The sequence below is a fragment of the Schistocerca piceifrons genome, chromosome 3 (genome assembly GCF_021461385.2).
Source record: "Schistocerca piceifrons isolate TAMUIC-IGC-003096 chromosome 3, iqSchPice1.1, whole genome shotgun sequence".
Classification (NCBI taxonomy): Eukaryota; Metazoa; Arthropoda; class Insecta; order Orthoptera; family Acrididae; genus Schistocerca; species Schistocerca piceifrons.
In genome coordinates this window covers 434,418,773-434,490,861 of record NC_060140.1, presented here as the reverse complement: position 1 = coordinate 434,490,861, position 72,089 = coordinate 434,418,773, and the positions used below count along the sequence as shown (strand labels likewise).

The window sequence follows — 72,089 nt, the reverse complement described above, 5'->3', positions numbered from 1 at the left end:
ATGCCAGGCGGAAGACAGGCCATGATAGGGTTAAAGGTGATAGCAAAGAGGAAGAAGCTCAGGAGGTAACCCTGAGGCACACCATTTTCCTGAATAAAGGTGTCCAACAAAGCAGAACCCACTCGCACCTTGAAAACACGGTCTTGTAAGGCTGGAAATGGGGGAATGGATCTTGGTTCTGGAGAGCTGTTGGAGATTGGCCCACACAACAGAGGAAGGTGTGGAACTGGTAAAAGAACTAGTGAACGAAATCCAACTAGCTCTTTTGCTATCCCGAAGAACTCGACGACACTTTTCATGCATCTGTTTATAATAAATGCAGTTTTCCAGCGTAGGGTGGTGGTTAAAAACGCAGAGAGCACATCTCCGTGCGCAAATTGCATCATGGTATGCCTCAGTCCACTGAGGGACTGGGACATGACATGGTAAAGAGGAAGTGTGAGGAATAGAATGTTATGCAGCAGTGAGGATAACGTTTGTGAGATAGTCGTCCACTTGGTCATCACAACTGGGGAAATCTTGTTCTGCGAAGGTCGCCAGGCAGTAGTAAAGCTGCCAGTCGGCCTTAGTAAGCTGCCATTTGGGCATGCATGTGGATGGGGTAGGAGTCGGCAGATGGAGAGCACACGGGAAGTGGTCGTTCGAGTAGGTGTCAGAAAGAACTCAAGACTAGGGGCAGGCTGGGCAGTGCACAAGGATAGGTCCAAATGGGTATAGGTGTGTGAGGAGTCAGAGAGGAAAGTGGGTGCACCAGTGTTGAGGCAGAAGAGGTTGAGTTGGTTAAAATGTCGGCCAAGAGGGCACCTCTCTGGCAGGCCCTGGGAGAACCCCAAAGGGGATGATGTGCATTAAAGTCACCAAGTAGCAAAAACGGTGGAGGTAGCTGCCCAATAAGCTGAAAAAAGTCAGCCTGGTGACATAGAAGGACAGAGGTTCATAAATGGTACAGAGGGAGAAAGTCAGGTGGGGAAGGAAGAGGTGAATGGCAACAGCTTGAAGACGGGTAGTCAAGGAGATGGGTTGACTATGAAGGTCATTCCGTACAAGCAGCATGATGCTCCCATGAGATGGGATGCCGACCTCAGGAGGTCAAAACGAATTGGTAAGTAATGTGGAAGCTCAAAGCGGTCTTGAGGGCACAATTTCGTTTCCTGAAGGCAAAGTACAAGGGGATGCTGCGATGCTAGAAGCAGCCGTAAATCCTCTTTGTGGGACCGAAGGCCGCAGACATTCCACTGGAGGATAGTCACGAGGAGGAAGAGATGTAGGGGTGTCAACTTGGTGTCCATGGAGGGACAGCCGGTGGAGAGTCGCTACTACGGGGCACAGGAAACAGGAGTATCCTGCTCCATGGGGTCCACACAAGCATCGGCATGCTTGTGCGGTTGGTCGGTGGAGTCCAATGCCAAAAAACGGTTGGTGGTGCGTGGGCGAAGCGATCACGTGACGACACCGTTGAGCAGTATCTTTTGAGTTGGTGAATGGGAAGACTGTTTATCTTTAGTGGACTTCTTCGTACCCTTCTGCTTAGAGGAAGACTTGGGTGTTGGTTGGCTGGAGGGACGGAGGAAGTCTTCCTGGGAGTACGCCTTCTGGCCTTTTCTGCCTGCTGGTTGTGTAGTGGGTAGCTTTGCCTCATAAACGAGAGTTTGACAGTTTGTTGTACAGCAGGATGGGGGGACGGTGACGCTATCTTTTACTGGGTAAGGCACTTTTTCCTTTACCTGAATCTCTTGAACAGTCCACTCGTCAAGATACAATGTGACAATCCCGGGAGGAGGCGGCATGGTTGCCACTGCAGTTGATACAGTGGGGAGGAGGAGGCAGACATTCGTGTGTATCCCTCCCACAGGTTACGCCTTTGGTTGGGTGTCGACAAGATGTTCTAGTGTGATTGAACTGATGATACTGGTAACAGCGCATCGGATTCAAAATGCACAGCCGGACTGTGATGATTTCGTAGCCTGCTTTAATCTTGGACGGCAGCACCACCCTATCAAAGGTGAGGAACAGAGTACAGACAAGGAAGAATCAACCTATTTCATGACACGATGAACGGCAATGACACCCTGATCGTAGAGGTAAGATTGTATTTCAGCCTCTGTCAGACCGTCAAGCAACCCGGTGTAAACTACACCATGGGAAGAATTCAAAGTTCTATGTGCCTCAACACGAACAGGGTAGCCATGGAAAAGCAAGGCAGCAAGAAGTTGTTGTGCTTGAGTATCAAAAGCTGTCTCCAAAAGCAAAGTGCCATTCTGTAAATGAGAGCAGGATTTCACAGGGCCAGCAATGGCATCAACACCTTTCTGAATAATAAATAGATTGACCATGGCAAAGGACTGACCATCTTCAGTACGTGATATAACAAGGAACCGTGGTGCAGCAGGAAGGGTCTTCAAATCAGTAGCCTCATTACATTTTCGTTTCGTCAACGTCGATGGAGAGGATGAGTGACTCATCACAAGGAAATCCTCCATGACTGCCAGCGTCTCCGATGGCATGCTCCTTCCAACTGGGGGCCCCCTACACAAGGGGGCGCACCCACCTTACGTGATTGTTCACACCTCAGGTCACACCTCCCGAACACCTGACGGAGGGACCAATGGGCAATCTGGGAAAGTTACAGCTCAGGCAATCACCCCTCCTTGGGCCTGGCCTGAACTAGGGGGGTACAAGTGAACCCTACCTGTCGACCTAGGGCTGGGAATTATGCGTTACCCAGTCACCTATTACGTGTCAGACGTGTAGGCCGGCCTTCAGGAGTGCACAGGGAGGAAGAAGAAAAAAAAGAGGATCCTCAAATGCCGAAGCGAAGGAACGACAGGAGAAGGGAAACAAAGAAAGGAAAAAAGGAGCCAAAAAGAAAGTTGAGACTGTTTGCAGGTCAGCAACAGAAAGCAGAACATTCCCAATAATACCCCACACATGTTCCACAATGGAGGGGAAAAAGAATAGCAAGAGGATAGACATGCAGCATGGAAGGGAAAAGGTGCTGCAAAGGCTGGGGCCCCATGGTAGCCAAGTAACAACCCGCCAAAGAGTGGCTGCCCCCTGGGGGGGCTATATAGGAATGATGTTCAACAATGTGCACAGGATTTGCATTGTTAGTAGTGTTAGCGCCATGACTTGCTGTAAGGCACCGGTACTGGTACAGTTATATAGGGTTTAAAAAGTAGTATTATTTGCAGACAGTCAACATGGGTCTGGACAAGGGCTTTACTCGTAAAGCTGTTTTACCAAAACAACAATTGTGATGATGCTCTTAGCGAGGATTGTTGCATTAAAGGAATGCGGAGAGGTCTTCTCATGGTTGAAAAACATTGTTTCAAAGTTCTAATTACTTTGAGACGTGGGAGTTGCTCCTGGGAGAAGCTGATGGACAATTGGGCCGCTGTTTGTTGAAGTTACTGTAGCAATGGCTGGGACTGCTGCACCTGTTGTGTGATCTTCAAGCAGTGCATGGTCTGTCACGGCACTTGAACTTTCCATGATGCACCATTTGAAAAGTGCTGCAAACAATTGTGAAATGATGTCTTTAGTGCTGTTCCAGGCTGTTGTGGATGCAGATGGGCATCACTTTCAGCAGTGTTTGTAACTTGGAACACAAATAATATACGCAATTAACAAATGTTACCCTCTCATGTGGAAGTAAAAATGTTTCTTTTAACTGTTTATTTATTGTCTCTTGTCCTTACAAACGGCTCTACAATCACTCATTTTTCCATGGGAGGGGGGGGGGGGGGGGTGTCTCCCAAGTTTAAGTATAACCACCCTGTACTTGTGTCCTGGTTCTCTACTCATAATTTGGCCTGCAACACTATTATGGCTAGCCTACTAGCTATCAGCAAGACTTTTTTCTCAGGTATCTCACTTGTTACCAGTTAGATAGTTTTTTTGCTAGAAGTTTGCTGCACCATACAGCTGAATAAGGTTCTTCTACTTCTGGTAATAAGTAAAACATATTGGTTAGTGTAAGCTCAAATAACTTTAAGCTGAAGTGCTGTTCCATTTCACCTATTACTTGTTACCTTTACCCACGTCCCACAGATTTTTCTGCATTCTTTGAACACTCTACATAATGAACTGGCTGCTTGCTCAACTCTCCATCTAACATTCTGAAATGAGCTGTCTCATATCCTTAAAGGGTGAGCATAGTTTCCACTGCCGATAGTTTGTTGCAAAATATTTTTTGTATCACTTGTTTCCTGTCTTGTATTCAAATTGGTGATATTGTCATTACCTTTCATCTAGTGTAACATGCCTTTCTACGATTCTGTTAACTTGTCTGGAAGATGCCTAAGTTTTTCACACACATTAATAAATATATGTATGTATGCATTGAGTTAACAGTATTATATTACAGTTACAATTAATGTTCACAACCAAATGTGGAAAAACAACATTTACACATCATTTGTCACTTATACAATTCAACAGTGTATTACTAATGAACAAAAGAGGTGGCCTAGCCTCATTATTGCCCCTCCCCCCCAATATCGGCTCTCTCCAATCATCAGTGATACTTAGGAATAAAATGAACTTTATGTCCAGAAAGTATCACCATTGGACCATTATTTAGACACTCCAGTGCTGCTGATGTATAGGTACATCTTCACAGGATCAGATGCAGGTGGTGTGCTGTGCGCATCCTTATTCTTATGGGTAAGTAAATCTGCTGCAGTAAGGCTGGTTTTAACATATCAACCAATGTTAGATGAACTGTGTAAGGGTCTCAATTTTACACTAGCATTTGAATGTTATCTGATGAGTCTTTGCAATAGCATTTGAATGTTATCCAAGGAAACCGTTCTGAAAACTTGTGATCAACTGCATTTAATGCTACCTAGTGGCATTGTGAGCATTTGAATTGGTAAGAAATGTACAGTGTACTCTTGATTATTTACGTGTGGATTCTCTGGTTGGCATATTATTCATGCATAAAATAAAATAAATTTGCAATATTTTTCTCCAGCAAACAGAAATAATCAACCCACCACGTGAAAATAAGTGCCCTTTCTGCTGTTTAAATGACTGGTACATAATAACAGAGTACCGTTGTCCATTGTTATCAGCCAGCCTGTTCCATGTGAATCCAAAACAAACTCAGTTTTCCATGTGAAACACAGACAAACTCAGTTTTATGATGTTAATCAACATGTAACTGTCAGTTAAGAAAGTTAAAAGAAATTTGTAAAAGAGATGATGGAGAAACAAAAGAATGTGTGTTGACATTGAAACAAAAATTTGAATCAACTGAACATTTTGAGAAGGGGGGAACTGCTGCAAAACTATGTGCTGGTTATGGTACTGGAATGCAGACTGTTCAAGGCATTAGACAGAATAAGCATAAAATACACAATATTGTCAGGAAATTTGAAACTAGTTCTGGACCATCTGCACAAAAAGCATGAAAAGATTTACATTTGGTGAACTAGATGCTGCTCTTTTGCAATAGTTTAGCTAAAAACGAGCAGAAGGTGTCATTCTTTCAGGTGTGATGTATGCCTAAGAAGCTAAATTTTTTCATAAAGGTCCTCCAGGGTTAGAGGGAGAATTTAATGCCTTATCTACATGGCTAACCAGATTCAAACAATGTTGCGGAACTCACAAACTTACTGTGCAAGAAGAGCAGCTTAGTTCAAATTCTTTTTCATGTACAAGAAAGTGATTTTCAAGGTTTCAGTGATGAAGAAATAACAACTGTACAAATAATGAATCTGGAAATGGGTTTAAATGGTATTGAAGATGTCAATGGAAATGGAAAAAAAAAGAAACTTGAATGAGTGGCTGAAGACTGATGCATGTGAAACTGTCTTCCAGTGCTTGAGTGATTGCGACATTGTGACTGCTGCTTCACAACAAAACAACGAAGAGGAAAATGAATGTGAAATTGGGGATGAAGACAGTGACATTGTCACTGTACCACTTGCAATGTGTTGCTATTCTTCTGGGTTATAAGGGTCAGAGGGAGTTTCATTACAATGACAATACTGCTGCAAGATAAATTTGAAATGCCATGTGGAAAAGCGTAAACTCCTCTCAGAAGCAGACCAACATCACAGACTGTTTTAAGAAATAAATAGGCTTACAAGTACCTATGCACAGAGCTTGGATATTCTTTTGAACAAAGAACACACGTTTGAAAATACCTCTACAATTCATGCTGCTTCTCCCCCACACTATCCTGAATAATTGAGAGTATACTGTAAATAAGTCGAGCAGAGCTGAATGAGAAATCATCATACTGAAGATACAGGCTGCAAATGAGGACATCCACTGACATAAGCAGCTTTGACAGGGGGAGGGTTGTTATGGCCCTGCACATAGGAGCAAGCATCCTGAAAACAACTGTTTGCAGGCTACTACTGTGATTATCTAAGAAAAGTACTTGAAGGATGGTGAAATCATAAGTAAGCAACAATGTATTGTATGCCCACATCAGAGGCTTGTCTGCTCTGTAAACCAGTATAGACAGTAATCTGTGACACATTACAATGATGGTGCAGGCACAGGTGTTTTAGGGCACACCGTTCAGTACACATTATTGAACATGGGTCTCCACAGCAGACCCCATGGCAGCATCAACTACGATTGCAAGGGGAGGGGCCATTCAGATTGGAACATAAATAAATTGAAGCCTACTACTTGGTCAGATGAATCTTCTGTTGTTACAGAAGGTCAATGGTTGTGACCGATGTGCCATTGTTCAGGGCAAATAGGTGCTTGAGTCATGTACCATGCCATGGATGCAAGCTAGTGGAGCTCTATTATGCTATGGGAAACATTCACTTGGCCTTCCATGGGTGCTTTGGTAGTAATTGAAGGCACCATGACAATTATTGACTAAGTGAACATTACTGCCGACCATCTGCATCCCTTGATGCAGGATGTCTTCCCTGATTGATGGCATGTCCCAGCAAGATAACTGTGTGTGTGTGTGTGTGTGTGTGTGTGTGTGAGAGAGAGAGAGAGAGAGAGAGAGAGAGAGAGAGAGAGAGAGAGAGAATCATGCTACAGTGGTTTGATGTGCTCGGCTGTGAACTTGTGTTGATGTGTGGTCATCAAAGTTGCCTGATTTGGACCTGTTGGAACACATTTGGGATACTATCGGGCACCAGCTCCACAACACAAATGATAGGTCCACAATTTCTGGAAACTGTCTGACCTGTTCATAGACATTTTATGCCACATACCTCTGCAAACCTACCAATGACCTGTCATGCCATGCAAAATCACTGCTGTACTGTGTTCCAATGGTGGACTAACATGCCGTTAAGCAGATGGTCAATGTTTTGAGTCATCAGTGTAAGAATGAATTACACTTTGTATGGCGAAAGGCAGCACTGAAGCTATGTGACAAAAACAAGTAATTTATGACGCCATGGCAACACCAAAGTGTTCCATAGACTCAGTCACAAAATCACATTACATGATTGGTTGTGGTAGGCGTGCAAAGCAGCCACGCCAAGACCACTTTAGTAAATGCTCTGCTTTCACTTACCCACTACCTGGTTACCTGTTGTGAGGCCCATGTACATACCAGTTGTCAAATGTGAGATATACAGGGTGAAAATTATTGAACTAACAAGGGGAGGCCGCCAATTGTGAAATTCAGATTTGATTCATACTGTGCATAATAAAAGCTCATGGCCAGAGGTGTAATGTGGCAAAGCACCAAGATGCACTTCTCAGCCGTTGTCGAGAAAATCGACAGTAAAAAGAAACTGTTGCGGTGAAGTACTTTTGTAATTCAAATGTGTGTATACACACACACACACACAGATATATATATATATATGTTGTTGTTGTGGTCTTCAGTCCTGAGACTGGTTTGATGCAGCTCTCCAAGCTACTCTATCCTGTGCAAGCCTCTTCATCTCCCAGTACCTACTGCAACCTACATCCTTCTGAATCTGCTTAGTGTATTCACCTCTTGGTCTCCCCCTACGATTTTTACCCTCCACGCTGCCCTCCAATACTAAATTGGTGATCCCTTGATGCCTCAAAACATGTCCTACCAACCGATCCCTTCTTCTGGTCAGGTTGTGCCACAAACTTCTCTTCTCCCCAATCCTATTCAATACTTCCTCATTAGTTATGTGATCTACCCATCTAATCTTCAGCATTCTTCTGTAGCACCACATTTCGAAAGCTTCTATTCTCTTCTTGTCCAAACTATTTATCGTCCATGTTTCACTTCCATACATGGCTACACTCCATACAAATACTTTCAGAAATGACTTCCTGACACTTAAATTTATACTCGATGTTAACAAATTTCTCTTCTTCAGAAACGCTTCCCTTGCCATTGCCAGTCTAGATTTTATACCCTCTCTACTTCGACCATCATCAGTTATTTTGCTCCCCAAATAGCAAAACTCCTTTACTACTTTAAGTGTCTCATTTCCTAATCTAATTCCCTCAGCATCACCCAACTTAATACGACTACTTTCCATTATCCTCGTTTTGCTTTTGTTCATCTTATATCCTCCTTTCAAGACACTGTCCATTCCACTGAACTTCTCTTCCAAGTCCTTTGCTGTCTCTGACAGAATTACAATGTCATCGGCGAACCTCAAAGTTTTTATTTCTTCTCCATGGATTTTAACACCTACTACGAAATTTTCTTTTGTTTCCTTTACTGCTTGCTCAATATACAGATTGACTAACATCGGCGAGGAGCTACAACCCTGTCTTACTCCCTTCCCAACCACTGCTTCCCTTTCATGTCCCTCGACTCTTATAACTGCCATCTGGTTTCTGTACAAATTGTAAATACCCTTTCGCTCCCTGTATTTTACCCCTGCCACCTTTAGAATTTGAAAGAGAGTATTCCAGTCAACATTGTCAAAAGCTTTCTCTAAGTCTACAAATGCTAGAAATGTAGGTTTGCCTTTCCTTAATCTTTCTTCTAAGATAAGATGTAAGGTCAGTATTGCCTCACGCGTTCCAGTGTTTCTACGGAATCCAAACTGATCTTCCCCGAGGTCAGCTTCTACTAGTTTTTCCATTCGTCTGTAAAGAATTGGTGTTAGTATTTTGCAGCTGTGGCTTATTAAACTGATTGTTCGGTAATTTTCACATCTGTCAACACCTGCTTTCTTTGGGATTGGAATTATTATATTCTTCTTGAAGTCTGAGGGTATTTCGCCTGTTTCATACATCTTGCTCACCAGATGGTAGAGTTTTGTCAGGACTGGCTCTCCCAAGGCTGTCAGTAGTTCCAATGGAATGTTGTCTACTCCCGGGGCCTTGTTTCGACTCAGGTGTTTCAGTGCTCTGTCAAACTCTTCACGCAGTATCGTATCTCCCATTTCATCTTCATCTACATCCTCTTCCATTTCCATAATATTGTCCTCAAGTACATCGCCCTTGTATAGACCCTCTATATACTCCTTCCACCTTTCTGCTTTCCCTTCTTTGCTTAGAACTGGGTTTCCATCTGAGCTCTTGATATTCATACAAATGGCTCTCTTTTCTCCAAAGGTCTCTTTAATTTTCCTGTAGGCAGTATCTATCTTACCCCTAGTGAGATAAGCCTCTACATCCTTACATTTGTACTCTAGCCATCGCTGCTTAGCCATTTTGCACTTCCTGTCGACCTCATTTTTGAGACGTTTGTATTCCTTTTTGTCTGCTTCATTTACTACATTTTTATATTTTCTCCTTTCATCAATTATATTCAATATTTCTTCTGTTACCCAAGGATTTCTACCTAGCCCTCGTCTTTTTACCTACTTGATCCTCTGCTGCCTTCACTACTTCATCCCTCAAAGCTACCCATTCTTCTTCTACTGTATTTCTTTCCCCCATTCCTGTCAATTGTTCCCTTATGCTCTCCCTGAAACTCTGTACAACCTCTGGTTCTTTCAGTTTATCCAGGTCCCATCTCCTTAAATTCCCACCTTTTTGCAGTTTCTTCGGTTTTAATCTACAGGGCATAACCAATAGATTGTGGTCAGAGTCCACATCTGCCCCTGGAAATGTCTTACAATTTAAAATATGGTTCCTAAATCTCTGTCTTACCATTATATAATCTATCTGATACCTTTTAGTATCTCCAGGCTTCTTCCATGTATACAACCTTCTTTCATGATTCTTAAACCAAGTGTTAGCTATGATTATGTTGTGCTCTGTGCAAAATTCTACCAGGCGGCTTCCTCTTTCATTTCTTAGCCCCAATCCATATTCACCTACTACGTTTCCTTCTCTCCCTTTTCCTACACTCTAATTCCAGTCACCCATGACTATTAAATTTTCGTCTCCCTTCACTATCTGAATAATTTCTTTTATTTCATCATACATTTCTTCAATTTCTTCGTCATCTGCAGAGCTAGTTGGCATATAAACTTGTACTACTGTAGTAGGTGTGGGCTTCGTATCTATCTTGGCCACAATAATGCGTTCACTATGCTGTTTGCAGTAGCTTACCCGCATTCCTATTTATTATTAAACCTACTCCTACATTACCCCTATTTGATTTGGTGTTTATAACCCTGTAGTCACCTGACCAGAAGTCTTGTTCCTCCTGCCACCGAACTTCACTAATTCCCACTATATCTAACTTTAACCTCTCCATTTCCCTTTTTAAATTTTCTAACCTACCTGCCCGATTAAGGGATCTGACATTCCATGCTCCGATCCGTGGAACGCCAGTTTTCTTTCCCCTGATAACGACATCCTCTTGAGTAGTCCCCGCCCGGATATCCGAATGGGGGACTATTTTACCTCCGGAATATTTTACCCAAGAGGACGCCATCATCATTTAATCATACAGTAAAGCTGCATGCCCTCGGGAAAAATTACGGCTGTAGTTTCCCCTTGCTTTCAGCCGTTCGCAGTACCAGCACAGCAAGGCCGTTTTGGTTATTGTTACAAGGCCAGATCAGTCAATCATCCAGACTGTTGCCCTTGCAACTACTGGAAAGGCTGCTGCCCCTCTTCAGGAACCACACGTTTGTCTGGCCTCTCAACAGATACCCCTCCGTTGTGGTTGCACCTACAGTACGGCTATCTGTATCGCTGAGGCACGCAAGCCTCCCCACCAACGGCAAGGTCCATGGTTCATATATAATTCCCGGCAATCAGTTGCAACAATTATGCATATAATAAGTTGTTGAAAGTCGTTTCTCGTGGAAAAACTGGCGACTTCGAACATCATTATGTTTTCCACAAACAAAGTTGTATTTCACAAATGTTATTAATTGTCTTCATAATGTTAACCACGTATAGTTAACGGAAGACGTAGAAACGATATTCTGAAACGAATACGTGTAGTGTAAGTCAAACGTTCGAATTAGAATAGAGACCCCGCGAACACAAATTTGCTGTGGCAGGTATGAAATACAAACTCCGTTACTCGCTCGTTACACATGAAGGACAGATGTTGAATGGGCCGAAACGAGCTGCCGCATAACAGCGTAGTTGCCTGCTAACTTCGCAAGAAGGTAGGTGCGGTCCCTAGCGCAACTTATAACATCGTCGAAAATCAGTGAGGACGTGAGATATATATATATTAGAATTACAAAAAACTCATAAAAAAATGCATGGCGCGAGATTCGATCCGGCGACCTTCAGATTACGAACCCGAGCGCTTACTGCTGCGCCACAACGCTGTAGAAAATTATTAATCGTAGAGAGTATTTCACTGCAACGGTTTCTTTTAACTGTCGATTTTCTCGACAATGGCTGAGAAGTGCATCTTGGTGCTTTGCCACATTACACCTCTGGCCATGAGCTTTTATTATGCGCAATATGAATCGAATCTGAATTTCACAATTGGCGGCCCCCCCTTGTAAGTGAAATAAAATCATAATAACTTCTGAATAATTTGTGTTAGGACATTCAAAATGCGCGGCTGGCTGCGAGGCATAATGTAGGCTAAATTAGTATGCACATTCATGGTTTGGTTTAGCAATGAAGCCCACTTTCAGTTGGATGGGTTCATCACTAAGCAAAAAACTAAATCACAGTGAGGTTTGAGAAATGGCCTGTTGGCAGTTCATTATATTGATTCCTCCACAGCATATCTCACAATGAGATATGAAGGAAAAACTACCCACATTCAAGCTCAGGTATAAGTTTAGGAACAATTTTTCTTCTCATGTATAATTTCCAATTGGAACAAGAAAGGCAGGAAGTGACATTGGTACACAAAGTACCCTCGAACAAAGCCAACGGAGGATCTGCAGAATACGGATCTAGATGGTAGGTTTGCATTACGACTTGCTGGCATGAGATCCTAAAGGTTGCGGTTGCTTTGTGTGGGATAATCTGGATAGGAATACATGTGTTAGATTGTCTGGACATCACAATTGCATTGACTAGATTCTAGGCTACCTACTTTGGATCCTTTTGTTCCTGTGTGCAGTCTGTTCAGGGGTGTCTAGACTTCTCAGGGGTGTTTTTTTTTTTTTTTTTTTTTTTTTTTTGTTTTTTTTTTTAAGTTGATCATATCTCTACTTTAGGCTGATTTTGGGTTTTGTCATAGAAAATGTTGCTCTGAGGAAATCTACTACAGTGGTATGTAAATATCTGGAAATAACTAAATGTCTGTGGGATAAGTGGATATTTCAATGAGTAGTCACAAGCACCAGATGAGATGAATACTAAATGAAAGGATTAACTGATGTACACTGTTGCAATATTATGCTTCAGGGAGACTCCCCCGCCCCTATATTTAAACAATAATGTATGAAAACCCAAGATGGAGTGATTGTATTTACATGAAGGAAAGGTTAGACATACCTGACAAAACATTGCAACAGATAATTTGTTTGATTTTGAAATTTATCGATCTACCATACATTTGAACAATAAGTGAAGGTTAATTGTATGCATCAATTCATTAAAGTGGAATATCTCACTGTTTTTTAATAAATAATTATATTACACAAATTTTTTTCATGTAAAATGTTGAATGTACAAAAATAAATTACATAGCTTTGGTATGTATGAAATTTAACCCTGTCCAATACTTCTAACAAGTTGTTTTCCTGCAGTCATATTTTTAAGAAATTCTTTCTTCTGTTCAGACTTCATCATAGACCAATTAAACCATGATACCTAGAAAAAAGAAAAAAATATTTATATTTTTTCAAAGTCGGTCTCTGGCAAATTCTAAAAATGAATATACATGTCACTTACCAAGGTAGGTTTGTAGCCCAGTCTCTTAAGCTGTCGAATTTTAGTAACTATTGCACCAACAGGTCTGTCCTCCCCTCTTATAAATAAATTCCATCCTCCAATTACAACAGCATACCACAAAGTTTGATCTTCATTTGTTGGAGGTGGTTTCACAAGATGAAGAGGAAGTTCCTTGAACTGAGCAGGTATATTACTTGGCTTTCCATTGTTGTCAATACCAAAGACAATATCTGTTAAGGCATCATAGAAGAAAGATAGTGATGTAATTTATAACAATACAACTCTATTAAGGGTGTAATATGATAATATGGAGTGCTTCTAAGCAATTAACTTCCAACACATGCTTAGTACTGATTTTAAGTATACAATTAAATTTGTGACTACCCTACAACCTTCTTCCTACAAGCAATTATACTTCCAACACATGCTTAGTATTGATTTTAAATATACAATTAAGTTTGTGACTACCCTACAACCTTCTTCCTACAACTTAATAATATTTTCCATAATTTTTCCATAAATAACATATGAGTTTACTATGTAGAAATAAATACATTATCTCCAGGGAAATTCACTTGAGAAATTAGGAGGAGACTGAATGGTTGGGCAGTGCTTGTATCTTGAAAGTAAGTACTGGTCAGCCAGTTTGTCTCCTCTTGATTTTAATTGTACAGGGTGTCCCACATAAAACTACTATGCCTCACGCCCAAGATTCAAGTTACAATGAACTAACCAAAAAAAGAAAACAGTAATGTTAAAAACATGTAGTTACCTGTTTATAAGAGATGCCAGTGGTGTGCATAAGCATCTCGAGACATAGTATTGGCACTTCACAAGCAGTTAGACTAGAGATGATTAACTGGTATGTAAGGCATACCAATTTTATGTGGGAGATTCTGTATTTTCCGAAGTTGTTCTTGTCATCCTTACCTGCTCTCTCATACTGGGGCAGAATATGTACAGCATGTAAATTATGTGGTCCTCCAAGAATTTCTTCAAGACTGTCCATCACTTCAAGCATAAATTTGTCTGTTTGGCTATGGCTTTTTTTCCCCCTTGATGGAGTCCACTTTGTATTACTCTGCAACAGTATTTACAAAAGAACAATGATAGAAGAAATGAGCTATCCAGGCATGACACACAAGCTGCCCTTACAGCTTTACTTCCACCAATACCAATCATACTTTCCAAGCTTCACAGAGGTCCCTCTGTATAACTCACAGAATTAGCACTCCTAGAAGGAAGACTATTGTCAAGAAAAGACTTAGCCAGAACCTAGGGGATTGCTTCCGGAATGAATTTTCATTCAACAGTGGACTGGACACTGAAGAGTAAACATTAATTCTGGGAAGTTTACACTATTTTATGCTGCAGCATCTATGTCGATTTCTTAAGGCCATTTGCATATAGTTCTCTATCTTGAAGGTCCTACCTTTTATATGTTAACAGCTATCATCTTTGACTACAAAAACAGTGAGCTTAAATGGGCTAACACACAGACTGAAATGGTTTGAAATTTTTGAATTGTTCTCATGACTATTTCAGATTATTTTTTAATTGGAAACCTCTTTCTCAACACACTTTTGACCACAGGAAATTGCTATATACAACTATCAGCGTGATGAAGGTGAAAGTAAACCGCCATCCTCAGCACAGTTCAACAGAAGTGCACTAGCACTACGTCGCCAAATCATGACTGGGAGAAAGCAACTTGTGTACACTGTTCAGTCTGTCAAGATATAAAAATGCCTTGAACAGTCATTTCAAGTTTACACCACATTCATATTGTCACTTTATGGTAAGAAGGTTCGTCAGCATAGGAAGTTAACATCTGCCAAGGGGACACTTCTCCACCCTATTTCCACCTCAGTATTTGTTTTCCTTAAATATGAACCCGATGGACCAACTGTGGTAGCGACAATAATTCTGAAGCTCGGATTTTTGCATATTTGCACGTTAATGTCTATAACTGCATATATATATAATAGAGGGAAACATTCCACGTGGGAAAAATATATGTAAAAACAAAGATGATGTAACTTACCAAACGAAAGTGCTGGCAGGTCGATAGACACACAAACAAACACAAACACACACACAAAATTCAAGCTTTCGCAACCAACGGTTACTTCATCAGGAAAGAGGAAAGGAGAGGGAAAGACGAAAGGATGTGGGTTTTAAGGAAAAGGGTAAGGAGTCATTCCAATTGCGGGAGTGGAAAGACTTACCTTAGGGGGAAAAAAGGACAGGTATACACTCGCGCACACACACACATATCCATCCGCACATACACAGACACAAGCAGACATTTGTGAAGGCAAAGAGTTTGGGCAGAGATGTGAGTCGAGGCGGAAGTACAGAGGCAAAGATGTTGTTGAAAGACACGTGAGGTATGAGCAGCGGCAAATTGAAATTAGCGGAGGTTGAGGCCTGGCGGATAACGAGAGGAGAGGATATACTGAAGGGCAAGTTCCCATCTCCGGAGTTCTGACAGGTTGGTGTTAGTGGGAAGTATCCAGATAACCTGGATGGTGTAACACTGTGCCAAGATGTGCTGGCCGTGCACCAAGGCATGTTTAGCCACAGGGTGATCCTCATTACCAACAAACACTGTCTGCCTGTGTCCATTCATGCGAATGGACAGTTTGTTGCTGGTCATTCCCACATAGAAAGCTTCACAGTGTAGGGAGGTCAGTTGGTAAATCACGTGGGTGCTTTCACACGTGGCTCTGCCTTTGATCGTGTACACTTTCCGGGTTACAGCACTGGAGTAGGTGGTGGTGGGAGGGTGCATGGGACAGGTTTTACACCGGGGGTGGTTACAAGGGTAGGAGCCAGAGGGTAGGGAAGGTGGTCTGGGGATTTCATAGGGATGAACTAAGAGGTTACGAAGGTTAGGTGGACGGCGGAAAGACACTCTTGGTGGAGTGGGGAGGATTTCATGAAGGATGGATCTCATTTCAGGGCAGGATTTGAGGAAGTCGTATCCCTGCTGGAGAGCCACATTCAGAGTCTGATCCAGTCCCGGAAAGTATCCTGTCACAAGTGGGGCACTTTTGTGGTTCTTCTGTGGGAGGTTCTGGGTTTGAGGGGATGAGGAAGTGGCTATGATTATTTGCTTCTGTACCAGGTCGGGAGGGTAGTTGCGGGATGCGAAGGCTGTTTTCAGGTTGTTTGTGTAATGGTTCAGGGATTCCAGACTGGAGCAGATTCGTTTGCCACGAAGACCTAGGCTGTAGGGAAGGGACCGTCTGATGTGGAATGGGTGGCAGCTGTCATAATGGAGGTACTGTTGCTTGTTGGTGGGTTTGATGTGGACGGACGTGTGAAGCTGGCCATTGGACAGACGGAGGTCAACGTCAAGGAAAGTGGCATGGGATTTGGAGTAGGACCAGGTGAATCTGATGGAACCAAAGGAGTTGAGGTTGGAGAGGAAATTCTGGAGTTCTTCTTCACTGTGAGTCCAGATCATGAACATGCCATCAATAAATCTGTACCAAACTTTGGGTTTGCAGGCCTGGGTAACCAAGAAGGCTTCCTCTAAGCGACCCATGAATAGGTTGGCGTACGAGGGGGCCATCCTGGTACCCATGGCTGTTCCCTTTAATTGTTGGTATGTCTGGCCTTCAAAAGTGGCTAAGGTAATGAGGAAAGAGGTTTTAGGTAGGGTGGCAGGTGATCGGTGTGAAAGGAAGTGCTCCATCGCAGCGAGGCCCTGGACGTGCGGAATATTTGTGTATAAGGAAGTGGCATCAACGGTTACAAGGATGGTTTCCAGGGTTAACAGATTGTTTTGGTGGCAACACAACCACCTAATCTTTATGCACATCGTTGTCTACCAACCCAAGTTCACCACAGGATCAACATAGCCCAGCTTTAACCAACACTTTTTCACCTTTTTTCACACCAGGTCTCCAGTTGCTTTCTAGTTTACCTTTATCTCTCCCCATATATTTTTATTTTCATTTTCATTTCAGCCTCATGTTACACTTTCAACCTTCTAATACCATGTCACCCTCACAACACCCCCACAACGACCCCATTAAGTTTTATTTACATTCCCTCCGCAAACATGCCTTCGCCCTAGCCAGATTACGCTCCCATATTTTATTTTCTCAGGCTTGTCTGACATTTGGTACTACCCCCAAAGGCCTCACACTTAAAGTTCCCATCTCTGGCTGCAACCCTTCTTTCCATCAGTCCCTATACCAGTTCCAAACTGAACAATCCATTGCCGTCACCCACCTAATCCTTCACCTACACATCAACTCAGCCAACGAACACACCCGTCAACTCCTATCCTTAATAAAAGTCCTCAATCTTTCCTCTCCCACATCCACACCGGCTGTTCAGAGCATCCTCCTACAGGCCAACCGCAAATTAGAACAGCATGCCACCCTCCACCTCAAAAAACTATCCAATCTCCTGGTTTCCCACCTCCGGAAAGGCAACTCACTCACCCTTCACAACCTTTCCAGCAAACCTCAACCTCCTCTCATTGCACACAAACCCAGTCTCTCCCATCTACTCAATCTCCCACTTCCAGCTCCACTCCCTCCAAAACCTCAAAATTCCAATCAACACAATCTGGAACCACAACACCCTAATTCAGTAGTTAACCTTTCCTCCAAGCCTCTCTCCCAATCCGAAACCTCTGTCCTATCCAAAGGCCTCACCTTCAGCCCCACTCCCAGATTCAACCAAACAGCCCTCGTCAAAGATTTACTGTCCTACACTCGTACTCTCTGCTGGAAATATCACTTTGCCACGAAGAAAAATGATCCTAATCCTACTCCTAATGATCCAACTCCCAAAGACACTATCCAAATTGAACCCTGCCTGGAACAGTTCCGTCCTCCATCACAGCGGGACCCACCTCCTCTTCCTCAAAATCACCGTCTCCAAACCTTCCAGGAATTTCTCACTTCCAGCCTTGCCTCTCAATCCTTAAAAGACCTTAATCCTACTCCCAACATCACCACTGGTGAAGCCCAAGCTATCTGTGATCTGAAGGCTGACCGATCCATCGTCATTCTTCCGGCAGACAAGGGTTCCACGACTGTGGTACTTGATCGTCGCGAGTATGTGGCTGAGGGACTGTGTCAGCTTTCAGACAACACCACATACAAAGTTTGCCAAGGTAATCCCATTCCTGATGTCCAGGCGGAGCTTCAAGGAATCCTCAGAACCTTAGGCCCCCTACAAAACCTTTCACCTGACTCCATCAACCTCCTGACCCCACCGACACCCCGTACCCTTGCCTTCTACCTTCTTCCTAAAATTCACAAACCCAATCATCACGGCTGCCCCATTGTAGCTGGTTACCAAGCCCCCACAGAACGTATCTCTGCCTACGTAGTTCAACACCTTCAACCTATTACATGCAGTCTTCCATCCTTCACCAAAGACACCAACCACTTTCTCGAACGCCTGGAATCCTTACCCAATCTGTTACCCCCAGAAACAATCCTTGTAACCATTGATGCCACTTCCTTATACACAAATATTCCGCACGTCCTGGGCCTCCCTGCGATGGAGCACTTCCTTTCACACCGATCACCTGCCACCCTACCTAAAACCTCTTTCCTCATTACCTTAACCACCTTCATCCTGACCCACAACTTCTTCACTTTTGAAGGCCAGACATACCAACAATTAAAGGGAACAGCCATGGGTACCAGGATGGCCCCCTCGTACGCCAACCTATTCATGGGTCGCTTAGAGGAAGCCTTCTTGGTTACCCAGGCCTGCAAACCCAAAGTTTGGTACAGATTTATTGATGACATCTTCATGATCTGGACTCACAGTGAAGAAGAACTCCAGAATTTCCTCTCCAACCTCAAATCCTTTGGTTCCATCAGATTCACCTGGTCCTACTCCAAATCCCATGCCACTTTCCTTGACATGGACCTCCATCTGTCCAATGACCAGCTTCACACATCCGTCCACATCAAACCCACCAACAAGTAACAGTACCTCCATTATGACAGCTGCCACCCATTCCACATCAAACAGTCCCTTCCCTACAGCCTAGGTCTTCGTGGCAAACGAATCTGCTCCAGTCCGGACTCCCTGAACCATTACACCAACAACCTGAAAACAGCCTTCGCATCCCGCAACTACCCTCCTGACCTGGTACAGAAGCAAATAACCAGAGCCACTTCCTCATCCCCTCAAACCCAGAACCTCCCACAGAAGAACCACAAAAGTGCCCCACTTGTGACAGGATACTTTCCGGGACTGGATCAGACTCTGAATGTGGCTCTCCAGCAGGGATACGACTTCCTCAAATCCTGCCCTGAAATGAGATCCATCCTTCATGAAATCCTCCCCACTCCACCAAGAGTGTCTTTCCGCCGTCCACCTAACCTTCGTAACCTCTTAGTTCATCCCTATGAAATCCCCAAACCACCTTCCCTACCCTCTGGCTCCTACCCTTGTAACCGCCCCCGGTGTAAAACCTGTCCCATGCACCCTCCCACCACCACCTACTCCAGTGCTGTAACCCGGAAGATGTACACGATCAAAGGCAGAGCCATGTGTGAAAGCACCCACGTGATTTACCAACTGACCTCCCTACACTGTGAAGCTTTCTATGTGGGAATGACCAGCAACAAACTGTCCATTCGCATGAATGGACACAGGCAGACAGTGTTTGTTGGTAATGAGGATCACCCTGTGGCTAAACATGCCTTGGTGCACGGCCAGCACATCTTGGCACAGTGTTACACCGTCCAGGTTATCTGGATACTTCCCACTAACACCAACCTGTCAGAACTCCGGAGATGGGAACTTGCCCTTCAGTATATCCTCTCCTCTCGTTATCTGCCAGGCCTCAACCTCCGCTAATTTCAAGTTGCCGCCGCTCATACCTCACCTGTCTTTCAACAACATCTTTGCCTCTGTACTTCCACCTCGACTGACATCTCTGCGCAAACTCTTTGCCTTTACAAATGTCTGCTTGTGTCTGTGTATGTGCGGATGGATATGTGTGTGTGTGCGCGAGTGTATACCTGTCCCTTTTTCCCGCTAAGGTAAGTCTTTCCGCTCCCGGAATTGGAATGACTCCTTACCCTTTCCCTTAAAACCCACATCCTTCCGTCTTTCCCTCTCCTTCCCTCTTTCCTGATGAAGCAACCATTGATTGCGAAAGCTTGAATTTTGTGTGTATGTTTGTGTTTGTTTGTGTCTATCGACCTGCCAGCACTTTCGTTTGGTAAGTCACTTAATTTTTGTTTTTACATATAATATATATATATATACAGGGTGACCAAAAAGTCAGTTAACATTTGAAACTGCACAAGTTTACAGAATAATGTAGGTACAGTGGTAAAACTGGACACACATGCCTAAAATGACATGGGATTTTACTGAAACCAAAAACGAGTGCAGAAACTTGCCAACAGATGGTGCTGGACAGCAACACACCAGTGATGCCGCATGAGAACCCTGTATATAATGAGTTGTTGTGAGAGAGTCTGATGGGCCAGCAATTGTGGCATGTTGACTTTACCAGAAAAGGAACTGTTAGTGAAGTTTTGCTGTCAGAATGGAGAATCTGATATTGCAGATTTGTGTACCTACCACCATAAGATGGGTATTTGAACAGGTAAAAGCCCTGCGACAAATACTGCTGTGAAGAAATTGATTATGACGTCCAAAGCCATGGGTTGTTTAGACAAATCGTTCTCCTCGTGGATGACAAGACAAATGCTACTGCTGCTTGGAAAGTTCAGGAAGAAATGGTGATTTTAGCAATTCATCTCCCTATGATGATGTTAGCGCTCCTAAAGTTGTGCATTGCACCGGCATTCCATGCACTGCTTTCTAGTGCCTGCTCAGCTGAAGCATATTCCCTGGGTTAGTGCGAGCAATAAAATTTCTCATGGTCTTTCCCCTAAATTATTCTACAGTGTACACTGTTTGTCCAATGTAAGGTATTTTGTAAACCCCTGCTCTTCCGAGATCTGCTGCATTTTTAACTGATCTCAGTAATTTCCAGATTTTTTATGCATACCTGCAGTCAATTTGATTGTGTGCCTTTTCAGCAGGTGGCTTATTTTACCTGTCACAGAGCCTCTAAACGGGAAAAAAGCAAGTTTCTTTTCTTGCTCCTTATCATTGGTCTCACTGTGATTCTTGCTTTTGATACTTCATTAATTTGCCGATTGTTGTAACAACTGTTCCTGAAGACCTTATATATATGGTTAGCTCATGAGGCAGGTTATTGGTGTTTGATATTGTTCTTGCATGATATGTTAAAGTTTGTAACACAGTACACTTTTCTGCTGGGTGACGATGGCTGATGGCATGCAAGTCCAGATCAGTGTGATGTTTCTCCAGTATTTGAACTCCTCCCTTCTGAATATTCACTATGAAAATGGAGATGCCAGTAGCTTAACGTTCCTGGATGTCATGGTTAGAAGAAAAGCCAACGGAATACTGAGACATAGTGTATACCACCATAGAGTTATATTTGCAGACCAAAAGCTGTCATCATTCTGCAAAATATGATAGTGCCTTTGTGTCGAAGCAAGCCGGGATAATTTCACTTCCCCTCTTGTTTTGCCATCTGCCTTCTTAAAATTCATTGTTTCACTTTTAATTAGCATTAATATAAATGAGTATAATCTGCATTTTCATAAAAGAGAAAGGTTGGCCCTCAGTTTTAAAGAATATAACACCAGATCTAATTTTGTGCTTAGTTTTATGTATGTAATTGATTTTATAATTTAGTTTGACTATTCCTAGTTAATACTTTCATTATAGAGTGGAATCAGTAATTGTTTCGTAACTTCAATTCTATTGTTGACATACAAACAAATATAAATTCTGTATTAATTGTAAACATTCGGAGGAACAACTAATAGTATTCTTAAAGGATCCATTGGCTCTATTAGAAAACATGTTAGCAAAGCCAGCTCTTAGTTGATTCCAAAGTAATTAACAGTTTTGTCCAAAATATTGTTTGCATAATGATATTTGTCAATTTTAAGACGTAAACAAATAATTCGGCCTAACTCTTGCAGTAGAAGAACCAATTTTTTGATGCATTCAGTTAATTTAATGAGTTAAGTTTTAAATTGTAATTTCTGTAAATTAAACTTCAAACCGATTTTTGGTCCCGAGACAGTCAGTCCACGGCCGAGTTTCAGACGAGAAACCTGTATTTGTTAGACAAAAACAATGCATCTGTGAAATAAGTATAACACAATTAGGCCATGTGTTAAAACAATGACAGAGTCTGCTCCCTATGTACCTTGTCATTCTTCAAGAACTGTGTGGTTAGGTTTTTACTGTTCATAGATATTCAACAGTAAACTAGTGTAGCAGTATGTTGATGTTTGCCTGAAAACTATTAATGAGGCTTATCGAAAGCTAAACAGTAGTGCACTGGTCATATTAAATGTGTATATTGGGGGTTGTGAAAAGTGAAAGTAAACAACTGTGAAACGCAAATGTGCATTTGTTGGCTACATCATTTACAGTAGACAGTACTGCACTTCCACCCCCTATTTTTCCAGCCAGTACATTGACACTGAGGACAACAAATGAAGAATAAAAGAAGGCAGGACCATCCCATGTGGTGCCCCAGGTGAGGGCTATTATGTGTGGGCGCAACAAAATTGGACTCACGAATTCTGAGCAGTGAACTAGATAGTGGTTTACAGTGCAGTGGTGCAACAGCCAATCAATGCATGGGTTTCATGGCCACAGTATGACAGCAACCAATCAGTGAGCGGGTTCTATGGAAGCAGCCATTGAGTACAGGAGTAGCCTATCTGCATGCAGGTGGACACAGCTGACTGAGGTAAACAAGACGTTTCACCAAGAGAGTTACAACTTTCCGCAGCCGTGCAGTTCCAGATAACAACAACAACAACAGCAGCTGAGAAGAAGGAGAAGAGTGAATGAGAATAAGGTAATTCATTGCAAAAGCTGTTTTGTATTCAGTGATACACAATGAATGACTTTGACGAACAAGACAGTGTGACTGAGAACAAAGCTGTAGAGGTTAAGTTGTTAAATGGACAGAAAGACCTAAGTGGGACTAGTTCTGTAGTGATTATAAATCAAACAAGAATGTAACTTTGAATGATGTGGATGAAAGTCCTATTGTAGGTAGAATGATGAAAGCGTCATCTACATTGTGTGGTTATGTGAGTGAAATGGACGAAAACAGTACTGAAATGGGTGAGATCGTTAAGGTTAAAGAGGAGGGCATCTAGTAGTGAAAGTCAGTAAGGGCAACAGTTTATGGCAGACAGAAATTTGGAACCAATGTTAAGGCAAATTAAGAGTAGTCTGAGTAATACGAGTACGAAAGAAGACATTAGTAGTATGAAAGAAGACATTAGCAGAGTAGAAAAGAAAACTGATAGCATTAAAGCTGACATGACTAGCTTAAATGATAAACTGAATAAAGAAATTAAAAAGGAGATTCAGATAGTCAGCTCTAATCTTTCAGAATTAAATAAGAAGGTTGAGGCAGTAGGGAAAGATTGTGATGAAACGATAAAGAAAGTAGAGCAGGATACTAGTGAGAAATTAACATTAATGAGCAGTAAATGTGTAGAAGAGAGAAAGAAGCTTTGTGATGACTATAGTAGGATGGTGGAGGCTTCTGAAAAACAGTACAAAGATGAAGTCAAAGTAGCCAGGAAATTTTGTGCTCAGAACAGGGTTAAACATGAGAACCAAATTGATCAGATTAAAAATTATTTAGAAACAGAGGTAGAAACCAAGTGTGCAGTAGTGGTAGGGGAAAAACCGGTAAAAGTAAATAAAAATGTAGATTCAAAATTGGCTGAAATAGAGAAAAAGATGGAAGAGGTGCAAAATCAAAAGCATACAGTATATAGTGCCCCAAACAGTCCTTCATTTGTTGGTTGTAAGAAATTTAATAATTTTGAACCATATGGAAAGGGCATCCACTGGAATTAATGAGAGAATTTAATTATTTGCCTGAAACATGGAATGACAAAAGAGAAAATGTCATTTGTGACGTTTTTTTTTTTGAAGGGGGACGCTTATGGATTGGCAGCTCTGGTAGCTGATAGTTGTACTATTGTGGCAAAGCTTTGAGAAAGCATCTTTTGATGAATATTGGACCTCAGCTTTGGATAAACAAAGTGAAATATTTGGACAAAGAGCTAGGTAGCGAATCCATAATTTTGGGTTTAGAAATTAAGTTGTCCCTGAAAGTTAGATAATTGCTTGTACCTGCCCCTAGGGATAATATTAGTGATTTCTTGATTTATGTTGATAAAGTGGAGAGAGTGAAGCCCTCAGTGGAAGATTGTAGGAGGAATTTTGATGACAATATTTAATCAGGGAGAGAATTTCAGGTAAATAGGATGAACAGGACTAATTACAGTAGAAATTCAAGGAATGGTTGGGTAGATGAGAGCTAGAAATGACATGGAAATGGTAGGAGAAATTCAAATAAAAGAAATGGAGGAGATGATTTTAGTTCTGGATCAAACCATCTAAACTAGATAATGCTTCAGTTTTGCCTCACACTAGAGCAGGTAGTGATGAAGAGCCACTTGTATATAAATGTGCTTTAATCAGAGTTAAGAGTAATGTAAATGATAGTAATAAGAGGAGTGTAATTTCTAATTCTAGTGAGATGCAGAATGATGGTGTGGGTAGCAATTTTTATCACCTAAAAGGAGGAGGAGGAACTTACTATAATAAAATCAAGCCATGAAACAGTGTGCGTTGATGTTGCTCAGGTTGTCCAAAGTGTCAAAATGGATAGTAAATTTTTAAGAGAACATAAGGAATTCAGATGTTTTGCTTTGTGGTCTATACTGGAAACAAGGATCAACTAATGAGCCAAGTATTTGAGGACAGCATAAGTGACAGTGGGTCTGATTCTGACTGTAGTTGTAATGATGATAGCAATGACAAATCCAGTAGTGATGAGAATGGGGTATTTGAATTTATAATTGATAATGAGGACAATGTGTTAAGTAAAGAAAGAATTAATGAGGATTTGTTGTATGAAGATCACATGGTAAGCAATATGGAAGTGTGTCACCCTGTAATAACGGCAAGTGTACAAGGTATACATGTTAAGTGTTTATTGGGCAGTGGTAGTGATTTGAATGGCATGTCACAGGAATTTTTTTTAAATATATTAAGAACACAGAGGGTACAGTGGTGATCCATGTTTCTGGAATAAAAATTGTTGGTGCTACTGGTAAGCTATCAAAGAGTGTGAAACGAGAGGTACTATTAACTGTGAAATTGGCAGGACAGCCGTTGGAGTGTAACTTATTAGTGATCCAAAATCTCAGCATTGATGTAATATTTGGGACTAACTCCTTGTGCAATTAGCAAGTAGGGGGTTCAACATTCTGTGTTGGATTCACTATGTGGCGATAATGCTTACCCCAGCTGTCTGTCTCATTTTTTGTGTTTCCTGAGGCAGTCAAATTCTTCTCCTATCATATCTGTAAGTTATAAGTGGATCAGAAGCATTCTTTCTTTGACTGTCACATGATTTTCTGCAGTAGGATACTTTTGTATACGAATATTTTAGAAAAGGTTTCTCCAGTGTTTACACTTACACACACACACACACACACACACACACACGCACACGCACACACACGTTGTGTTAGTGATAAGTAATGAAATCATAAGAGGATGGAAGAAAGTAAATTGACACAATGGTTAAAGAATTTCTGTCAAAGAATAAGTTAAACAGAAAATACTCGTAAAAGGTGTCAACATATGTGGAGGAGAAGGTGCAGCTTATCTGAAAACTTTACCATCTGAAGTAATCAGCTCATTGGTGCAGTAGCAGAGGCAATATGCAATATAAACTGTTGTGACTTGGCAAGACAGCCAAGCCACTACGAGGTGAAGCCGAAAGGCACGCATTTAAGCTCACGCAGGCTGGCGTGAGGTCTGGAACAGGTAAGGGAATTTATAGTAGCAAAGAACGTTAAGTAACTACTGGAATACTTAACTTTAATTCATAATTGGTGAACATCGGTCTGACGGTACATGTATCACAAGATAAATAGCAAATGATAATGGCGCCTTGCTAGGTCGTAGCAAATAATGTAGCTGAAGGCTATGCTAACTATCGTCTCGGCAATTGAGAGCTTAATTTGTCAGTGAACCATTGCAAGCAAAGTTGGCTGTACAACTGGGGCGAGTGCTAGGAAGTCTCTCTAGACCTGCCGTGTGGCGGCGCTCGGTCTGCAATCACTGATAGTGGCGACATGCGGGTCCGACGTATACTAACGGACCGCAGCCGATTTAAAGGCTACCACCTAGCAAGTGTGGTGTCTGGCGGTGACACCACATAAACCATCTTGGATACTACGTCTTAATATTAATTGGGATATAATAGAAGTGTTTGCTTTCAGTGCAATCTGTATATTGAGATAAATATCTACCTATAGATGTGTGTCACGGTACAGCCTTTTTTAACATTAATGAATTACAACTTTGAACATAGTTGTCTGGAGTAATGTGTGTGGAAAGAAGAAGCAAGATCTGTATGTATATCACCCTTCAGGCTAGAATCTCCAGCGATTTGGTGGAATACACTGAAATAATAGTTTTTCTAAGTGATAATTGTGTCTGATCAGTAATGAGAGTTAAGTTTGCCTTAGCGTAAGGATCTGTTACTGTGGAGTGTTTTTATGTAGAATCAATTTTGCATTAGATAAGCAGAGCATGTGTTTATTTATTAGATAATGAAGCAGTAAGACGAGAAAACTGTACTGGTTAGATCAACAACAATGCATCCGTGAAATAAGCGTAACACAATTAGGCCGTGTGTTAAAACAATGACAGTATCTGCTCCATATGTACCTTGTTATTCTTCAAGAACTGTGTGGTTAGGTTTTTACTGCTCATAGATATTCAAGAGTAAACTAGTGTAGCAGTATGTTGATGTTCCCCTGAAAACTATTAATGAGGCTTATTGAAAGCTAAACAGTAGTGCACTGGTCGTATTAAATGTGTATATGGGGGATTGTGAAAAGTGAAAGTAAACAACTGTGAAACACAAATGTGCATTTGTTGGCTACAACATTTACAGTAGACAGTACTGCACTTCCACCCCTTATTTTTTTCAGCCAGTACGTCAACACCAAGGACAACAAATGAAGAAACAAAGAAGGTGAAACATCACACCTTATGTTCACTCTTCATTGCAAAACATTTGCTCTTTGATCCTCCAGCCTGCCAGGTGATCTGCAACATCCAAGAATGGTGTTCCAACAAAATGGTTATTCTGATAAACAGATATGTAATGCATTGCCATGAAAGTGAATTCAGTGTATGGATGTAAATGAATATGTGGAGGCAACCACTGCAAAAGCCTTCTTGTTGTATTTTGGCAGTAGGTCTTAGAGAATAAAACGAATCCTCAAAAGAGACATTTTTAAGTGTGTTTTTTATCCAATGGTAACAATGACCTTGGCTGTCGAAAATGGAGTTTATTGTGAGAAATCTTGTATTGGACAGATATGGACATGTTGCACACTGTCAGAACAATGTGTAGAAAACTACTGTTGTATATGCCTGGGCCAACACGATAATTCAGCAGCAGCATAGCGTTGCCTGTACAGGGGGGCATCACATGTTTTATGAAAAACATTTCATCATCATTCTGGATTGTATTTTTGAGGAGGCCATAAGTATCCATATGGCAGACAATCTTATAAACAGGGATGTGCGATTTGGACTAAGCATTGTTCTCATTTTATTAAGACACAAGAAACAAGAACCTGTTATTTTTATCCACAGAAGCATTTGGCATCACAATCATTGCCCACTGCTTACATGCAGAAGGCCTCTCTTTGGTTCCCAGTAGTGGGCACTATGAGGCCACTTTCATCCAACTGTAACGCCTGTCAGTATATGTGTAATTAATGCTTACAGCACAATAAATTTCAACACCTCAGCACAGTAATCATCAGTTGCATTTAGGAGCACTGACGACAGTAACTATCACCACCTGAAGATGCCGAACACGTGCTTCAATGAAATATTGTAGGATTTGCATAGTGTTATCCCACAGCAAACCCGAGAAGTATATCTGTATACAAGAGGCTGATCTACCCAAGGAAAATCCTGTGATGGGTCTGGACCAGACTGTACTGGGTGGGTATACCAGACAGGTCTTATACCTGGATGTTACACAGCGGTGTGGTCCACACAGCAAGAGGCTGGGAGCATATGTGGCATAAGGATGGTCTAGGTTATCATGTACACTCTGTGGGTTGCTAATACCACTTTGGGAGGGGTGGGAAGGATTGGTTGGTTAGTTTAAGGATTAAAGGGACCAAACTATGAGGTCAGTCTCTCCTACTGCAACACGAAAGTCAACAAAACTACACACCAAAGAATGGCCTAGTGCATGTAACCGAAGGGAAGAAAACCCCAATGTCTATTGAAGGTCAACAAACACTAGGGAAAGGAACAAGGAAGAAGAAAAGGGGGAAAGTCAGAAAGGCAAGTGAGGTGCCCTGTCCAGGGATCAGCAGAGGTCCTCAAGGACAGAAACTGAGATGAGGGACATACCACCCCTGCCTCCCCCACCCAGACCAAAGGCATCCCACCCAACAATACACAGTAAAGACTAGCAACATGAACACGGCACTATGAGAGAAGCACAGGAAAATGGAGAAGAACACGAAATCAGTCAGAGAAAGGCTCCAAGAGCAAAAGAATGGGTAGGGCAAGGGCTAGGGCATACTATCAAGCCGAGAGAGCCATTGCCCGGTCAGGGCAGAGGAGGCAACAGGGCGTTCTGCCACCCCATAAATAAGCCGACAAGGCTGAGGTGTCTTCTCTTAGAGAGAGTGATCAAAACTTCCTTCACAAATAAACAGTAAACAAGGTCAGCTGCTGAAGCATCATCTGGTAACAACAGGGGTAACGAGTCAGGAAGATTGAGAGTCCCCCAAAAGGTGGCTAGGTTAGGACAGTTAAGCAAAATATGGACCACTGTCAAATAAGCGCAACAAAGACAGTGGGGGAGATAACGATGAGTCGTCAATCAAGTACGGCTGATGTGGAGCCAACACAGGACAGTGGAGTCCTTGTGAGAAGGCTGCATGGAGGACCTCCACAAATTCGTGGTCTCCTTTATCACCCATAGTTAGTTTGGTAAACTCAGAGTATGCAGTTACATTTTCCAAATCCTAAAAACTTGATGGTATAATACCAATCAAAAAGGTCCAGTGCCATATTACCAATCTCAAAAGATGGCTTGCCAGCAGCCAATTTGGCCAGTCTGTCAGCGAGTTCATTCCCCGGGGTAGAGACAAAGGCCACCGTGCATCTACATTGTTTGAGGGCAAAAAGGGTATCTTGGATAGTCAGGACCATGGAATGGTGAGGGTAACACTGGTCAAGAGCTTGTAAAGTGCTCACGGAGTTGCCACAGATGAGGAAAGATTCAAGAACAGATTTGCTCAAGAACACAAGACATGGCTACTAACACCACAGTGAAAACACTGCAGCTGTATGACAAGGAATGAAGCTCGGTACATCCCACATGAATGTAAGCAAAACCAGTGTGACATGCAACCAATGTGCCAAGAATGGAGAAGAATTGCGTCTCAGGCAGGGCTGGTCTTTCGGATCTCATGACAAGTCAAGACAGAACTGTGGGCGATGGATGCACCACGGATGTGTATGTGAATGGGCCCAGAGAAGAAGTGTTACAGGGGAAAGACGGAGTTCTGAAGAAAGGGATTGGGTGTGGATATTGATTGTAACCCCAGACATAGGCTGTCGTTGTGGGAGGCAGATCTCTGTACCTGAAAAGAGAAGTAGTTTGGGTACTCTGGGTAGCAGTAGATGGCTAATACATAAGCAATCAATGCTTACTGGTGCCGAACATGCAATGATTGAACCCCTGCCTCTCCCAGGAGGCTGACCACACAGTTCATCCCAAAGACAACAGTTGCCAGTCGTACCCCACCATGGTGTATCAGGTCCACCAATATAATGTCGAAGATGACACCAAACTGTATGCGAGACTCCCATAATCTAGATGGGACTGGACCAGCACTTTGTAGAACCATAGCAGAGTAGAGCAGTTTGCACTCAAGTTGGTATTGCTTAGGCATCAAAGAGCATTGAGATCTGACCAACATGTCTGCTTTAGTTAATGAAGATAGGGAAGCCATGTCAATCAAGCATCAAATGCCAGTCCTAAAAAAAAAAAAGTATTGAAGAGTCCACCACACTGAGGAGCTGGCCATCAAGGTACAGATCCAGATGGGAACGCTGGCAGCTGAAAATTGGAAGCTATGAGTAAGATCCCAAAACTGCTCTCTTTTTGTATTGTTCCCTGCAGTCCACAGTCAACAATGCCCATCATGGATGAATAAAAATAAATACAAAAGTCATCAGCATACAAAGAGGGAACATAGGTCCCACAACTGCCACCAGACCACTGATAGCCACTAAAAAGAGAGGTACACTCGAAACAGAACCCTGTGGAACTCCTTTCTCCTGCAGATGGGAGGTGCTACAGGAGGTGCCACCCTGTACCTGAATAGCGTCACATGAAAGAAAATCCTGGATAAAAATCAGGAGTGAGCCATGGAGACCCCACTCATGTAAGGTGGCTAGGATGTGGTGGCGCCATGTGGTATCATAAGCTTTATGCAGCTCAAAGAAGACTGCAACAAGGTGTTGCTGCTGGGCAAAAGCCATTTGTATAGCAGACTCCAGGTGGACTAAATTATTTGCAGTAGAACAACCTTATTGAAAACAACCCTGGGTCGAAGCCAAAAGGTCCTTGGATTCAAGGATCCGATACAGCCTTTGACTCACCACCCATTCAAGCAACTTGCAGAGGAGATTGGTTAAATTGATCATATGGTAGCAATCCATCTGAAGAGGTTGTTTACCCAATTTCAAAACTGGAATAATGTCTTTCTTGCCAATGGGAAGGGACTTCTCCTTTGCTTCAGAGACAGTAAAAAGGGAAAGTATATGATGTTGGCTAACCACCAATTAGTGTTGAAGCATTTGGTTGTGCACTCAGTCCAGTTCAGGAGCCATGTAAAGGCAGGAAACAAGAGTGCTGGCGAATTCCCACTCACTAAATGGAGTGTTTCAAATCTCCAGGCGATGGGAAGTGGAAGATAAAGGAAGTCGTTCCAGTGTTTGAGAAGACGGAATGTGGGCAGATAGTGGACTGACGCTGAGGCCTAGGCGGAATGCCAAATAAAATGCTAAGCTATAGAGCCCGCAGACTGGTGAGGATAACACCATTCAGGAAAACTCCCGGGACACCTGTTGGAGGATGGTGGCCAAAAATGTGCCTGATCTTTGCCCATACTTGCGAACAGGGAGTACGCCGCCCTATGGCAGTGATATGTTTCTGGTATTTAATTAAATATCAGGCATGGGCATGAAGTTGTTTAACGGACAGGAGGTGGTTGAGAGACAAGTGCCATTTGTAGCATTGGAAAGCCCGATGGCTCTAGCAATTTCAAGGATCCATCAAAGGATATTCTTCAACATAGGAGATACTGAGAAATAGAGAATCGCTAGAGCAGCTGCGAAAAGGATGGTGTTGGTCAAACTCTGTACGGACTTATCAATGCCATCATATGGTAGAACGGTTGGGATGGCAGCCAAGGAAAAGGCATCCCAGTCCACATTGGTAAAGGACCACCTGCAAGGGCACCCAGGCGAGTGATGCTGAAGAAAAGATCGCTGTTGCACAAATTGTCATGAACTCCCCACTGAATCATGAACTCCCCACTGAAGTGTGAGGGAGCTTCAGGGTTGAGGAGGCAGAGATCCATTCCTGCCAGAAGGCTTCAATAATCTAGCCCCGATCAGTGGTCGGAGAACAACCCTAAAGAGGGTAATGGGCGTTAGAATTCCCAAGGAGACTGACGGGAGGAGGGAACTGTTGAAGGAGGGCAAGAAGAGCAGGAAGCATCGGAGTGAAATCTGTGGGGAGATAAAAATCGCAAATTGTTACTGCAGAGTCTAAATGAGCCCGAACAGCTACTGCTTCCAGTGCTGTTTGAAGAGGAATCCAGTAACTGACAACGTCCGTATGGACCAATCTGCAGACACCAAAGGAGGTTCACAAAGGGGCCAACTGGTTGTGGCAGAAGACATGGGAATCACAAAGAATCGGCAAATGAGTATTCATGAAATGAAATTCCTGCAATACAATACAAGCTACTGAGTAGAGAAAAAGAAGAGACTGCAATTCTGGAAGGTGATGATAGTAACCATTATTGTTCCATTAGAGAAGAGTAGTATGAGTGCCAGATCAGAATCAACCATCGGGCTGTGTCGGAGTGTGTCACCAGTAAGGGTGGAGTGACATCCATCAATGTAATACTGAGCCCAATTTAGAGGGAGGGGGTGACACCCTCTGGGATGTAGGGTGGGCCTCATGCCGAGACATACGCAAACTTCAGTTTCTCCTTAGCAGAGTGTGAGGAGGTGTGTTTGGAAAGAGAGCAAGTCGCAGCAATATCTGGGTCCAAAAGAGAATGAGTGGTCCTGAGGCCCACAGGGCACAGTTCCTGCATCCAACTCAAAGTAGCAGGCGTCTTGTCTTGGAGAAGCCAGGGAGAGGGGTTCCTAGAAGCAGCTACATCCCCAGCGGGTACCAGAGAAGAGGTTTTTTCTCTGGTTGAGGAGAAGGAGCAGCTCTGTGAAGGGAGGGAACAGGAATCGCCGTGGAGGAGGAAAGGGAAGGGGGACAGGATGGAGGCACAGAGAAAGCAGGAGGAGGAGAATGAGGAGGAAAGAACACAACAGAAGGTAAAGCAGATGTTAAAGAAACTAGGTGCTGACAGACTAATTTCTTTTGGACTCAGAGGAGGACGGATGGTCAAGAGTTTTGAGTTCCTCACTCTTTCTTTCTGTTTTATGGATCAGGCAATATGGCGAGCAAGCAGAAAGTGGCTGGAACAGTTCATGTACTTGGGCGGTGGGTGCAAGGACTCCCCATATATAGAGGATGGTCGCAGGTGCCGCAAATAGGAGTCGCCTCCCATTGTGAAGACGTGACCAAAACAGAGACACAGGAAATGGTACATGGAAGGTGGGCTATAGGATTTCAAATCTCAACAGTAAACTGTAACTTTGACTTTTTCCAGAAAGTATTCCCCTCAAAAGCCAGGATGATTGTCCTTAGGACCTCTCTGGACTTGCCACACAAAATGAATGCCGTGTTGTGCCAGATCAGTTCCAATTCGCCATCAGATTGAAGGAGGAGATCCCTGTGGAAAATAATGCTCTGGGTCATATTTAAGGACTGGCGAGGAGTAACTCTCACTGGGATGTCTAAGTGCTCAGAAGAACAAAGGAAAACTGACTGACTGACAGAAGAGGTTTTAATCAGTAGGGGAACTGACTGCATTTTACCTAGGGAGTCAACTTCCCCAAACTTACCTCCAATGTGACCTACAAAAAAAGAGCAGTTATGCAGCAGCGAAAGTCCATTACTGTACAATAAAAAACCAAATAACAGGGAAAGGGTTTTGCCACAAGTTGTCAATCCTTGCCCTTCTTCAAGGGAGTGGCCAGGGAGGGGAAGACTGATGAGGTAAAATTAGGAGCAGAGAGTGAACTGCTCCTATTTGAAAAGGAAGCTGCAGAAGAGTGACCAGAAGTTTGGAGCTTACCATGATTCTTGCGCAGAAAATCTGCCCTGGTACCACTCACTCTGATCAGGGGCTCACATCATGGGCACTGTCTGGCCGCAGCGAGGGTTGCCTGTCACAGCAGTCATTGCTGGGAGTTTTGAAGCCCCAAAAAGATGCGCACCCACAATGAAGCATACATGAGGTGGTGACAGCTCATTACCAGAAGCGTGATCCCATTGTTGTCAGGGGGCTCAGCTGGAATGGTACATAACAGTCCCACCACAGACTGGCTACTGTGCCAATGACCAAGCTGGGGTGGGGGGAGTGTAGTGGACACTACAGTGGAGAAGATAGAGAGAAACATGAGGATAGAGAGGACCCACACCAGGGACACTAGGGAGAGAGTTCTTCCCCAAATGGCTCACACTATGGAAACAATTTAGAATGAGAGATCGAACCCCAAAGGGGACCAGTAAAAGCTGAGAAGGAAAAAAAGAAAGAAAGAAAAGGAGGGAGACTGGAAATGCTAGACAAGACCATAAAGGAATAGAAGAACCAAGGAAATAGCTAGTCATCGTAAAGGGAAACAGTGAGGTAGATAGACGGGGAGCAGGAGGGGGAGGAGATAGGATGGGAAGGAGTGGATATGGGGAAGGGAATGCAGCCTGGTAGAGAAGAGAGGCTGCAATAGGTCGAGGCCCCATGCATTCCACACACATACCCACGAAAGAGCTATGGACCAAAGGGGGGGGGGGGGATAGTGGGTATAATGTTCTTCGTTTATGGATATGATGAAAGTAGTCAAAGTGCTGGCAAAGGGTACGGTTAAGATGTTTCAGTGCAAAATGACATTGAGTCATAGGGGAAAAGGGGAGGGGGGGGGTGGGAGAGGAGCAGCCTCTTTGCAGTCAGTAATATTTGTTTGCGGGCTATGTTTGGGGGTAATATCTGTCTGTGACATCATTAGTAAGACCTTCAGCATACTGAACAACGGATTACTTGTCACTGCAGAAGGATCACACATGGATGGATGTAAGACCTTGTAGAAGTATTTTATATACAATAAATTAAACAGGGAAGAGTGGTCACAGAATGAACAAGGGCAAGAAAATTTGCAGTTTCGGTAGGGTGCAGAACACTCCACTAAGTTGTGATAAAAACAAGGATAACAGTTCAAGATTAACCACGATAAGGAAAAAATGTGTAATAATTTTGGAAACAGAGCTTTTTGTAGGGAAATGCACATGGTACCATCAATGTCATGGTGTATTTTTCCTGTAAACATGCATGACTGACATAATGCAAAATATATACATTGGTTGATAAAAGAAGTGACGCACCCAGAAGACAAGGTCGGATATTAATGTAATTTGATACACAATCCCACCACTGGCTGGTATGTTACTCATTAGACTTGTAATTCTCTGTGACAAAATGACCACCAGTGTGCATTATAGTGTTGTTACCAGACCTGGTATGGTATATAAGGGACCAGAACAGTAGCAGGTGTTGAATGATCACCGTAATGAAATGAAGATGTCATGTACTCATGTAAGACAGTGTTATCAGCACCTCACCTCACTGTGGGTCTCCATTTGGCCAGCTGGTCAAATCACACAATGTCTATAATTAAGCGGTTTTTGACGTGACAGAGGCCTGATGTTGGATTGCACGGAAATGTGAGAGTAGGCACACTCGCTGTCAAGTTTCCTGTCGATCACATGTGACGATCACAAGAGAGAATCACTATACTGTGTTCCAACGACATTGTAAGCCCTTCACACCTAAGCCCGCCATCTGAGAACAAGTAATGGACTCCGTAAAACAATCTGTGCCATCCTGCTCCATCAGTTGGAGACTAGCAGCAGCTGGACTTGGGAATTAACATATAGTGTGTATGTTGCTGTTGACATCATAACACCAACAGCCGCATATGGAGTAGTGCTGCAGTTGGGAAGCATGGAGTGCCAACAAGTGACATTGCATTGTGTTCAGCAATTAACTGCAGTTACACACTATCCTGGAAGACCATCATCGGTGAGTATGGTGACAACCTAACGTGAGCTCTCATTTCTCCAATGTTTTGGAGAGGCACAACAATGTTGCTCTTGGTGTCACAGTATGAGGAGCCATTGGGTGTGACATCAGGCCACAAGTAAAAGTGGGCGAGAGAACTCTGATGGCATAACAGTTAAGTCACAGACATTTTGTGTACTCATGTGTTATGTCTCACGCAACAATACTGAGGTACTATTTTTCAACAAAAAAAATGCTTGTCCACACATGGCACGTGTCTCTATGAACTGTCTGCATGTTGTTGAGGTACTCACGTGGGCCACGAGATCCCCAGATAAGCCCCTGGCAGAACATGTCTGACCACCTCAGATGTCAACACTGGCCCAGTGCCAGTATCCAGGATATGAAGTGCCAGTTACAAAAATGTGTGTTTCAGGAGGGAATACAACAGTTTTATGGCACCCTTCCCAACTGAACCAATGCATGCGTTTAGGTCAGCAGTGTACAACATCCAATTGATAAAAAATGGGCTCATACTACAAGTTCTTTGTAAATTTGACTGGAATTTTGTAATCACTGAAATAATGTTGCATACCATCTCAACCCCTGTGGTTTCATTTCAATCCCTCTTTCCCTGCTTCACTTCTTTTTTTCAGACAGTGTAAATGCAGAAAAGCATCAAATAAAATTGTTGACAGTACGAAAATCCAACTGCAGGTGTAGGTACGGCAAGATTGCAAAAAGTAATCTGCAACAACAGTGGACACTCGAAAGTATAGTAGCAAGGTAGTTCTGGTAGAACAGATCCCAAAAAGGAAGTGAACACATACTTTTACAGTAATTTCTAAGAGTGAAAACACATCGCAAGAATGTTAGGGGTATAGGGAAAAAAATCAATGACTGATGCCCATTAATGTGCATCTAACATTATGGAAGGCCCAATACAGCTACTTCTGCACTCTCAATGCTGCAGTAATACCTATATCACAATTCTGCACTGGTAAATATGCGGTGTCATCCAAAGTGATTTTTTTTCCCTCCATAAAGTGCAGATATATTATGTATTACATTATTACCTTTGTAATCCTTGATCTTGTTTTCTGAGAAAGTCTATTCCCATTATAGTCTGGGCATTCCAGTTCCACACCAACATCCAGACAAAGTAACTCACGTCCATAGGCAAACTCATTTTTACCTGTTACGGGGAAGAAGACCAAAATAATTATACACACTGAATTTAATAGTGAAAATAATCAAAATGAAAATGCTCACTCACTCATGCCATGTTCCTATCAAAAGAACTGAATATTTGATGAACATTTCAGACACAGGAAAATGATGTATAGAGGAAATATGGGAATTTCTTATCCAATGTACTTAATGAGTGTAGTAGAGCTAATCACTGAGAACACACAAAGCATAAAGTAGGAGGACATGTGCAAACAACTGTTTATACAATAAAAACTACGGTTGCAAAAGCGAGACTAAAATCTGTAGGTTGACTACGAATACTACTGCACCTTCACTCAATATATACAATTATTGTTTGGCTATCCTGCAAGTCTTCAATTTTATCATTCATTTGATTTTTCTTCATTCATTACATTTACGTATTGTATTACTTGGATTATACTACGCAGATAAATTTTCAGGAAGGTGGACTGAGTTGAGACATATTAGGCAGCAGAAGAAGTAGTTAAGAACTAATTCCAAATATGGTAATAACTATCACTAAACTTCAACACACTATTAGTCCTTATGAACACTTTATTTTTAATTGGTGATCATTTTACATGAAATTAGCTTCATCGTATATAGACCACAGTAGGGTCATTATAAAGTAAACAGTACAGATACAGTCTTAAATACTAAAATCGAGATTGTTCATCTCAAGTGAAAGAATACAGCTATAATCTTGTATATTAAAATCAACACTGCCCTTATGATAGAACTCTTTTATATTTTAACTTAGGTTCGTTGTTATACCTGTATCTACATATATACTCTACAAACTGCCATATAGTACATGGCAGAGGTACATTTTACTAATACTAATCATCTCCCTATCCTGTTGCGGCTGCAGACAGAGTGAGGGAAAAATGATTGTCTAAAAGCCTTCACATGTGCTCCAATTTCTCTCATCTTATCTTCATGGTCCCTATGCGAAATGTACGTCGGTGGCAGTAGAACAGTTCTACAGTCAGCATAAATAGCTAGTCCTCTAAATTTCCATCCATAATGCCTTGCAAAAAGTGTGTCACCTTCCTCCCAGGGATTCCCATTTTAGTTCATGAAGCATCTCCTAATACTTGCAAGCTGATTGAACCTACCAGTAACAAATGTAGCAGCATACCTATGAATTGCTTTGATGTCTTCCTTTAATCCAACATACCAAGGATCCCAAACACTCACACGGTATTCAAGAATGGCTCACACTAGAATTAAGTATACCATCTTCTTTATGAATGAGCTACATTTTTCCAAAATTCTCCCAATAAAATGAAGTCTAGAAAATATCTTCTCTACTACCAGCCTGACATGCTCACTCTATTTCATGTTGCTTTGCAACATCATGCCTAGATATTTAATCACTGTGACTGTGTCAAGCAGCACCCTACTAAAGCTATATTCGAACAATACAGGACTGTTTTTCCTACTCATCTACATTAACTTACATTTTCCTACTTTTAGAACTAGCTGCCACTCATCACATCAATTAGAAATTTTATCTACATCATCTTGAATAGTCCAACAGTTGTTCAATGATGACATTTTCCTGTACAACATAGCATCATCAGAAAACAGATTTAAATTGTTGCTCATTATATCTGTCAAATCATTTATGTACATAGAGAATAAAAGCAGTCCAATCACACTTCCCTGGGACACTCCATGACATCCCCGTCTCTGATGAACACTTGCTGTCGAGGACAGTGTACTGGGTTCCATTATTTAAGAAGCCTTTGAGACAAACACATATCTTGGAACCTAAACTATATGCTCAGGCCTTAGTCAACAGTCTGCAGTAGGGCACCACATCAAACACTTTCCAGAAATCAACGAATCTGGGCTCTGCCTGTTGCCCTCCATCCATGGGTTGTAGGATATCATGTGAGAAAAGGGCAAGCTGAGCTTCGCTCGATCGGTGCTTTCTACAACCATTGACAGAACCTTTTCTGCCAGAATGAAATTTATTATAGTCAAACGCAGAATGTGTTCAAGAATAATACAGCAAACCAATGTTAAAGATATTCATCTGCAATTATGCCAGTTTCTTTTCTATCTTTCTTATATTCATGAGGCATTTGCACTCTTTTCCAGTTGCTTGTGACTTTTTGCTGGGTGAGAGATCCACGATAGTGCAAGCAGACTAAGGGGCCAATGCCATAGAGTAGTCTCTGTAAAACCGAATTGGGGTTCTATCTGTAACTAGTGACTTATTTGTTTTCAACTCTTTCACTTGCTTCTCTATGCCACAGATGCCTATTTCTATGCCTTCCATGTGGGAATGTTTATGACAGTCAAACAACAGTATGTTTGTATCATCTTCCTGCATGAATAATTTCTTAATCGTCAAATTTAAAATTTCAGATTTGTCTTCTATTGCCAACGCAGATTGGTCAATGAGGGGATGAGAAGCCTTCGACCTGTTTAGTGGTTTTACACACGACTAGAATTTTCTCGGAATCTCAGCATGAGCTTTTGCTGAGGTATGACAGCGAAAGTAGTTGTATACTTCATGCATTGATCTTCTTATGGTTGCATAAATTTCTGCTAACATTTGCCTGTCAACATCTGCTCATTCTTTTTTTAATTGACTGTGTAACAACATGTTTCCTCAGCATTTCCTTTCCATAATTAACACAATTACTTGGCACATATGTCTCCAGAGTGTGATTTACAACCAGTTTAAACTTTGCTCATAATTTCTCTCTGTCAGTCACACTGGAGCTAAATTATGTCCTTTCATTGTCTAAGTTGGATGCTAACAAGTGGTTATCTATTTTTTCTAGAAAAGTTACAATCCTAGCCTTCTTGATACATTTATAAACTTTCAGAACCATCTTCGCTATGATGACATCATGATAACTAATCACTGTCTGTACACTAACTCTGTCAATAAGGTCAGGCCCGTTTGTAGTTACAAGGTCTAAAATATTTGCATTAAGTGTGAGTTGTCTAGCTACTTGTTCAAGGCAGTTTTGAGAAAATGAGTTCAAAAGCACTTCGCAAGACTGTCATCAATCTGTCCCACCTGCAGTGAATACATAGATGTCCCAGTCTATACGTGGTAGATGTTGCCTCCAACTAATACTGCATGATCTGTGTATTTCCATGCCACTGAACACACAATTTCCTAGAACGATTCTACAACTATTATGGCAGAATCAGGTGGCCAACAAAAACACCCAACAATGAACTCGAGGTCATCTAGGCCTGCTACCACTGTCCAGATAACTTCACAGGTCATATCATTTTATTTTAATTTTTTATTGACAAGGATTGAGCAGAGAGGACACTTGGTAAACATTTTGAGGACATTCACTTTGCATGAGTTTGCAGCTACTGCAAACCTGTGCCTTAGTTCTAGTATTGTGTTTGTGAAATGTTTCCCTGGCAACAATTTCCTTAATGTTGTTCCTGACAAAGAGCGCAGACACACAGATTTAAAGATTCACAGTAGTTAGTATCCTAAACCTAGTAAGAAAGAGGGCAACAGTACTCCACAGGACCAGCCTTGCATATTGTACATATAATGTTTTTCTTCTTTTAAAATGTTACTGATGTAAGAGAAGTGTCCCTACATGAGAAGGCCATATGAAATATGTGACAAAGAACCCAAAATAGCCGGCCGCGGTGGCCGTGCGGTTCTAGGCGCTGCAGTCCGGAACCGCGGGACTGCTATGGTCGCAGGTTCGAATCCTGCCTCGAGCATGGATGTGTGTGATGTCCTTAGGTTAGTTAGGTTTAAGTAGTTCTAAGTTCTAGGGGACTGATGACCTAAGATGTTACGTCCCATAGTGCTCAGAGCCATTTGAACCCAAAATATGTCCTACAGAGATAATTATTAATGACCATACCTCTCAGTTTACAAATCAAGGAGGACATTCTTGAGATATTTTTACAAACTTGGTTGACATGCCCTTCCCAAGTAAGTTTGGTGTCAATATGTATACATAAGAGTTTGACACATTTATTTTCTACATTATTAGACAATCACAGCATCTACATCTACTCGACTACTGTACAATTTGTAAACAAGTGCTTGGCAAAGGGTTCTTCGAACTATCTTCAAGCTATTTCTCTACCATTCCACTTTCCAACAGCACGCAGGAAGAATGAACACTTAAATCTTTCCATGCGAGCTCTGATTTATCTTTTTCTATACTTTGCAAACAACCATGACGTTCATGGCAGAGCAATATATAGGGGGTTGTAGTATGTTCCTACAGTAATCATTTAAAGTTGTTTCCTGAAACTTTGTTAATAGACTTTCTTGGGGTAGTTTACTTTTATCTTCAAGAGTCTTATTTATTTATTGTTCCGTGGGTCCACATTAAGGAGATGCCTCCATGGTCATGGAACGAGTCAATACATGAAATTATAACACGATTGTAGAAACAGATAAAATGAAATATAAGAAACATATTCAGTTGTAGATTGCAGAAACAGATAAAATGAACTATAAGAAACATATTCAGGCAACAAGTCGTAAGTTTAAATAAAGAAAATCAACAATGTAACACTGGAATTTGCTTAATTTTTTAGCTCTTCCAGGAGCTCCTCAACAGAATAGAAAGAGTGAGCCATGAGGAAACTCTTCAGTTTAGACTTAAACGTGTTTGGGTTACTGCTAAGATTTTTGAGTTCTTGTGGTAGCTCATTGAAAATGGATGCAGCAGAATACTGCACTCCTTTCTGCACAAGAGTCAAGGAAGTGCATCCCACATGCAGATTTGATTTCTGCCTAGTATTAACTGAGTGAAAGCTGCTAACTCTTGGGAATAAGCTAATATTGCTAACAATAAACGACATTAAAGAAAATATATACTGTGAGGGCAATGTCAAAATTCCCACACTATTGAATAGGGGTCGACAAGAGGTTTTTGAACTTACACCATACAAAGCTCGAACAGCCCGTTTTTGAGCCAAAAATACCCTTTTTGAATCAGAAGAATTACCCCAAAAAATAATACCATATGACATAAGCGTATGAAAATATGCGAAGTAGACTACTTTTCGTGTTGAAATGTCACTTATTTCAGATACTGTTCTAATGGTAAATAAAGCGGCATTTAGTTTCTGAACAAGATCCTGAACTTGGGCTTTCCACAACAGCTTACTATCTATCCGAACGCCTAGGAACTTGAACTGTTATGTCTCGCTTATAATATGCCCATTCTGTCTGATCAAAATATCAGTTCTTGTTGAATTGTGAGTTAGAAACTGTAAAAACAGAGTCTTACTGTGATTTAACATCAAATTATTTTCCACAAGCCATGAACTTATTTCATGAACTACATTATTTGATAATGTTTCAATATTACACACAAGATCCTTCACTACCAAGCTGGTGTAATCAGCAAACAGAAATATTTTTGAATCACCTGTAATACTAGAAGACATATCATTTATATAAATAAGAAACAGCAGTGGCCCCAGCACCGACCCTTGGGGAACGCGCCATTTAACAGTGCCCCATTGGAACTGAACATCACTACCACTCTCAATACTGCGGAGAATTACCTTCTGCTTTCTGTTCTTAAAGTAAGAGGCGAACCAATTGTAAGCTACTCCCCTTACTCCATAATGGTCCAACTTCTGCAGTAATATTTTGTGGTCAACACAGTCAAAAGTCTTCGTTAAATCAAAGAAAACACCTAACGTTCGCAACCTTTTATTTAATCCATCAAAAACCTCACAGAGAAAAGAGAATATAGCATTTTCAGTTGATAAGCCATTTCTAAAACCAAACTGTACATTTGACAGCAAATTATGTGAATTTAAATGCTCCAGTAACCTTGTATATACAACCCTCTCGATAACTTTAGCAAACACCGATGGCATAGAAATAGGTCTATAATTGTCAAAATTATCCATATCTCCCTTTTTATAAAGTGGCTTCACTACCAAGTACTTTAATCGGTCAGGAAACTGACCACTCCTAAAGGAAAAGTTACAGATATGGCTAAGTACTGGGCTAACATACATAGAACAATACTTCAGTATTCTGCTAGATACCCGTCACATCCATGTGAGTTCTTGGTCTTTAGTGATTTAATTATTAACTCAATCTCCCTCTTGTCAGTATCATGGAGGAGCATTTCAGGTAACAGTTTCGGAACACTTTTTCTATGAGCGCTATATGATTCCCTGTTGGGACTAGGTTTCTATTTAGTTCACCTGCTATATTCAGAAAGTGATTATTAAATACTGTACATATATGCGACTTATCAGTAACACGGACATTCCCACTACGCACTGATTCTATATCCTCGACCTGTCTCTGCAGACCAGCCATTTCCTTTACGACTGACCATATGGTTTTAATTTTATCCTGAGACTTAGCTATTCTATCTGCATACCACATACTTTTTGCCTTCCTAATAACTTTTTTAAGCACATTACAATATTGTATGTAATGGGCTGCTGCATTTAGATTGTGACTGTTTCTAACGTTTTGATATAATTGCCACTTTGTTCTACAAGATATTCTTATCCCTTTAGTCAGCCACCCAGGCTGCCTGTTTGTGCTAGTACCCTGTTTTGAACGTTCTAACGGAAAGCAACTTTCAGAGAGCACGAGAAAAGTCTTGAGGAAAGCATTATATTTATCATCTACTGTATCAGCACTATAAACATCTTGCCACTCTTGTTCCTTGATAAGGTTTACAAAGGTCTCTACAGCAACTGGATCAGCTTTCCTAAAAAGTTGGTAACTATATTTAACATGTGTTGCAGCACAAAAATCTTTTAGACTTAAAATTTGTGCATCACGATCTGAAAGGCCATTCACCTTTTTGCTAACACAATGCCCTTCTAGTAATGAGGAATGAACAAAAATATTGTCTATGGTTGTTCTACTGCTCCCTTGCACTCTCGTTGGAAAGAATACGGTTTGCATAAGATTATATGAATTAAGGAGGTCTACCAGCATCCTTTTCCTTGCACAATCACTTCCTTCAGTATCTCGGAGAGACTCTCCCATGGATGAAACAAACCTGTGACCATCCGTGCTGCCCTTGTATATATACACTCAGTATCCTCTATTAGTCCTATCTGTTTTGGGTCCCATAAACTTGAGCAATATTCTAGAATTGGTCACACAACTGATTTGTAAGCAATCTCCTTTGTAGACTGATTGCTCTTCCCCAGTATTCTACCAATAAACCGAAGTCTACCACCCACTTTACCCACCTACAAAGTGTTACAACCAGGTATTTGTATGAGTTGGCCAATTCCAATGTCACTCATTGATATTATAGTCATATGATACTATGTTTTTCATTTTGTGACGTGCACAATTTTTCATTTTGAACACGTAAGAGTAAGTTTCCAATCTCTGCACCACACTGAAATCTTATTAAGATATGACTGAATATTTATGCAGCTTCTTTCAGATAGTACTTTATTATAAATAATTGCATCATCTGCAAAAAGCTGATTTCACTATTGTCTGCAAGGTCGTTAATAAACAATTTGAACAGTAAGGGTTCCAACACATTTCCCTGGGCATACCCGAAATTACTTCTACATCTGACAATGACTCTACCTCCAAGTTAACATGCTGTGTCCTCCCTACAAAAACATCTTCAATACAGTCACAAATTTCACTTGATACCCCACATGGTTGTACTTTTGACAATAAGCATAGGTGTGGTACTGAGTGAACTGCTTTTCAGAAATCAAGACATACTGCATCTACCTGGTTGCTTTGATCCAGAGCTTTCAGCATGTCATGTGAGGAAAGTGCGAGCTGGGTTTCACATGATCGATGTTTCTGAAATCCATGCTGGTTGGCACTGAGGAGGTCATTATGTTAAAGATACCTCATTATGTTTGAGCTCCGAGTATGTTCTAAGTTTGTACAACAGATTGATGTCAAGGATATGGGGCAGTAGTTTTGTGGATCACTTCTACTATCCTTCTTGTAGACAGGTGTGAAGTGCACATTTTTCCAAGAGCTGTGTACGATTTTTTGTTTGAGGGATCTATGATAGATTATAGTTAAAAAAGGGGTCAAATCAGCTGCAAATTCAGTATAGAATGTGACAGGGATTCCATTGGGGCCTGGAGCTTTGTTCAATTTTAACAATTTCAGCTGTTTCTCAACACCACTGATACTAATACTTGCTCCATTCATCTTTTCAGTGGTATGAGGATTAAATTGGGGCAACTCTCCTGGGTTTTCCTTTGTAAAGGAACATTTGAAAATGAAGTTAAGCATTTCAGCTTATGCTTTTCTACCCTCAATTTCAGTTTCTGTCTCATTCGCTAGGGACTGGACACAAACTTTGGAGCCACTAACAGCCTTTGCATATGACCAGAATTTCTTCGGGTTCTGTGTTAACTTCATGTTGTGGTCTTCAGTCTGAAGACTAGTTAGATGCAGCTCTCCATACTACTGTATACTGTGAAAGTGTCTTCATCCCTGAGCAACTACTGCAAATTAAATCTTTCTTTGATGTTTCAGACCCAACCAATCCCTTCTTCTAGTCAAATTGTGCCATAAATTTCTTTCTTCTCTAATTCTATTCAGTATCCGATCATTAGTTACAAGATCTACCCATCATCTTTAGCATTCTTCTGTAGCACCACATTTCAAAAACTTCTATTCTATTCTTTTATTAACTGTTTTATTGTCCATATTTCTCTTTCGTAGATGACTACACTCCATGTAAATACTTTCAGAGAAGAGTGCCTGACACTTAAATCTATGCTCGATATTAAATTTCTCTTCTTCTTATTTTATTACAATGACCATTTCTCCCTATGTAGGTGGGTGTCAACAGAATATTTTCTACTTCATTGGGGACATGTTGAAAATGTGTGCCCCGACCGGGACTCGAACCCGGGATCTCCTGCTTACATGGCAGACGCTCTATCCATCTGAGCCACATAGTTAAAATATGGCTTCCCGGCCATTGACCTTCTTGTGCGAACGCACACGCTATGCCCGAACTCGTACGGGACTTGGTAGATTAATTTGTCACGAGTTACGAGTATGATGGGCAAACATCTATTAGGCGCACTACGAATGTAGTGGTGTGGACATGTTGGGAATGTGGATCTCACGGGGAGCGTGCAAGGGGTAAGTCCCTGCAGACGCACTATCCTCTGTGCCCGTGGTGGCTCAGATGGATAGAGCGTCTGCCATGTAAGCAGGAGATCCCGGGTTCGAGTCCCGGTCGGGGCACACATTTTCAACATGTCCCCAATTAAGTACATCAATGCCTGTTTGCAGCTAGGGTGTCCATTTAATTATCATTTCATTCCTAGCAAAGCTGCATGGTCATCCACGGTAACTGTTCTTTCGGGAACAGATACTACCGTCATAAATAGAATATTTTCTCATTTGGAGAGATAGTAGATGACTGAAATTTCACGAGAAGATCCTGCCGCAGCGAGAAACACATTAGTTTTAATGATTGTTACCACAATTTTGATATCATGTCCATGACACACTCAACCCTGTTAGGCAATAACACAAAACGAGCTGCCCTCCTTTGAACTTTTTCTATGCTATGCTCTCCATCAATCCTATCTGATGCTGATTCCACGCCAAACAGCAGTTCTCTAGAAGATTACAGACAAGTTTAGTTCAAAGAGTCTCTTTAGAAGACTGTTTTACCTTCTGCGTGGTTTGCTTTCCCCACAACATTATCCATGTGATCATTCCAATTTAAGTTATTTATAATTGTGTAATCCTTAAGTATTTAGTTGAATTCACAATCTTTCAATTTGCTACTCACCATATAGCGGAGATGCTGAGTTGCGATAAGCACAAAAAAAGATTGCAAAATCTTTTTGTTGTGCATATCGCGACTCAGCATCTCCGCTATATGGTGAGTAGCAACTTTTCTCCTCTAATATTGTTACATTCCATCCTGGATCTTCCACTGCTCAATCTTTCAATTTGTGTGAGTTATTGTGTAAGCAAAATTTAATGCATTCCTTTTAGTATTCATGTTGATGACTTCACACTTTTCATTATTTGCAGTAAATTGTCATCTTTCACAGCACACAGATATCTTGAATAAGTCATCTTGCAACTTCTTTTGATCTCTGATGAATTTACAGGATGGTAAATGATGGCCTCATCTGCAAATAATCTAAGTGGGCTGCTCATCATTTATATAGTGCAGGAACAGCAGAGGACCTGTAATACTCGCCTGGGGAACACCAGATATTATTCCTGTTTTACTTGATGACTTCCTATCAATTACTACGAACTATGACCTTTCTGACAGGAATAATGGCTTCAGTTACACAACTGATATGATGCTCTGAGTACACACAATTTGATTAGACGTGTCAAAACCTTCTGGAAATTAAAAATATAAAATAAATTTGATATCCCATGTCGATAGCACTCATTGTTGTGTGAATAAAGAGCAAGTTGTGTTTGACAAGACCAGTATATTCTGAAACTGTATTTGTTAACAAATTGTTATCTTCGAGTTAATTCGTAATGTTTAAACACACAATATCTTCCAAAAGTCTAATGCAAATTGATGTTATTAACATGGATCTGTAATCCACCAGATTACTTCCATTTCTTTTCTTGAGTAATGGTGTGACCTGTGCAACTTTCCAGTCTTTATGTACAGATCTTTCCTTGAGTGAGTGCTTGTATATGATTGCTGGATATGGAGCTATTACATCAGTACACTGTGAAAAGAATCTAACTGGTATAATACCTGGACCTGAGGCCTTGCCTTTATTAAGTGATTTAAGCTGCTTCGCTACATCGAGGATATCTACTTCTAAGGTACTCATGTTGGCAATTGTTATCGATTCAAACTTTGGAATATTTACGTCAACAGTCTTTAGTGAACAAATTTTTGTTGGTTGGTTGATTGGTTTAAGGGCGGGAGAAGAGACCAAACTAAGAGGTCATCAGTCCCTTGTTCCTAATAAAACAATGTCACAAGTGTGAGAATAAAACAGACAAAACATATAACACAAAACGGAAAGAAAGGAAAAGCCACAAGAAAGAAGGGAAGGAAATGAACACTAAAAGGAACAAAAGATGACAAGAAAACAACAGAGAGACGCTAGAAACAGAAGAGAGTAAAAATGAAAGCAGATTACAACAGCTGGTCAACCACAAGAATAAAAAGGGAAAGCCAGCCACTCTGCAACACATTTAAACGTCCACCCTAAAAGCACTAGGGTGGACGACACAGAGGGACATGAGCTAAAACCTATATAGAAGCGACACTGAGGTGGATCCTCGCGACGGAGTAGGTAACCATGCATTAGCCACATATGGCCAATGCGGAGGCAGCAGAGGACAACTGATTCCCTGCGAGAGGCCTGCATGGAAGACTTCCACACATTCATAGCCTCAATAACACGCAGTTTGTTGTGTGTGCTGTTATGTCAGTCCGTCTCTCAAAGCCGGAAAATCCCGCGGTGTAAGACTGAACGCAGGTCAGTTCCGGAGATGCCTATCTCCAGAAGCAGTTTCCGTGTCAACTGTTTATCCAGCCTGTCGGCAAGTTCATTGCTGGGGATTCCGACGTGTCCTGGGGTCCACACAAACACCACAGAATGGCGGGACTGTTCCAGGGCATAGATGGACTCCTGAATGGACGCTACCAGAGGGTGGTGAGGGTGCTCAGTGAGACAGGAGAAATAACGCACCAGGGCATAAGCGGATGTACTCAAGAGCACGAGATATGGCCGCCAGCTCTGCAATGAAAACACTGCAGCCAACTGGCAAGGAGTTCTGCTCAATATGTCCTCCATGAACATATGCAAAGCCTAAGTGAACATCAGCCTTTAGCCATTGGTGTAAACCACTTCAGAGCCCCAGAACACGTCAAGGATCGAGAGGAAGTGACAGCGGAGAGCGGCGGGGATAACGGAGTCCTTAGGGCCATGCAAAAGGTCAAGACAAAGCTGTGGCCAAGGCGTACACCATGGAACTGTACATGAACAGACCGCAAGTAGAGGTGGTAAAGGGAAGGACTCCACTTAAGAGAGAAGGGACTGCACGCGAACAGCAATCGTTAGCCCCGATTTGGGCCGCCGATGCAGGAGATGGACTGCCGCGTGTGGGAAAAGGAGACGGTAATTCAGATGCTCAGGGGGACCATGAATGTGTGCTGCATAACTGGAGAGCAGTTGCACACGTCTGATCTGCAGTGGAGGGATACCAGCCTCCACCAGTAAGCTGGTCACCGGACTCGTCCTAAAAGCTCCTGTTGCTAATCGAACCCCACAGTTGTGCACAGGGTTGAGTAAATGCAATGCTGAAGGCGGTGCCGAACCATAAACCACACTACCACAGTCAATTCGGGACTGGACAAGAGCTCTGTAGAGCCTGCAGCGATCTGCACCCCAATTGGTGTTGCTCAGGCAACGGAGGGCATTGAGGCGCTGCCAGCACTTCTGCTTAAGCTGACAAAGATGAGGGAGCCAAGTCAATCGAGCGTCGAAAACCAGTCCTAGGAATTGATATGTCTCCACCACAGTGAATGGATCGTCCTTAAGGTAAAGTGCGGGTTCCGGATGAACGGTACAATGCAGACAGAAGTGCATGACATACGACTTTGTGGCCGAAAATTGGAAGCCATGGACTAGAGCCCACAACTGCGCCTTGTGCATGGCTCCCTGGAGGCGCAACTCAGCAACAACAGTACTGGAGCAGCAGTACGAAATGCAGAAGTCGTCTGCATACAGAGAAGGTGAGGCGGAGGGCCCGACAGCTGCTAGACCATTAATGGCCACTAAAAATTCTCCTGGATATGTATAGAACTATGGCAGTCACCAACTTGAACACAAAGTACGGAGCGATGGGAAGTTTTGGATAAAAATCGGGCGTGGTCCCCGGAGAGCCCACTCATACAATGTGGCTACGATATGATGTCGCTGAGTGGTGTCATATGCTTTACGTAAGTCAAAAATGACAGCAATCAGGAGTTGCCGTCTGGAAAAGGCTGTTCGGATGGCAGACTCAATGGACACAAGATTATCAGTGGCAGAGTGACCTTGGCGGAAGCCGCCCTGACATGGAGCCAGCAAAGCCACGTGACTCCAGGACCCAACCCAACCGCCGACATACCATATGTTGCAGCAGCTTACAAAGAACACTGGTGAGGCTGATGGGCCAATAGCTATCCACATCAAGCAGGTTTTTACTGGGTTTGAGCACTGGAATGATTGTGCTCTTCCACGATTGCGATGGAAAGACGCCATCGCACCAGATCTGGTTGAAGATGACGAGAAGATGTAGCTTGTAGTCAGATGAGAGATGTTTAATCATCTGGCTGTGGGTGCGCTCAGGCCCAGGAGCTGTGTCAGGGAAATGTGCAAGGGCACTGGGGAGCTCCCACTCTGTAATTGGGGCGTTATAGGATTCACTGCAGTGTTTAGTGAATGAGAGGACACTCCCTTCCAGCCGTTCGAGTGTGCGAAAGGCTGGGAGGTAATTCTCCAACGCAGGGGCTCGAGCAAAGTGCTCAGAAATCGCGTTTGTGTTGGTACATAGCTCGCCATTTATGGTAACACTGGGGACAGCTGTTGGGGCCTGGTACCTGAAAAGACGTTTGATCTTTGCCCAGACTGGGGAAGGTGACGTGTGACACCCAATGGTGGAGACGTATCTATCCCAACACTCCTTCTTCCGTTGTTCGATAAGGTAGCGAACTTGGGCACGGAGCCATTTAAAGGCTATGAGGTGCTCCAGGGAAGGGCGCCACTTATGCCACTGTAGGGCTCGCTGACGCTCCTTAATTGCTTCAATGACTTCCTGCGACCACCAAGGGACTGCCTTATGCCTCGATCGCATTTTCAGCCGCAGAAAATACTGTGCTATTCACCTGCTCAACCATCAGATTGAAGTTACCGTGTGGGGGGTCCCGTCACTGAACAACTGCGGACACCCATGTGGGGCCTGTTCCAGAGGACCCTCCACCTCCCCAGCCCCTGCCTCAGCGGTGACAGCAGAGGTGGAAGTTCCCCAGTCCCCCTTGTTCAAAGCCCATTGTGGCAGGCATCCACGCACCTGATGCTGGGGCAGTGACAGGAAGGTGGGGAATTGGTCACTACCACACAGGTCATCATGTGCTCTCCAGTGGATAGATGAGAAGTCCTGGGCTGCAAATTGATAAATCAATGGCCGAGTAACTACCATGATGCACATTGAAATGTGTGGCGGCCCCAGTATTTAAGAGGCAGAGGTCTAATTGTGACAGTAAAGTTTTGACATCTCTGTCTCGGCCAGTAAGCATTGTACCACCCCACAAGGGGTTATGGGCATTAAAATCTCCCAAATAGGAAAAGTTTAGGAAGTTGATCAATCAAGGCAGCTAATACATTCAGGGGTACTGCACCATCTGGAGGAAGATATCCATTGCAGACAGTTATTTCCTGCGTCATCCTTATTCTGACAGCCAAGGCTTCAAGAGGGGTTTGAAGGGGCATATGTTCACTACAAACCGAGTTTAGGACATAAACGCAAACTCCATCTGACACTCGATTATAGTCGATATGGTTCCTGTAATATCCCTTATAGCCACGGCGGGCAGGGGTTCACATTTCTGGGAACCAGGTTTCCTGGAGGGCAATGCAGATAGCAGGTGTAAAGCTTAACAGTTGCCGTAGCTCAGCCAGGAGGTGGAAAAAACTGCCACAATTCCACTGGAAGATGATTTCGTGAGACTGGGAAGGCATGGAACATTCAATGAGGCAGTTTATGCCTCAGAGTCACCTGCTGCCACCGATTTACTGCCTGAGCAGTCTACATCCATTGTGTCTGAGGGTCTGGCAAGATCTAGGTCCTCAGCAGACACCAAAATCTCCACCCCATCCTCAGCCACAGAGCTTGTAGGTTGTGGTGGTGTGGGTGCCACCACAATTTCCTTGGTCTTAGGGGTTTTCTTTTTGGATTTCTCTCACTTCTCCTTTGCTTTCCCAGGCTGGGAGGATTTCACTGGCTCAGTCTCTGGGACTGAGGATGAGTGTGAAGCCCTACAACCAGCTGCTTTTGGGCTCTTCAGCCAAGGGCAGGTGTCGTCCTTCCCACTATAAGAAACCTGGGAAGGGAGTGACCCAAGGGACCCCATCCTAGTGAGCGAAGCCGAAGAAGACTTATGCTTCTCCGGCTTAGACGTGGGGATGGACATCCCCGATGGTTGGTGGGTGTTGCTCCCAAAGCAGGTGGTGCAGGAGCAACAGGGAGGGAAATGCCCCCACCATCAAGGGGGCAGGTGTAGTCCTCCGCCTATGAGAGGTGACCTGGGTTGGTGGAGTTGATGGTGCCAGAACTGTTGTAGCGGCGGCATAAGATGATGTCATATGGACAGGATGCAGGCATTCAAATTTTCTCTTAGCCCCAGTGTAGTCAGTCTGTCCAGGGTCTTGTACTCCATGATTTTCCTTTCTTTCTGGAGAATCCTGTAGTCAGGCGAGCAAGGCGAATGCTGCTCTCCGCAGTTGACACAGATGGGAGGTGCGGTACATGGAGTATTGGGATGTGATGGGCATCCACAATCTCAGTTTGTGATGCTGGAAGTACAGCGGAAAGACATATGGCTGAACCTCCAGCACTTAAAGCACTGCATCGGGGGAGGGATATAGGGCATTACATCATACCGGCAGACCATCACCTTGACTTTCTCGGGCAATGTATCACCCTCAAAGGCCAAGATGAAGGACCCTGGTGGACACGCCGGATGAAATGTAAACTTCCTGCTCTAAACTGGCGTGCAGCTCATCATCAGACTGCAGAAGAAAGTCTCTGTGAAATATGATACCCTGAAGCCCTTATGGGGTGTGATGGTAACAGAAACACCCCCAGCTTGTCACAAGTGAGTAACTCCCGTGACTGGGCAGAGGATGCTGTTTTGATCAAGACTGACCCAGATCTCATTTTGGACAAGCCCTCCACCTCCGCGAACTTGTCCTCTAAATGCTAAAAAAAAACTTAGGCTTCATCGTCATGAAAGATTCCCCATCAGCTCTCGAACATACAAGGTACTGGGGCGAATAAGATCCACTGCCATCCTTAGCCTGATGTTCCTCTCATGGTGTGGCCAGGGAGGGGAACAATTTGGTGCCATACTTCTGTGTGTTGAATTGAGCTCATGATCGCATAGAGACTGCTGGTGTTTCACCACTAGCAAGAGATGATGTACTACGCTTCATCGTGTGTCATTCGCCCTGGTGCCACCTACTACGACCAGGGGCCCTCCCCACAGGCACCATCCAGCCACAGTAAAGGCCACCTGGTAGGATGACCATTGCTGGGAGTCCTGATGTCCCAGGGGGATGGGCATCTACCCCTTGGCATACGTGGGGAGTTAATGGCGCAGGCATCAGCAGAGCAATCCCTGTGTGGCCAAGGAGCTACAACCAACAGGGTACATGGTGGCCCCACCACATCGGGCTGGCTATCGTGCTGGATATCAGGTGCAAAGAAGTCAATGGTCATCGTTGACGCAGAAACTGACACTGCATAGTGCATGGTGGAAAACGCACCCAGGAAGGTGTCCTTGCCCAAGAGATGGAGAATGGGCAGGACTCAATGCAACAACGAGAAAGTGGGCTAAGGATCTCAATGCATGATGGACACAATTCACCTCATAAGGCGCCCTTTCCCAATTGGCTCGCTCTTTGGGAAAATTTTGAAGAATGGAGGTCAAACCCTACAGGGAACCATCACATAAAGGCTGAAACATGTGAAACTCCTTTTAGTAGCCTTGCACGACAGGCAGGAGTGCTTCGGGCCTATTCTAAACCCCGGACCCGCAGGGGGGAACAAATTTTGGAAAATCATGTTTAATAACTCTGCTTTAGTGGCACTGTCATCAGTAACATTGTCATTGCTACTTTGCAGCGAAGGTACTAATTGTGTCTTGCTACTGGTGTACTTTATATACAACCAGAATCTCTCTTGGATTTTCTGTTTCAAGACAAAGTTTTGTTGTGGAAACTTTTATAAGCATCACACATTGAAGTCCATGCTAAATTTTGAGCTTCTGTAAAAGATCACCAATCTTGGAGATTTTGTGTTCATTTAAATTTGGCATGCTTTTTTATTTTATTTATTTATTTATTTGTTGGTTGCTTCTGCAACAGTGTTCTGATCTGTTTTGTGTACCATGGAAGACCACTACCATAAATTATTATTTGGTATAGATCTCTCAATTGCCATCTATAGCATATTTCTTTGAATTTAAACCACATCTGGTGTACAATTATGTAATCGGCTTGGAAGAAGTGGAAACCATCTCTTAGAAAGATGTCAAGCAAGTTTTTCTTTTCTTTTTTAATAGGTATAGTTTGTTCCTATTTTTGGTAGATTTGTATGTTATAGTATTTAGTCTTGCTACAATGTCCTTGTGGTCACTAATCTGTGTATCCGTCATGATGCTCCCTATTTGCCCAGGATTATTTGTTGCTTACAGGTCAAGTATGATTCCGCAACCATTTACACTTTGAATGGGCTCCTGAACTGATTGTCTAAAAATGTTTCAGAAAAAGCATTCAGTACAATTACAAACAAGATTTAGTGGCTACCATCAACTTTAAACAAGTATTTTTGCCAACTGTAATTGTATGTGTTGGGTACCTACGTGAAAAGTGATTCAAGTTTTCTTTGAACTCTTCAGCAGCTGTATCGTCTAAGTCAGGTGGCTGGTAAAAGGAACCAATTATTGATTTATTCTGGTTGTCAAGTATAACCTATACCCTTACTTACACACAGGAATGATCAACTTTAATTTTGCTACAAGGTAAACTATTTCTGACAGCAATAAACACTCCACCACCCACTGTACTTAATCTACCCTTTCTGAGAAACGTTAGTGTTACAGTAAGAACAAACACGATTTATGGAAGATAGTACTTTATAGAACAACACATAAGACACAGGTTGTGCACAGCACTGAACACACTGTCTGGACAACAGTAATGAAGAATAAAGAATAGGTCAAGCACTCGTTTGCTGTTGCTTAAATAATGCTGTTTCTTTGGTGGCTCACCAGTATGTGCCACAGGGCCAACAGGTGGCCTCTAAAGTGGGCCCGTAAACTGTACTGATGCATGCTCTCTGAAATCGCGCAGTCATGAGGGAAGGTACATCACTCGTCCATTCTAGGGGGTAGTAAAATCACATACAAACATATTTTAAAAAACACTAGCACTGGTACCGTGGGGGAGGGGGAGGGGGAAGGGGAGGAGAAGAAGAAGACGAAGAAGAAGAAGAAACACTGATCTCACAAGGCACTGAGATTACAAATCATGGAGAACACTAATGACAGCACTTATGTCCATTTCATTGTTCGATGATGGTGGCTGCTGCAGCATTTGGCGGGCAGGCAATGGTGAGCAGGGGTGGAAGTGGTAGGGGAGTTGTTTGGCGTGCCTTTCCCCCTCTCATGAGGCTTGTAAGGCAGGACTGCAGATGGCATCTCCAGAGTGGCATTCTCGTAGTGGTTAACAAGTCAACACTGAAGGTATCAGCGGGAGTGTTGGGGACGACGGCCACACAGGACCCAGCAACAGAGGCAATTGTGGCTGCACCAGTGACAGCAACTGAAGAATGGGAGCGGAGGCAGGAACCCCAGACAGCTATCTGTCAAGCAGCATCACCTTGTGCAGCATGAATTGGAACATCTGCGACACAGGAACAGGCATTGGTGGCGGCAGGGGCTGGGGAGGTGGAGGGTCCTCTGGAACAGGCCCCACATAGGTGTCCGCAGTTGTTCAGTGACGGGACATCCACTCGTCAGGAGTGAAGATGACATGCAGGCGCTGGTCCCGGCAACAATAGATGACAGCAGGAACCCTGTTTGGCTGGTGGCCGAAACAATGAGTCCAGACAGGCGTATCCAGTCAGAACTGTCGTGGAGCTGGTGATGCTGATGGAAGCAGCATCAGATGCAGCAGGTGAAGGAGGTTAGTTGGTTGGTTTAAAGGAGGGAGGGAAGGGACCAAACTGCGAGGTCATCAGTCCCTTGTTCCTGGAAAAATAATTACACAGGGGAAAGAGGAAAAGAAAGGAGATGTACAGCACGATAAAAGGAGAATGGAAGAATCAAAGGTGGAGTGTCCTCTGGAACAGGCTCCGCATGGGTGTCCACAACTGTTCAGTGACGGGATGTCCACTCGTCTGGAGTGAAGATGACGTGCAGGCGCTGGTCCCGGTAACGGTAGGCAGAAGGACAACCAACACTATGGACAAAACAGGAAAATAAAACCACACTGAGAAGCAAGAAACAGGTAGAAGCGATAAAAACAAGAGAGCAGATGACCGTGGCTGGCCGAGCACGAGAATAAAAAGGAGAAGCCAGCCACTCTGCAACACATTAAAACACCCAGCCTAAAAGCATTAGAGTGGGGAACACAAAGGGAAAACTTATATAGAATGATAAAACCCACCGTCACTTATAAAACATAAAACTAAATTAGCAAATGAGGTGTTGTCAGCTAAAATTAATGGCAAAGAGTCTGATAACTGAAGAGTACATCGCAGAGCAGCCAAAGGACAGCTCACCAAGATATGGGCCACTGTCAGCCAGGCACCGCGCCGACACTGAGGTGGGACATCATGGCGCAGGGGGTAGCCATGCGTCACCCAAGCGTGGCCAATGCAGAGCCGACAGAGAACCACAGAGCCCCTGCGAGAGGCCCGCGTGGAAGTCTTCTACACATTTGTAGTTTCCTTAATGGCAAACAGTTTGTTGTGCATACTGAGGTTATACCATCCTGCCTCCCAAAGCTGCAAAACCTTGTGGTGTAGTACTGAACGCAGGAGAGTTGCAGAGAAGCCAATGTCCATAAGCGGTTTCCACGTAGTCTGCCTGGCAAGCCTGTCGGCTAGTTCGTTGCCTGGGATTCTGACGTGACCTGGGGTCCAGACAAACACCACTGAACGACTGGACCGTTCCAGAGCATAGATGGACTCCTGGATGGTCACTACGAAAGGATGACGGGGGTAGCAATGGTCGATAGCTTGTAGGCTGCTCAAGGAGTCAGTACACAGAAGTAACGACTCCCCAGGGTACGAACAGATCTGCTCAAGGGCATGAGAGATAGCCACTGCAGCCATCAGGCAAGGAATGCCGTTCAATATTTTCTCCACAGACACGCGCGAAGCTGATGTGATCATAAGCCATCAAGCAGCTGATGTAAACCACTTCATGGCCTCAGTACATGTAAAGAATCGAGAGGAAGTGGCAGCGGCAGGCTGCGGGGTTAACTGAATTCTTAGGGCACTTGAAAGGTCCAGGCGAAGCCATGACCTAGATTTATGACATGGAGGTGCACATGAATGGACCTCAAGTAGAGGGGCTAAAGGCAACGACTCCAGTTCGGAAAGAAGGGATCGGACATGAACTGCAATTGGAAGTCCTGACCTGGACCGCCGATGCGGGAGATGAAGCAACGTGGGTGGGAAAAGGAGATGGTAATTCGGATGTGCAGGAGAACTATGAATGTGTGCAACGTAACTGGCCAGCAGTTGTGCACACCTAACCTGCAATGGAGGGACTCTGGCCTCCACCAAGATGCTGGTCACCAAGCTCCTGTCGCTAGGTGAACGCCACAGTGGTGCACTGGGTGGAGTAAACACAATGCTGAGGGTGCCGCTGACCATAAACCAGACTCCCATAACCAAGGTGGGATTGAACAAGGGCTCTGTAAAGCTGCGGCAGCGTAGAGCATTCTGCACCCCAGTTGGTGTTGCTCAGGCAGCGGAGGGCACTGAGGTGCTGCCAGCACTTCTGCTTAAGAACGAAGGTGTGGAAGCCATGTCAATTGGGCATTGAAGACCAGTCCTAAGAATTGGTATGTCTCCACTACAGTGAAGCTGTGGGCTGGAGCCCATGGCTGCACCTTGTGGATGGCACCGTGCAGGTGCTGCTCAGCAACACCCGTACCAGCGGAGCAGTACGAAATGCAGAAGTTGTCTGCATACAGAGAAGGTGAGATGGATGGCCCAATAGCTGCTGCTAGCCACTAAAAATAGAGAGAGAGTCAATACAGAGCTCTGCAGGACTGCATTCTCCTGTATATGGGGGAAACTATGAGAGGCACCAACTTGGACACTGAAAGTACGAAGTGTCAGAAAATTTTGGATACAAATCGGGAGTGAGCCTTGGAGACCCCACTCATATAATGTGGCAAGGATATGATGTCGCCAGGTCGTGTCGTACAGTTTTCGTAAATCAAAAAAGGTGGCAACCAGGTGTTGGCGACTTGAGGGACACAAGATTATCAGTGGTAGAGAGACCCTGGCGGAAGCTGCCCTGACATGGAGCCAGTAGGCCACGTGACTCCAGGACCCAACCCAACTGCTGACACACCATGCGTTCCAGCACCTTACAAAGAAATATGGTGAGGCTGATAGCTATCCACATCAAGCGGGTTTTTACCGGGTTTGAGCACCAGAATGATGGTGCTCTACTGCCATTGCAATGGAAAGATGCCATCACACCACACCCGGTTGAAGACGACGAGGAGATGTCACTTGTAGTCTTATGAGAGATGTTTAATCATCTGACTGTGGATCCGATCTGGCCAAGGAGCAGTGTCGGGGCAATGTGCAAGGGCACTGAGGAACTCCCACTCTGTAAATGGGGTGTTATAGGATTCACTGTGATGTGTAGTGAACAAGAGTATTTTCCCTTCCAGCTACTGTTTGAGAGTGTAAAAGGCTTGTGGGTAATTCTCTGATGCAGAGGCTCGAGCATAGTGCTCAGCGATTGTGATTGTGTTGGTAGATAACACGCCATTTATGTAACCCTGGGAACATCAGTTGGTGTCGAGTACCTGAAAACTCGTTTGATCCTTGCCCAGACTTGGAAGGGTGACATATGGCACCCAATGGTCGAGACATATCTCTCCCAATTGTTTGATAAGTTGGTGAACGCGGGCATGGAGCCATTTAAAAGCTATGAGGTGCTCAGAGAAGGGTGTCTCTATAGAGCTCCTTAATTGCTTCAGCAACTTCCGACGACGACCACCAAGGGACTGCCTTTAGCCGGGGGCACCCTAAAGGAAATGGGAATCGCAACCTGGGGAGCAGAGTCCCCTGTAGCTAGCAAAAGAACCCCATCAGACAGAAAAGCGGTGTTGGAGGGAAAAGTAATTACTCAATTATGCAAGGGATCAGAGGCAAGGTCCAGGGGTTTTTCCAGCCAGCCGTGGTGTACAAAAGAGAGGACCCGACTAAGTACAGGATCTGTGGTGATGGCTGATGCTATTGTAGCACTAATGATGGGAAAACCACAGACTGCATTCTGGTTTTCAGTATCTGAATAGAAACAAAGCAATTTGTCCTGATCAAACTCCGGGTCTGGCTCAATCAGAAGGTGAAATAAGGCATTGGCCTTGGTGTGTTCCGCCACTGGCCGGTAATGGATCTGGTAATGTTAATGGGGAGGAAGACAGCCCACCACTAATGATGTGCTACCTGGTCCGACACAGAAGCTGAAGGGCTAAAAAGGGCAACCAGCAGGTTGTGATCCAAGGTTAAATGGATTTGGAAACATAGAAAATGATTTGAAATTTTTTGAAGATGAATACAATTGCTAAAGCCGGCTCTTCAATCTGAGAATACCACTGCTGAGCGAGAGTGAAAGTCTTAGAAATACAAGCAACGGGTCGTTCAGACCCATCTGCATATTTGTGCACCAACACCATGCTGAGAGGCATATGCAGCGATGAATCAACACACCATTAAACTAACCATGAAGCTCAGTTAACATAGTGTTACATTTTTAGATGCATCTTTCATCGTGCTGACTTTAAGACCAGAGTGTTGGCTTATTTTGGATGTTTCCACTCCTTGTTGTCTTATGGAATTATCTTCTGGGGCCTCGCACCTATAGTAAATAAAGAGTTTACTCTGTAGATGTGAGCAGAAAAAAGAACATTTTGCAGAGGAGACAATTGCACATCTTGCCTTTTTAAGGATTTTGGAATTCTTACACTCACATCCCAATGCATATAGTCACTCAATGGTTTTTGTTCCTAATAATAAAAGTCCTTTCTAGCTGAAACATGATTTACACAGTGGCAATAAAAGACACAAAATAATTTTCATGTCAAATTCATCTCCTTGTTTAGGCTTCAGTCTGGACTTGTGCATTCTGCTGGAAAAATATTCAACAAACTCCCATTTAACATAGCAAGAATTTGGGAATACCAAACAAAGCAATGGAATGAAATTTTGAGCAGTGTGAGTACTGATACAAAACTTAATGGCAGATTTAAACTGTCTGCCAGAGTGGGACTTAAACCCGGGACCTTTGCTTTCATGAACGAGTACTTTACCAACTGAGCTATCCCAGCTTGGCATACGACCCGGGCTCACAGCCTAGAAGGTAGAAGATGAGGTACTGTCAGAAGTAAGGCTGTAAGGATGGGTAAAGAGTCGTGCTCTGTTGGCTCAGTTGGTAGAGCACTCACTTGGTAAAAGCAAAGGCTCCGGGTTCGAGACTCGTTTTGGCACACAGTTTCAATCTGCCATGAAGTTCCTAGATCAAAGGAAAATTAAAAACCTACCTCATCACCCATAGTTTCTACAAATTATTTAAATATCTAGGTTTAGAGACTGAACAGTTATTATAGCTACATGGCAAGTAGTAGATTTTATTGAAAACTTGCCTGCAGGCCTATGTAAGCAACACTCAGTATTCACAGATTTAGGAAACATTTTCTTTTGAATGATACCGTTGTAATCAAGTAATATTATGCTACCAATATATAAACAGCAGCTATATGGTGTAATTGAAGAATCAGCAGTTTTTTTTTTCACAGTAGCAGCTTTTTTTCCTATCATTTACTCAATTACATTTAGCATATGTAAGAATGAATAATGATTTCAATCCCAAAGAAAGCAGGTGTTGACAGATGTGAAAATTACCGAACTATCAGTTCAATAAGTCACAGCTGCAAAATACTAACGTGAATTCTTTACAGACGAATGGAAAAACTGATACAAGCCAACCTCGGGGAAGATCAATTTGGATTCCGTAGAAATGTTGGAACACGTGAGGGAATACTGACCCTACGACTTACCTTAGAAGAAAGAATAAGGAAAGGCAAACCTACATTTCTAGCATTTGTAGGCTTAGAGAAAGCTTTTGACAATGTTGATTGGAATACTCTCTTTCAAATTCTGAAGGTGGCAGGGGTAAAATACAGGGAGCGAAAGGCTATTTACAATTTGTACAGAAACCAGATGGCAGTTATAAGAGTCGAGGGGTATGAAAGGGAAGCAGTGGTTGGGAAGGGAGTGAGACAGGGTTGTAGCCTCTCCCTGATGTTATTCAATCTGTATATTGAGCAAGCAATAAAGGAAACAAAAGAAAAGTTCGGAGTAGGTATTAAAATCCATGGAGAAGAAATAAAAACTTTGAGGTTCGCCGATGACATTGTAATTCTGTCAGAGACAGCAAAGGACTTGAAAGAGCAGTTGAACGGAATGGACAGTGTCTTGAAAAGAGGGTATAAGATGAACATCAACAAAAGCAAAACGAGGATAATGGAATGTAGTCAAATTTAGTCGGGTGATGCTGAGGGAATTAGATTAGGAAATGAGACACTTAAAGTAGTAGAGGAGTTTTGCTATTTGGGGAGCAAAATAACTGATGATGGTCGAAGTAGAGAGGATATAAAATGTAGACTGGCAATGGGAAGGAAAGTGTTTCTGAAGAAGAAAAATTTGTTAACATCGAGTATAGATTTAAATGCCAGGAAGTCATTTCTGGAAGTATTTGTATGGAGTGTAGCCATGTATGGAAGTGAAACATGGACGATAAATAGTTTAGACAAGAAGAGAATAGAAGCTTTCGAAATGTGGTGCTACAGAAGAATGCTGAAGATTAGATGGGTAGATCACATAACTAATGAGGAGGTATGGAATAGATTTGGGGAGAAGAGGAGCTTGTGGCACAACTTGACTAGAAGAAGTGTTCGGTTGGTAGGACATGTTCTGAGACATCGAGGGATCACCAATTTAGTATTGGAGGGCAGCGTGTAGGGTAAAAACCGTAGTGGGAGACCAAGAAATGAAAACACTAAGAAGATTCAGAAGGATGTAGGCTGCAGTAGGTACTGGGAGATGAAGAAGCTTGCACAGGATAGAGTAGAATGGAGAGCTGCATCAAACCAGTCTCAGGACTGAAGACCACAACAACAAACAACAAGAATGAATCACGTTAAACAATATAATGATACTGTTCTGTTAGTATTGTAAACAGATTGAGTTTCTGTAATATGTTTCTCTATTGTATATGTATACCTCAACTCATTCCACAGCCCAGAAAGTTCTCCTTCTCGATGGGATTTACAGAACAGAATGAATGAACGAATTCGAACTGTTAAGAGTTCTCGCCACAAACCGCAATGCCCTCTCTTCCCTAGTGAGGCTCCAAATTGACTCAACATGCAGGTAAAGGCAGTATGTGATCTACTCAAGAATCTTGCATGCTTGGTTTGTTCATACAGAAGAGACATGAAGCAGGTGACCCAGCAGTTCCAGAATTCTCAGTCCCTGGCACATTTAATACACTACCAAAGTTGGTTGCAAAGGAACATATAACACTTCTAGTAATAACATTACGCAAAAGAAAGTTGCCACTCACCATATAGCGGAGATGCTGAGTCACAGATAGCTTTCGGCCTGTAAGGCCTTTGTCAAAAACAAACACACACACACACACACACACACACACACACACACGACTGCTGTCTCACGCAACTGTAGCCACACTGCGAGCAGTAGCAGCAGTGCATGATGGAAGTGGCGACTGGATGGGAGTAAGGAGGAGGCTGGGGTGGGGACGGGAAGCGATAGTACGGTGGGGTGGTGGACAGTGAAGTGCTGCTGGGGAGCGCGCAGGGATAATGTGGAGAAAGCGTAGGGCAGCTATGTGCAGTCGGGAGATTAAATGGATGGTAGGCGGGAGGTGGGAAGAGGTGTGGAGGTAGGAAAAGGAGGGACGTAAAAAGACTAGGTGCAGTGGTGGAATGAGGGCTGTATAGTGCTGGAATGGGAAAGGGACACTGGATGGGTGAGGACAATGACAAACAATGGTTGAGGCCAGGAGGGTTACGAGAACGTAGGATATATTGCAGGGAAAGTTCGCACATGTGTAATTCAGAAAAGCTGGTGTTGGTGGGAAGGATCCAAATGGCACAGGCTGTGAAGCAGTCAGCACAGACTGTGAAGCAGTCACTGAAATGAAGAATGTCATGTTTGGCAGCGTGCTTAGCAACCGGGTGGTCCACTTGTTTCTTGGCCACAGTTTGTCAGTGGCCATTCATGAGGACAGACAGCTTGTTGGTTGTCATGCCCACATAGAATGCAGTACAGTGGTTGTAGCTTAGCTTGTAGATCACATGACTGGTTTCACAGGTGGGAGGAGGAGGTATGGAACAGTTCTTGCATCAAGGTCTATTATAGGGATATGAGCCATGAGGTGACGGGTTGGGGGCAGGGGTTGCATAGGGATGGACGGGTATACATGTAGGTTCGGTGGACGGCAGAATACCATTGTGGGAGGGGTGGGAATGATAGTGGGCAGGACATTTCTTATCTCAGTGCACAACGAGAGGTAGTAGAAATCCTGGTGGAGAATGCAATGCAGTTGCTCCAGTCCTGGGTGGTACTGATTTACGAGGGGAATGCTCCGCTGTGGGTGGACGGTGGGGCTTTGGTAGGTGGTGGGAGACTGGAAAGATAAGGCATGGCAGACTTGTTTTTATACAAGGTTGGGAAGATAAGCCAGGGGATTATGTACTTGTTTCTTTAACTGAAGTTGGAAGATCCAGGAAGAATTGGGACTATTTTGCAGACGTGAAGGAATATGAGGAAAAATCTCACCAAGTTTTACACAACTACGTGCATTCTCGTGCGAAGTGCTGGGTTTGGCACCAGTAAATGATGACAAGTCTTTGGAAAAGATATATCAGTAATTTTGAAGAAAGTGTTATGTATTGCATATTTTGACTGATTTCATACTAACATATTATATCTCTGTGTGTCACACACACACACACACACACACACACAATTCACAAGTATCAATACATGGCACATAACTGTTTATTTTACATACAACTGCAGTAGGTCAAAAGGTAACCATACGGTAGGCCTATACTAATTTGTTTCAATTTGTTACTGTAACAAACTGATAATCATCACATTATCAACAAAAAGCATAAAGAATGGATAAAAAATATGTTTATAGTGAAACAAGCACTGTTGATATATAAATCAATGCTCAAATGTTACAACTTCACTCCTGAGAGAAAAAGAGGAAGAATGAAGTGTAGGAAGACTGTTGTGTAATAGGAAGTTATGATTTACATACACACAGTCCTGTAAACATTTCTCAAAAGCACTTCAATATCGACACAGTTCTGAGAATGAAATCTTTTTGGAATTTTCTTACAGGTGATATATTATTACTTGAACATGTGGATTTTAAGTACTGCGTAAGTCTGAAACTACATTTCAGTGCAAAAATGTCTTTTGTAGTTATGATTCTCTTTCTAGTTCTTAACCACCACATAAAAAACTGTGTATACATACCATAAGTATTTTTTATGAACTCATGTTGTAGAACACTGTCAATCAGATCCAAGTGATAGGTATCTCTCAGCGATAGATAGTACAAGCAACATGCGAGACATTTTGGATACAGCTCAATTTCTCGTTGTCGGCTTGGACTGTGGAGTTCTTCAGCTATTGTTTTATAAATACACGGAGTTGTCTGCGGATCGTAATCGTATTGCGTGAGGGCTAGGGCGAAACGCTCCAAGTCTTTCAACCTAGCCGTCTTCACCTCATCACAAAACCGCTGAGAAATAGTGCGCATCAGATCCTTGTGAAACAGCTGCACGTTTGTACCTGCTAATGCTACATGGACGAGACTTAACAGTGAAAGACGGGGCACCTGATCCTTTAATTTCTCTAGACAATAGTATAGGATGTCGGCGTGATGTGGTGTTAAGGAGTATCTAATTATTTTCAAAATAGCAGCGAGTGTAATGTCATGAACATTATCGAGTTCGTTTGTTGTACGTGCCAGTATTTCTGATATCAAGACATGGCTGCGAACTTTTGTTTGCGATTTGAAAAAGCCCATTGCAAAAACACCAATCTCGTCAAGGGACAGTTCATCGAAGCACTTCTCAACACTATATTCGAATTCGTACTTGATGCATTCTGGATGCCACCTACGGTAAACATTTGTATAAAACATGCACTGTATTAGTTGATAAGGCAACAAACGTGTTGGCTTTTTACCCAATTTAAAATTTGCAAACCACATAAAATCTGACTTTCGTACCAAATATAGTTTGTACCAGTGATCACAGACGTAAAGTACCGTGTTCAAATCCCAAGTTTTAATTCTTTTTACACATTCCTTATCAACAGAACGCCAGATTTTAGCAAAGTTTGGTGTTTCTACTGACTTTGCCATCGGCCACAAACGTAAACACCGAAGAATACCAAAGAGATTTTCATCAGACATTTTTTCACTCTTGTCCGCGACAGCTGCACATAGGTTACTGAATAGCTCGTCTGAAATCTCATGTGGATGACTAGCTACATAGTGAGATACAGTTTCAAAAGCGGCGTATACATCATCCACTTTACCGTCGCTCCAATCTGTTTTAACGATTTCTTGGAAGTTTTCTTCGGATACATGCTTTGCCTCTATTATGGCAGGAGCTAGAGTTTGTGAATACACTGGAAGTCTCTCAAAAACCGTATGAGCGTAAGCATTCTCTCCTTCTGCAAAAAGCTTCACGTTTACTGCAGCAGTCGTACATATTTGTTTATGAAGAACCGGTAACCTATAACAGATTCTACTCAAGCACGGTTCTCTGAGAGTATTGTAGTGACTAGCAAAATATCTGGATGCTGTATAGAAGTTACACAATTTATCACAAGCTGACCGATTCAAACATTTGTAAGTAAACGTTGAAAACTTAAGGAGTGTTTTCATTTTGTAATTTCAAACATCTCACATGCGCTAGCGGCAACACCTGGCCATAGAGGTAGCAAAAAATAACGTAACTGATAGAAATAACCGGTTACTGAGAAGTAACGGTTACTGTGATAACCGTTCCTCTGATACAGGCAGTTATTTCAATAACTGTCTAATGTCAACAGTGCCTCGCGCCATCTGTTGACCGAAGATCGTACTACGCTTTCCCGTCAACTCATCGGAGATCTGGCTAGGAACTAGGGAGAGGGTAGACCATTTGGTAGGCGTTCTACAGGCCATGGGAATAACTGTGAGACTGCGCGCCATCTGTTGATAAGAACTGTGTACTATATCGTGCGTCTTCGTTACTTTTAGCACAAACAATTAAATAAAGTTAATGTCCGAGCGGTGGCTGATAGAAGCTGCAGTACAGGCATTAACAAGTACGGTCGTTCCCTTAAGCCACCGCCTCATACGTCAATTTAACTTGGACGGGTAGTATAAAGAGAGGTACCATCAGGAATTCGAGCGACTATGGAAATAACTGTCAGAAATCGCTATTTTCCTCTGGCAGTTATCTTTATTGGCTCACAGTTCTCGCCCTCTGGCAGTTATCGGGCTACCATTACAGGTAACCTGGAAGTTGGTAACGGAATAACTGTGTGTCTGTGTTGCTGATACAGTGACTCCAGTCTTAGACCCGGGTGATATTTCAGAGACGATAGTTACTGGAGCGAATAAATATTTACGTACTTCTTCGGAAATAGCCGCTGGCCATCGCGAATGTCAAATAACTTGTCAGGAAGAAAAACATAATACAGTTGAATATAATAATTATTATCCTCATCATTTATCAGGAGATTGTCAATATATGTGAATATATTACAATAACTTCTAATATATACAGAATTGATACACTGTCAGAATAAAACACAGTTACGCACTTTTAATAAATTTATCATACACAGAATACCCGATCTTGACTGTAGCAACCAAGTGCTGTCAAAACTGAAATATAGCAGAATTTTTACCAAAGGTGGTCTATCAGTCTCTGTTACGATATTCATCTACAGAGTAGAAGGAGGGGTCATTGGAAGCGTCCGATCCCACCCGTCTGCTTCGACGTAAAAAAGTGTTGTTGTATGTTAATGTCCTTACGGCACGGTGTTTATGAGTTGGTTTTTGTGTGTGTGTGTGTGTGTGTGTGTGTGTGTGTGTGTGTGTGTGTGTGTGTGTGGGGGGGGGGGGGGGGGGGGGGGGGCGGCTGGCCGATCAAGCTTGCAGTGCCGGAATTTGCTGGCGGTAATTAATTTTTTTTTTTCTAGCTGTGATGTTTTGTGTGTTTATGGAATATTGAATGTGATTTAATTTATGTAGGGATGATTGATTTGTGGACTTTTGGGATTGTGGTTTTATTTTTCGCAGTTGTAGGTGTTGGTTTTTCGGCATCAGTAGCTGTGGTGGACCTATATAGGTCACCGGAAATGACCAATTCCCATTTTCATAGTTGTACGTGTTGATGTTTTGCTATCGTCATCTAAGGTTTACCTATGTAGGTCAAGGGAAATGTCCGATTCCAATTTTCGTGCTTTTAGTTTGTGGGTATTGGTGTTTTGGTATGGTCACCTATGGTTGAGTTATAGTGTTCAAGGGAAGTGTCCGATTTCTGCAGATTTTTGTTGGTGTAGCAGAATGCTGTAATTTTTTTTTCTTTTTGTTCTTCATTTTGTGTTTTGGGACATGGTGTGTTTTTTTTACTAGCTTGTTCTCACCCTAAAACCCCCAATTTCCTGCAGTTGTCCCGTTGGCTTGATTGTATTTTTGGTGGTTGATGTTATTGTATTATTTATATGTATCTTCGTGTTTGTTGCCGTGTGTGTGTGTGTGTGTGTGTGTGTGTGTGTGTGTGTGTGTAGTGACATCATGGCCACACTTAAAATAGCCATTTCCGGCATATTGATGACGGGTGGAATCAGACACTTCTGTATCAAAAAGTCTTTCAAACACACTGTAAACCGTGCTTTATCTGAAACCAAGTTTTTAATGGTTGCTGATTTGCTGGCAGTTTATTGAAAATGCATGTTCCTGAATACTGGACCTCTTTTGGACCAAGATGTAGATTGCTGTTCCTATTTCTAGTACGGTACTGATATTATGTATTGAGCTATTGGTTGGAAATATTTGTAACAAATTTCATTAAGGAATAAATATACTAGGAAGCAGTGGTTAGAATACAAAGTTCCTTGAACAGGTTCCTACATGATGTTTTTGAATTTATACCACAAACGGGATTTTTATTACACGCTTTTACATGCAAAAAACTTTTGCTACGTTTGATGAGTTACCACAGAATATGCTCCCTTATGAAATAATGGAGTGAAAAAATGTGGTATGCCCTTCCAACTGAATTTATTATCGAGTTGTAGTCCCAGAAATGTAACACTATCAACCTTTTCGATCTGCATGTCTTCATATGTTATAAACATGCTGTAGCTGGAGAAATCGAGCAGTTTCCAAATCTCACATAAAACTTGGATTAGCGTACTCACACTTTCCCCAATAGGACTATCTTTTACAGCACAGGAGTAAACGAATCTGTCACATTACTTAGATTTTTTGTTGTATTACAAGGCTGTACACTTTATTCTATTATGTGAGCAGCACAAGAAATTAAGCTTCGAATTCAACCTACAGTACTCAGTTTACATATTACTTCATACTTAAAAACGCACGTTGTTAACATTTTACTTAAACAGTGCTGTGGCGAAGTTCCGCGTAATTTCTGATGCAGATGCGAAGATATTTCTAATAGCGATCGATAACCTACAAACATATAATATGAAACACTAATAATCGTTATAACATTAACTAAAATGTACCCGGAGTTAATAAGCTAAGGTTATGACACGATTCATACGACATTACTGCCATTTCACACTACTCGCAGTTATACTGATAACTAAACTCATGGATTCCAACTATGTCGTTATTTAACTCTCGGAGTATTCGGTATTCGCTAGCGAAAAATAACTCGGTAGTTATTAATAACCGTTAACAATAACGGTTATCAGAGAATAACTGCACTGTGATAACGGTTACTCCAGAATAACCGTTTGGCCCTGGCCACTGTTTCTATGTTTCGATACAGTGTATCGATACGTGGAACTGTTTCAGTGTCTCGGAAAGGCTGTGGTTCACTCCGCCCCTGTCTCGGATAACCGGACCAGATTCGATCTCGAGCCAGACACAGAAACTGTATCGTTGTTTCAAAATAAGGCTGTTTCAGTCCACCTGTGCTTGGAACGGACCAATTGTATCGAAACAGGGATGTTTCATTCCGCTCTGTGTCGGACGACATTCGGGCTCGGCACAGGTACTGAAACACAACATACCACTTCATGAAACACTTTCAAGAGTGTCGAAATCTTTTTGACAACAAATAGCATGAAGCTTAAGATATCCGAAAATAAAGCTTCGTTTCTAGCTGACTGTCCTATTCCGAAATGGCGTAACATCTGCTTTAGAAACACTAACAAAACAATAAAACAACGCATACTATTCACATTGAAAATAATAAATATGTGAAAATCATTTAGTCAAATTACACTTTTTTTATAACATGCGCTTCCCTGTTCATGTGCAATGATCATATTAAGAAACGCAAGTAAGCCTACAACATTTTGAATAAAAAAAGGCGTAGAGTGACAGTTATTAGACATATACATAAACTTGATGTAGGTATAATAATAATAATAATAATAATAATTTTATTGTCATTCGGCCATTACAGCAATAGACAACGTCATATACATACTAAAATACAATTAATAGTTTGAAAGAAACAACAGGTTTCTTGTTAACATTATAGTATTATTTTACAGTTGATAAATTCTCTTATGTCATAGAATGGGTGGAGGACTAGCCAGTCATGAATTGTTTGTTTGAATAATTGTTCAGGTAATTCTTGAACAGATTGAGGAAGATTATTAAATAATTTGTACCCCATGATTTCGTAGCTGTTGAGTGACTTTGACAATCTGTGGTAAGGAATATAGAGGCACCTATTCCTTCTTGTGTTGTGGTTGTGTACATTTTCTCTGGTTTTTGTTTCTGGTAATTTCTTCTTCGTATAAATTAGAACATAGTATATGTACAAGTTTATAACAGTCATGATTTTCTGTTCACAGAACAATGGTTTACAGTGTGCCTTATATGCAGAACCAGTAATTATCCTAATAGCTTTTTTTTGCAGTATTAATATGTCATGTACACAGCTAGAGTTCCCCCACAAAATAATTCCATATGTTATTATACTTTGAAAGAATGAAAAATAGGATGTTCTAACATATTTTTCAGGAACACAGTCCATAAGTCGCCTTAACAGGTAAATAACTCTTGACAATTTACCACTAATATATTGTACATGTTGACCCCAAGATAATTTATCATCAATGTATACCCCCAAAAATTTGACATAACTTGGATCATCTGACAGAAGCTTGTCTCTAAGACTACAGACCATCTGCTGTGTTTTGTTTTCATTGAACAGGAATCCATTTGCCTTGAACCAATAGGATGCTTGGTCAATTGTCTTTTCTGCACAAGTTTTAAGGCTATTGAAATCCTCACTAGCATGAAGAAATGTTGTATCATCTGCATACAACACAGTGGTGGACTTGATAAATGACGGCAGATCATTTATCATTATCAGGAACAAAAAGGGGCCCAGCACAGATCCCTGCGGAACACCTACCTTGACTTGCTCTATACTCGACATTCCTCTCCCTACACAAACAACTTGCTTACGATTCTGGAGATATGATTTTATTAATTTAAGGCTGTTGTGTCTAATGCCATAGAATTCCAGTTTTTCTAGGAGTGGCTTATGCTTTACACAGTCAAAAGCTTTGCTTAGATCACAAAATGTAAGTTGAGCATAGCCCTTATCCTCAAACACTTGGTGTAAGTATTTGACTACAAAGTCTATAGCATCCACAGTAGACAACTTTTTCCTAAAACCATACTGAGATTCACTAATTATTCCTAATTTTTCAAAATAGACAGATAGCTGTTGGTAAATTACACATTCCAGTATTTTAGAGAAAGCTGGGACTATGGAGATTGGTCTGTAACTGGAAGGTGAGTCCATATCTCCCTTTTTATATATTGGAATTACCCTAGCCACTTTGAGTTCTTCGAGAAAATATCCTTCAGATATGCATTTATTTATACAGAATGTTAAGGGGTACACAATATAGTCTATTACTTTCTTTAGTAAATTACAGGATATGTCATATATATCTACACTGTCTAAAGATTTCATCCGTTTTACAATGCTTAGGACATGACTAGGTAAGACCTCGGAGAACATAAACGTACCTGTGTCTGTTGGTATTCTGCAAACATTTTTAGAAAGTAACTCTGATGAACTGATATCAGGTTTGATTATAGTATTTCCTACATTTTCAACAGATTTAATAAAGAAATCATTGAACTTTTGGGGACTTATATTAATTTTTTTGCTTCTCACATCTTTAGCAACACCATTTCCATGCAGCTTTGCACTTATCTGTGGAATTATCAATGCTATTGAAATTATGTGCTTTTTTGGCTTCCACGATGGCTTTTTTATACTCATTCCTGCATCTTGTATAGGCTAATCTGGCATGTTCTGTTTTCTGATTGCTACATATATTGTGCAACACCATAACTTGGTTTTTCATATTTGATAATTGTTTAGTGAACCATGAATTTTGTCTGTTTGTAGCACTGTTTGTTAAGCCTTTGTCAGTTAATTTGCATTTCTTTATGGGGATGTTGTCATTAAATTGTGTCAGAAATGTTTTAAAAAATCTCTCAAATAATAGTTTCTCTGACAAATCAGCACTAAGACTATAACTTGTGTCACCATGACATTGGTTGAACCAGTCTCTCTCAGCAAGGGACTTACAGAGCTGAACAATTTTGTCATCTGTGACAGGCCTGGTGATTATAACTTTTGGGACAGGCTTAGGAATATTACTATTATCAATACAGAACCTACTTGTATAGTTTAAAGATACAGAGTCATGATCTGAAAATGGAAATGCTGTAACAGCACATGTTTCTTCTGTAGTTTTAATGTTGA

General features: G+C 42.4%; 1 protein-coding gene and 1 non-coding gene across 2 annotated transcripts; one reads left to right on the top strand and one right to left on the bottom strand.

Moving 5' to 3' along the window:
* Window positions 1-12,846: 12,846 nt before the first annotated feature.
* LOC124789633 lies at window positions 12,847-54,548 on the bottom strand. Its single transcript, XM_047257059.1, has 6 exons — window positions 54,545-54,548; window positions 54,239-54,241; window positions 36,857-36,975; window positions 14,080-14,230; window positions 13,150-13,379; window positions 12,847-13,068 (listed from the first exon to the last, which is right to left on the bottom strand). The coding sequence occupies exons 4-6, from the start codon at window positions 14,168-14,170 to the stop codon at window positions 12,964-12,966; spliced, it is 426 nt and encodes a 141-aa protein (XP_047113015.1). The 5' UTR covers window positions 14,171-14,230; window positions 36,857-36,975; window positions 54,239-54,241; window positions 54,545-54,548; the 3' UTR covers window positions 12,847-12,963.
* Window positions 46,123-46,197, top strand: Trnat-ugu. The gene has a single exon. It is a non-coding gene; the product is annotated as a tRNA-Thr (tRNA).
* Window positions 54,549-72,089: the final 17,541 nt, after the last annotated feature.

Excerpts from the sequence above, each read along its gene's own strand:
- LOC124789633 (XM_047257059.1), bottom strand. The coding sequence starts at position 14,170 with ATGCTTGAAGTGATGGACAGTCTTGAAGAAATTCTTGGAGGACCACAT. Across the intron at positions 13,380-14,079 it reads GCCCCAGTATGAGAGAGCAG|ATATTGTCTTTGGTATTGAC; the intron begins GTAAGGATGACA and ends ATGCCTTAACAG. Across the intron at positions 13,069-13,149 it reads TGGGCTACAAACCTACCTTG|GTATCATGGTTTAATTGGTC; the intron begins GTAAGTGACATG and ends TCTTTTTTCTAG.